Genomic DNA, 72,089 nt, shown 5'->3' on the forward strand with positions numbered 1-72,089 from the left:
CAGCCTGTTCCTACTAGACAAAACTTATTTCTTCCTACCTTGCCTCAATTTTATTTAATTGCTGTCCCTTCCCACCTACATTTGCAAGTTGCCTGACCTAAACCATCCATTCCCAAATTTCCGGTTTACCGTTATCAGGCCCTTCATCTTCACCATACATGTGCATTCATCTTGTATTTCCACCCTGCAACCTCTCCATCAAGATTGCCTGAGGGGTTCTGCTTCTTGCTCGAATGGAGTGTCCCAATCCACCACCATGTTCCTCCACCAGGTAGATCTCATCTTCACAGCAACTTCGCATTTAACTCCTCCGCTTTCTTCAGGTAAATGTTGTGGACGTGAACATCAGATATGCATTTAACTTTTGGGGTTACATGGAACACTTCTTAATTTAATCCTACTCAAGACACTCCCAACACCTCTTTCTGAGGAATATCAATGACATCATCAGTGCTGCATCGTTCCTTTGTACGGAATTTGGAACAAACAATCTACATTTAGTTCCAATTTCTACCCTTCGCTCACTTTCAAATGGTCCATCTCTGACTCCTTCCTTTCTGGACAACTTCATTTACATTTCTGGGGATAAGCTAGCCACTGCTATCTCTGTCGCATCTTTTCTGATGAAGCCATCTTCTAAAATGGGAAACTCAAAAATGTTCAGCGTTTTCTTCAACTGAAGATTTCAATCGCAATTGTGGAGATACCCCTCGAACATTGCTGAACCCAATTTCTGTGCAACCTTCCTTCCTTCCTCCAATATGGTGCAATAATGTGGTGGCACGGTGGCTCAGTGGTTAGCACTGCTGCCTCACAGCACCAGGGTCCCAGGTGCGATTCCAGTCTCAGTCAGCTGTCTGTATGGAGTTTGCACATTCTCCTATGTCTGCGTGGGTTTGCTTCGGTTACCTCCCACAGTCCAAAAATGTGCAGGCCAGGAAAATTGGCCGTGCTAAATTGCCCTTGGGGTTAGGTACATCAGTCAAAGGGAAATGGGTCTGGGTGGGTTACTCTTCGGATGGTTGTTGTGGACTTGTTGGGCCGAAAGGCCTGTTTCCACACTGGAGGGAATCTAATCTAATTGCGACGAAGATATGGCTCCCACGGTCTTCTCTTTCCAGCCACCGATATCAGTATCGAAAGGATCATGAGCTGCTATTGCCGCCACCTTCAGGAACATTTTACCATCAGACACATGTTCACCATACATCCCTTGATGTTCTTCGCAGGAGCTGCTCCCTCTGTGACACTTTTTGCTCTCCCAAATGATCTTGAACCTACACAACAATTTCCCATGCCGATGGTGCAAAACCTATCAGTTTCCATCCTCCCTCCCCATCCTCCAAGACCCGAAACACCTCTGCAGTTGAAGTCGAGAGTGCAGTGCTTGAAAAACACAGCAGATCAGGCAGCATCCAAGGAGCAGGATGCCAGTTGAAGCTAGCATTTACGTCCATCTCATTTGCTGCTCACAATATTGGAGTGAAGAGACTAAGACTGGTGAACATGTTGCACAATACACCTTTGCTCTGTCCAAAATAAAAATATTCTTGGCTTCCAGGTGCCAGTCAATTCAATCGACCACCGCGGTTCTGTATCAACATTTCTGTCTCAGCCCTGTTGAGCTTCTGCAACACTAAATGCAAGTTGAAAGAACAACACATACCTTTCACCTCGGTACCTTACAGACTTCAAGACTCAAAGTTCAGTGAACACATTTCAGAACGTGAACAATATTCCATGCTTGTTACCTGCTCCATACCACGAGGTCGTTTTTTTACGAGTTGTTCCCAGCAGTCAACATATTTTCAAATATTTGCACTTCTTGTATCCATCCAATCTACCAATAATCTCCATCTCGTCTAATCATCAGAAATCTCTTTGCTTGCCTATCTCTATTGCCCTGACCCTTTTTCTGTGCATGGTCTTCATGTGCTCTACTCACTTATCATATCTCCCTATCCCCAGTCGACCCATCATCAGTAAAAATACCTACCTTTCCAAGCTATTTTAATTTCCACCGAGGTCACTTGAAAAGAAAACTATGATCTTTTTTCTGCCTCTATACATGCTACCTAGTCTGCTGAGTTTTTTTCAGCATTTTTGACTTTTTTCTTTCTCCTATTTCCAGAACTTGCAATTCTTTCATTGTAAGTTCCACCAGAGTCTCAAAGCCCTCTGTACTGCTACATTTCTCATATCTTCCAAAGTGGATAAGTTGACATTTTCAAATATTATGCCATATCTGTGACTTTTTGCTCAATTTATTTGATTCTGGGTCTTTTGGAAGACTCCTCGACTTCAACTCACAACGAATGCTTCTTACCAATTTCTGCCTTTAATTTTATTATTGATAATGATAGTGTCCACTGTCCTTTAATTTCTAGCAGTTCTTGAAACACAAGCCTCCAGATCATTAACTTGGCGTGCAGGGCTACTTCAATATGATACCATCACGCATGCATTAAGTAACTAATGTATTAATACGCATAACATGACTGACAGTAGCACAATTTCTCTTAGCATTTGTTTCCACAAGTTCGTGAATTGTCTTCTAGATTATGCATTCCATTCCGTATTTTGTTGCTTTGACAATATACTTGAGAATGAACAAAAGAATTCTGAAACTGCGTGTCTAATTATCACAATTTATATAAGGAATCATCCGTTTACTTTTACAATTGTTTTTAACTTCAGTTCAATGGACTTTTAAAAAGATGCTGTTAGCTGTTAAATGACACACCAGTGAATATACAGGTATTTATAAGTAGACGTTATATTCTGATTAATATAATCACTTGGGTGAATCCATTGTTGAACGAATATGAAAGGCAATAGACAGGTTATAGCTAAGTCGTAAAGTGAACGTTATAACCCATAACGAGAATGCCAAGTTGCATCATTTTTACTACATTAGACTATATTTAATACACGAAGGAAAAAAAAAAAACAATTTATGTCTTATATTGAAACACGTGGCAAAATATGATTCAATTGAGCTTGGCAAATGCGACAGCGTGGAATAACGTAAGAGCAATTGCTGAACTGTGCACAAAAACGAATCCAAACACGGACACAAACACACAGCAACATCTTTCATTGGTCAATTCAATGTTATCAGTAGTCGGCTTGTATGTATGATTCTTTTCTCATGAGATAAAACACATTGATTACATGGATGCATCAAATTGGAAGTAAAGAGTCATAGAGTCATAGAGATGTACAGCATGGAAACAGACCCTTCAGTCCAATCCATCCATGCCGACCAGATATCCCAACCTAATCTAGTCCCACCTGCCAGCACCCGGCCCTCCAAACCCTTCCTATTGATATACCCATCCAAATACCTCTTAAATGTTGCAATTGTACCAGCCTCCACCAGTCCCTCTGGCAGATTATTCTATACACGTACCACCCTCTGCGTGAAAACGTTGCCCCTTCGGTCTCTTTTATATCTTTCTTCTCTCACCCTAAACCTATGCCCTTAGTTCTGGACTCCCCGAACCCAGGGAAAAGACTTTGCCTATTTAGCTTATCCATGCCGCTCGTAATTTTGTAAACCTCTATAAGGTCACGCATCAGTCTCCGACGCTCCAGGGAAAACACCCCCAGCCTGTTCAGCCTCTCCCTGTAGCTCAGATTCTCCAACCCTGGCAACATCCTTGTAAATCTTTTCTGAACCCTTTCAAGTTTCACAACATCTTTCCGATAGGAAGGAGACCAGAATTGAACGCAATATTCCAACAGTGGCCTAACCAATGTCCTGTACAGCCGCAACATGACATCCCAACTCCTGTACTTAATACTCCTACCAATAAAGGAAAGCATTCCAAACGCCTTCTTCAATATCCTATCTACCTGCAACTCCACTTTCAAGGAGCTATGAACCTGCACTCCAAGGTTTCTTTGTTCAACAACACTCCCTCGGACCTTACCATTAAGTGTATATGTCCTGTTAAGATTTGATTTCCCAAAATGCAGCACCTCGTATTTATCTGAATTAAACTCCTTCTGCCACTTCTCGGTTCATTGGCCCATCTGGTCCAGATCCTGTTGTAATCTGAGGTAACCGTCTTCGCTGTCCACTACACCTCCAATTTTGGTGTCATCTGCAAACTTACTAACTGTACCTCTTATGCTTGCATCCAAATCATTTATGCAAATGACAGAAAAGAATGCCCAGCACCGATCCTCGTGGCACTCCACTGGTCACAGGCCTCCAGTCTGAAAAACAACCGTCCACGACCACCACCCTCTGTCTTCTACCTTTGAGCCAGTTCTGTATCCAAATGGCTAGTTCTCCTTGTATTCCATGAGATCTACCCTTGCTGATCAGTCTCCCATGGGGATCCTTGTCGAACGCCTGACTGAAGTCCATATAGATCACATCTACTGCTCTGCCTTCATCAATCTTCTTTATTACTTCTTCAAAAAGCTCAATCAAGTTTGTGAGACATGCCTTCCCAGGCACAATGCCATGTTGACTATCCCTAATCAGTCCTTGCCTTTCCAAATACATGTATATCCTGTCCCTCAGGATTCCCTCCAATAACTTGCCCACCACTGATGTCAGGCTCACCGGTCTATAGTTCCCTGGCTTGTCTTTATCGCCCTTCTTAAACAGTGGCACCACGTTTGCGAACCTCCCCAGTCTTCCGGCACCTCACTTGTGACTATCGATGATACAAATATCTCAGCAAGAGGCCCAGCAATCACTTCTCTAGCTTCCAGCAGAGTTCTCGGGTACATCTGATCAGATTCTGTGGATTTATCCACTTTTACCCGTTTCAATACATCCAGCACTTCCTCCTCTGTAATCTGGACATTTTGCAAGATGTCACCATCTATTCCCCTACAGTCTATGTCTTCCATTTCTTTTCCACAGTAAATACTGATGCAAAATATTCAAATAGTATCTCCCCCATTTTCTCTGGCTCCACACAAAAGCCGCCTTGCTGATCTTTGAGGGGTCCTATTCGCTCCCTAGTTCCCTTTTGTCCTTACTATATTTGTAAAAACCCTTTGGATTGTCCTTAATTCTATTTGCCAAAGCTATCTCATGTCCCCGTTTTGCCCTCCTAATTTCACTCTTAAGTATACTCCTACTTACTTTGTACTCTTCTAAGGATTCACTTGATCTATCCTGTCTATACCTGACATATGGTTCCTTCTTTTTCTTAACCAAAGCCTCAATTTCTTTAGTCACCCAGTATTCCCTATACCTACCAGCTTTCCCTTTCACCCTAACAGGAATATACTTTCTCTGGATTCTTGCTATCTCATTTCTGAAAGTTTCCCATTTTCCAGCCGTCCCTTTACCTGCGAACATCTGCTTCCAATCAGCTTTAGAAAGTTCTTGCCTAATACTATCAAAATTGCCTTTCTCCAATTTAGAACTTCAACTTCAACATCCGGTCTATCCTTTTTCATCCCTATTTTAAAACGAATAGAATTATGGTCGCTGGCTCCAAAGTGCTCCTCCACTGACACCTCAGTCGCCTGCCCTGCCTTACTTCCCAAGAGTAGGTCAAGTTTTGCATCTTCTCTAGTAGGTACATTCACATACTGAATCTAAAAATTGTCTTGTACACACTTAAAAATTCCTCTCCATCTAAACCTTTAACACTATGGCAGTCCCAGTCGATTTTTGGAAAGTTAAAATTCTCTACCATGACTACCCTATTATTCTTACAGATAGCTGAGATCTCCTTACAAGTTTGTTTCCCTCTGACTATTGGGGGTAACAAGTATAAACTGAGGAATCACTAGCTTTTAACATGTACACACTCGGGAATACAGTGAATCAATTGATTTCCTTAAATACGGCTTGAATAATGGAATACTCTATTGGTTATTTTGTTCCTCTCTCCAGTTTTATCATAATTCAACCGGTCAGTAAATATAACATTCTAAACTGATGTAAAGTATGCATTTCTACCGTGTTTTGTTTTGTGAGTTAATAGTTACCTAGAGTAATTGTTTAAGTATGACCATTTTATACAGACGTAATCTACTGTCACAGTCAACCAACTTACTCTTTTTTGAACTGAGTCATGAATGACTGACCTTTTTGTTGCAGCTTAAATTGTTTACTGCAACGCTGTAAGCAAAATAAGTTTTTTCGCTTCCAACTGTACACTATCTATCAATTTGAAGTGATATATCTTTTATATCGGAATCGATGTTTGTCAACAGCAAGGAGCAAAGCACTTGTTGATGTTTAAGGCAGATTAGTATGTGTGCATCGAGGATTTCACAAAGCACCTTCCCAACAAGTTACCAAGATTTTACCTATCATCATTATCCTAATGCAGTACATAAATGAACAATTTTTCATAAGTTGAACTCAACCAACAACGCTCTAATTATTTGTTTTCTTTTCCAATGTTACGAGTGGAGAAATTTTGCCCAAGAAAACCAGAGAAATGCAACTGCAAATTTTGATAAAGTTAGCCTGGGTTATACTTGCAATGTCTTGAAGTAAGAGCGTTATTTATATCTCAGCTGAAAGACTACCTCGGAATATACAGCGTTTATCCAACACAGACTCTGCAACTGGCATTTACTTTGTACTTGAAGCTATGGAATGGCATATTGCAGCGTGTTTTTTAACCCCCCCCCAAAACAAGCCAAATTGAGCGACAGTTGACACGAGATTGCACGGGAACAGACACAAGAGGGAAGTGAAAAGCCAATCGACTGTTTATATATGTGTAATCCACAATGTCCAGAGAACTGGTTCAGGTCTGTATTTCTGTGCTGTTAGGATATTGAACCTTAACCCCTTCATATTCAGAAATGGATCAGACTTGCTTATAACTGGTAAGAGGAAAACAAACTGGCGGTTTTCACCACCAATAACCAGTAATGCTGAGCTATACTTTCATATTACCTCCTAATCTCATCAAGCCTTCCAACTAAATTCTTTCATCTCCACCGCTGGATGAAATGGCATCCATGGAAACTGTTCCATGATGTTTTTCGTGAGCAACGACTGGAATATATCTACCCGGGAAGCCGAGAATTGGACAGTTTCTGTGCAACATACTCCCATGGAGTTTCCAGTACCAGAAGTCACATCAGTGTCCAATCAGAGACTTGGAAACATTGTGCTGTCTGAACTGTTCAGTTCAAATCCAATCACCTCCAACGCTTAACAGTGAACGTCTCTCATGTCAGTGAGGGAAATATTAGTGATAACTGTTGATGATTTCGTTTATTGTGAAAACCGGACTTTATTGTGAACAATATAACCTTTCATCTTCAAAATTGCTCACTTCCTGATTGCCCAGTCATTTGTTTATTTCAGATAATTCAATCTTAGACTGTTTAGCTTTCTGAATTCTTATCTCAATCTGTTGGGACATGCCATTTCTAAATCAAACAGGGCATAATGACAATTTGTTGAATAAAATGGAAACTAATTATTTATTCCTAAATTGTTACATACCCTATTAATGCCTACGAATGTTCTTCTATTTTTCATAGCATCCACGTCCAAAGAAGACATACTTTAATCGTGATCAAAACAAGAAATAGTTAGAATTTGTGTTCCTGAATCTTTCAAGCATTCCTTCAAATATTTATCTTGAAGACTTTTTAAAAAATATTTGCACTTGTATTCACAAATCTTTCTCCCGTGCATATGTAAGGGATCTTTATGCTCTCCGTCCATATCAGTTTTCCTACCTCCGGCCGCCACCCCAATCCGCTTCATCATACCTCAGATTCGATTTCATTAGATATCTACTTGTATAACATGAACTGATGACAAAATAATTATCCTCAAATCCCTCCAGGATTTCGGAGTGGCGTAGTTATATTGACCTCTTCTAGATTTATACAGCCTCAGATTGGAAAGATGTTGTTTAATTCCTCTTTCAGAACACCAATTATTTTTATTGGTTCAATCGTCCTGTTCTGGTCATCATAGATATACTTTTCTTTTAGAATTTTATATTGTACAGGTATACCCAATTGTCACAAAAATAGCCTATCTACTCGTCGTGATCCAAGCTTTATTAAATTAATTTTCTACTCGTGTTAATCATAATTTCTTTGTTGTGCGATTCAGTGTTAGATAAAGTAAACGTTGATTCTTCCCTTTTGCCTGTTACAGCCTTATCAGTCTGAATGACTTTGGACGTTATTTCTTCCAGTTCAAGTAGCATCAAATCACCCCCTTATTCTACTTGTTTCGACAATGATTTTTCAAAATTGCATTTACCTCCTCTATCTGTTAATAATCTTTCAAACATTTGACCGGAAAGAGATGTTTAGGAATTACGTAGGTAAAAGTTGATATGTAAAGCTGAATAGGCTTTGGACAAGTATTCATAATCTAATTCATAAAGCTAGTGATGCAATATTATAAACTTGACAAGGGTTAACTCTGAACCTAAGTATAGATTAATTGAACCGGGGTTGATAATATTTAACACAATTTCTGTAAACAGCCACTTTACATAGTTAAATACTGAAAAGTTATGTAGTGTGTATGAAATCCCAGAAAATCGCGATCATGTATCTTCCAAGACATTTAACTGGACACAAATACGCGCATGTTGCAAGATATACGAAATTAACAGTGCAGATGAGAAGTTATGTGACAGGCATAAAGGTATTAAACGTTGAGATGTTTTTATTCTTGGACCCAGACTGAACTCTGGATTCGATTTGAATAGAAAAAGGTATGCAGAGGTTCAAATAATGAACTAGATTTGGATTAATGTATCAAAATTTGGCGAACACTATCACCTTATTCTGTCCCCAACAGAATGATATTTGCAAAGAATGCTCATCTATAAGGAGACCGTCTCGTTTCAGGTATCTCTCTCCCTCCTTTTAACTCTCCATGTTTAATTCTGTCTTTGAGCTAGTTTATCAGTCTCATGTGTAACTTTAAGTATTACATTATTTACTGCAAGATTGTTGTGGGTTGCACAATCGCCAGTTGATTTGAATTGACATTGATGTGTTTCTTGACCTGCATGTAATTATTGGATATTTAATTTGTTTACTTTGTTTACTTTTAATCCTACCTCTGTCTTTTTTGAATCACTACTTATCTCTTGCACTTAACTCAGCTACAGGAATACGTTTACAGTGATATCACTTGTCATGAAATTAGTTATCATATGCAGATGTATAAAGAGGAATTGCAGCTTAGGTAGGAAGTGTACATTGGTGCTATGGATTCATTGTTCTCTGCATCTGTGTCATTGTAATTTTTGATTCAATAGCTAATTAACTCAATGAGTCTTATATACATAGTTTAACAAAGCTCTTTTTTTTTCTTTTCGTCAGGCATTTGGAACACAGATAAGAAACCAATAGATTTTCAAACACGGGATTTAATTCAAGAGGTAAGTGGATGAAAATTGATTTTGGTTTTCTTTTGATATGTGTGTTCTCCTTGCACCAGTTTTATAAAGCGTTTAATAGAGATCCTTATAGAGACAGCAGTCGACTGAACATTTAATTGCTATCAATACGAAATGGTGCAGTTTTCCATTGCGCAAGTGAAAGCAATTAAAAACATAGATCTACCACTTTAAAAACAAAAAAAAATTATACATAACTACAAAACCAGTATTCCATTTAATGATGGCACCGCTGGGTTTTTTTCTGCTTTTTTGCGTTCTGCGAACAGACGATACAGATGCAAAGATATTTTTCCTGAGTATAAAGAAGCCAAGGGCATGAGTTTGTTAAAATGACTAGTTACTTGAAAACATATAAGTGGAAGAAAACTAAAAAGTATTTGCTGTGCTCTGTGCGTGTTCCAAAAGACAAAACCTTAAAATAAGCACATGCAACTGAGACTTGACAGATCGATGGGGATGGATATCTGGAAATCCTCGCCCACACTTTCTAATTTGTTGAGAACAATTGCAATTTATAATGCGTACATGGAAATGGCCATCTTCTTTCAGGAATGTTAAGGGGGCAACCACTTCAATGGATGTGTGTCCATAGGGCCCAAAGAATCAGCGGGAAACAAGAAGTGTGTAGGAGTAATAATCATATAATTAGACTACGTGATTTCGAAGTTCAGAACATAAATACATATAATCCTAGCATTATATGTTGGAACCTATAGACATTACACGCATTGCATCTGTGCAGGTTTCCAATTGAATGGCATTTGAAGAGAAAATTTGGAACTAACTGTTGTTTTACTTAATTCTGTATTAAAAATGCAGCTTAACCCAATGTGAATTTTAAATTTCTCTTTGCTTACAATGATTATCAAGTCCACTTCAAATATTCCCTGTAGATTTATACTAACGGACTGCCATTATCTCAGCTAATTCGGACAACAAAATGATTTTCTTAGTCATGGTATGAATGATTGATCAAGTATTAGTTACTTCCTAGTAAGGAATAATTACAGTGTGGTAGCATGTCATTTCGCCCATCGAGTACATGCTGCACCATTGAAGACAGAACTCCCTAACCTATCCAAATAACCCTGCATTATGACTAATCCGCCTAAGCATATCATGGAGATAGCCAGTACTCTAACGTTTGAAAAGTGTTTTTTAAAATGCACGTGTGAACCGTTGTTAAACATATGATTCAATTGGTTTATTACTAAACGAGTACACTTTATTCTTACGACACATTTATTTTAAAGCGAAATGAATATTTGTAACACTCGAAAATCCTGTCTGAACCTTGTCTCCTCAACCTAAAGTAAGCTTCGTTCTTAATCTTGACGAGATGTTCCACATTCCTTGTCAACCAAGGTTCTTTCGACCTATCACCCCTTCCTTGCCTCAGTGGGACAAACCTGTTCAGCATAATAAGCAACTGCTTCCGAAGTAATCAGAATGATCTGAAGTTCATCCATCTTCAGTTCCCTAATATGGTTTGTAAGGAGCTGGTCTTTGTGGCACTTCTCATGGGCGAAGTCAGCAGTGACACCAGTGGTGACCCTTACCTTCCACATTCTGTAAGAAGAATATGCAACTGTCCTAGCCTCCATCCCCTCTCTTCCAAACTGCCAACAAGATCTCCACACACAGTCATTTTTTAGTTCACGGAGGAGGAGGACCGGTGGGAGACAGTAGAGGTGTGGTGTTTTAGTTTAGCTACAGACTTAATATATCAGTTCATGTGACCAGCAATTCCCGTGTCCACGTCCTCTACTGTTGAACCTTCGCTCTGCCAATTCGCGAGGTAAGTATTTAACAGAAAGCTATACCTTCTTCACAGCCCCCGATCCATGGTCTCACCGCTCTCGCTGCAGCAAATAGAAGACGCCGATTCATGAGGTAAATTTGATCGAGGGAAATTTACCTCCCTCGCGGCTTTCTGATACGCATGATATATCATTATTCAGACCTTTCAGTTTCTCCAGTACATTCTCCTTAGTGATGGCCACAACACTAACCTCTTTTGCCGATTGTTCCGAAGACTCTGTGTGAAGAAATTATGCAAAACAGCAATTTACTATTTATACAATTTCTTATTTCCCATTACGGTTATACAGCCTCATTTTCAGAGGTCAAATGTCCATTCCTGCCTCTGTCTTACCTTTTTATTATCTTATTTTAAAAAAACTTGTAATCTTCCTTTATATTACTAGTTAATTTACTATTATAATTCACGTCATTCTGCCATTTTTATTTGTCGCCCTCTGTTGGATTTTAAATGCTTTCCAGTCGATTTGACCACATTTTGTCGGTTCGTCTGTTTTAATGCGAGCCCTGAATTCATTTGACTGCCTTGTCATTCCATAGTAATTTCCTTCTTCGTTAGGATGAATTGCATAGAACGATAGATTCCCTACAGAGTTATTCGGATAAGCAAGTCCTACAACGACACTTTAAAGAGCATAAAACTTAGACCTCGTGTTATGGACCAGGCTAGACACTCGCACAACATTCCCAGAAGATAGCTCAGACCCTATTTTTTCTAGGTATTTTAAGTAGATTTAAATTGGATTTTCCACTAGTAATGCAAGTGACCCAAACACTCAGTTTTAAATAAAGTAAAATGTCTTTACAGAATACTGAACAAAACACGAACAAGTGAGAACCTAATTTAGAATAACTTAACCTATCTGAAAATCCATTCGACTCTATCACAACTTGATGGTGCTGTTCCAAAGATCTTCCAAACACACCGTTGCCAAAAGAAAACTAAAACCAAACGCAGGTTCTTACAGGGGAAATGTCACTGGGAGAGCAAGTATCAGCATGGAGCTGTTTCATGGGTTCAGCAGCTTCTCTGGGTTTCTAGATAAAACCAAACCAGAGGAAACCCTGAACTGGGGGAACTGGCCACTGACCTTTCATTATACAAATGTTTTAAAACGACTTAAGAGCTTTCTCAAGAAGATATTCCCAGACATATCAAAACCTCTGTCTTTATGATCCCTCAAAGAAAAAAAAGGAAAGAATACTCATGTTAAAGGAGTAGCATCGCACTTTCTCCCCTTAAAAAAAGAACCATCATTATCTAAAGATGATTAAAGTTAAAACCTGTTAATCTTAATTTGTTAGTACATTGCAACACAGTTGTGCATTATATTGGCAATAAATATGCAAATATGCACGCTGCTTCAATCCTTTTACTCCTGACACTCAAAGCCTCCGTTTCTCATCGAGTCTCGTCCCGCCACATGCACAATTTTCAAACTGAATGCCTGTAACAACAGGTTCTACCGAAACAGTCTGGAATTTTGTCCTTAAATTTCTCCACAAACTTCACTGGCTCATGATCCTTTCCATGACGGCCTCAGGTGCATTACTGGTAGCAAATATATTGAAATGCTAAAACGCCAGCACTAAGCTCAAAGTCTACTTCTAAACTGTCAAGTATTTCTGCTGAATGATTGTTCAATGTCCTGGAGAAATAGCCGGATCGTCTTTCTATCTTCTCATTGTCTTCTTGTAAAAGCACAGCACCAACACCGCGTCACTTGCATTGACAGTCACCTTGGATGGTTTTGTGTAATTAGGTTTGACAAATACTGGGGCACTCGTTAACACAGCTTTCAGTCTATCGAATGCCTTCTGATAATCCGCTGCCCACTGAATCTTATTGCCTTTCTTTAGTAATTCAATGAGTGGATCAGTCACATTGCTAAACTTTGTAACAAATTTCTGATAGAAGCCACACAATCCCATCAATTGTAGTACTGCTCATGTTGTCGTTGGTACTGGAAACTCCTCAATTTCCTTTGTTTTTAAATTCCGTGGGGCCATCTGCCTATGTCCAATAACATGGCCTAGGAAAGTCCTTTGGGCTTTAAAAAAATGCACTTTGAGCCTTGTTTGACGTTCAGCCTGCCCCAGACGTCGATCAATCCTATCTGATAAATGTTACAAGTATTCATTGTGTATGAAACTAAAATCACCAGGTCATCAATATAAACTACACAATTGGTAATCCGGAAATGATCTTATTGGTTAATTTCTGAGTTGTAGCTGGCGCATCGCTCATATCAAATGCCATAACATTAAATTGATGATAAGACAAAATTGTGTTCCCTCTTTTGTGCAAAGGTTCTTGACAGTATCCTCAGAGCAAGTCCAAATTAGTAATGTATTTTGTACATCCCATCTTTTCAATACAATACGACAAAGGGTTGAATCAGATTTACATCAGCCTTTGGAACCACATTGAGGTTGCGATAGTCCACACATAACTGTTGAGTGCCATCTGGTTTTGGGTCCATTACTATGGGTGAGCTCCAGTCACTGGAACTCCCTTTGATTATGTCTTCTTGGAGCATGTGATCAATCTCCGTTTGAGCCAAATTTAGAGCGTTATGTTTAGAAGGATGTTGTTTAATCAGAACAGAATCTCCTATATCTACGTGATACACAAATTAGGCTATTTTCTCCTAACTGATTTCCAAGTAACTTCACAGGTGATAGTAATAATTCTTCGGTCATTCTTCTGTAATTAAACTCAATAATTAATTCCAGTTTTTGACAAATTCCCCATTGTTCAATTTAATTTAAGGAATGTGCAATTCAGGATCCTCTGAATTTGCTCTTCACACTGTGTTATAACTAATAACATCGTCTTATTTTACTTTCCTTCCCTGACAAAATATTGTTTCAGCATATTCGCATGACACAAGCTGTGATATCTCTTTCAGTCTGGAGTCCTTATCAAAATGTTCACCTCACTCAATCTCCTTTCGACTTCATAAGGTCCATTAAGCCTGGCGTTTAAAGTATCACCTATCACTGGCAGAAACATGAACAACTTATCTGCGAGCACAAAATTGCGAATTTTTGATTTCTTATCTGCTTCCTTCTTTCATTGTAAGCTGTGATAGTTTTAAATGCTGTCGTGACATCTCACCCGATCTAGTTAGTGGTTCTCGAAAATTTGAACATAGTCCAAATATGTAGTCTCTGAATTATGACTTACCTAGTTCTCCTTAATCAATTTTAGTGGTCCTGTCATTTCATGCTCAAAACGTAATTCAAATCAACTGAATTTGAACTGATTTCATTTGGTGTATCTCAGATCCCAAAAGTACACACACATTTCGTCTATTGCGATCATCTGGATAATCTTGAATATAAGCCCTCAACAAGGCCCTAAATGTATGTTACCACCTTTGTAGCGCTTCCTGTGATTCTGGATGGTGTACAGTAGCTGTGCGTGGTTTTATTCCAAAGTTGTTCATGATATCCTTGAATAGTTTTGATTAAAAATTTCATGCTTAATCATATTTTGTGAGTTGTCCGTGTCTGGTGAAAAGTTTGAGTAACTCCTCTACAACAGTTTTAGCTGTGACATTGCGTGATTGAGTCGGCTCTGGAAATCTAATGGACACATCCATTATTACTAACAAACATGAATTCCAACTATTTCTATGAGGCATAGGTCCTACGTAATCAGTTAAGGTTCTTGTAAAATATTCCTCAAATGCAAGTATTACAGTTGAGGGTTTTATTACTGCCTGTGGTTTTCCAATTACTTAAAACGTATGATATGTCTGACAAAATTCAACAACATCCTTGTGCAGTCCAGGTCAGTAAAAATGCTTTTGTAGTTTAGCTTGAAGTTTTCTTACAATGATGTCCTATTGGTTGCTCATGTGAACACTGCAACTGCTCCTTTCTATAACCCACTGGCAAAACGACTTAATGAACTTCTGGTCATTTCTCATCTGCTTGAATAGTTGATTATCTCAATTTTTTCATTAAAACATCATTTTTAATAAAGTAGCACACCTGGATACATCTGGATTCTTCTTCTGTGTATGTTTTTCGATATAATCGTTTTAATTTCTCACCTTTCTGCTGTAACTCAGTTAATTTCTGTGAACTGAAGATGTCTGCTTTGCCATCTATCTTCTCCTGAAATGTCTCAAACATTTGATCAGGGTGTCTGCTCATTCCACTACAATTTTCTTATCTATACTCTTTGATCTCCTCTGTTTCAACTGGTGACTTTGTAACCTCATTACTGCACAGTCAAGACAAATCCCAGAAAGTGCTTCCTGCAGTCGTCCAGTTGCTTGTGTTTCCACTGGCACTCCTACCTGTGAAACAGCTGTGTCTTTAGCAAGGGGAAATTGTATTCCTGGAACTGACAGCTTTCCCAGTACTCCTGCCACAACGTCTCTACTCTTCGCTGGACACATTAAACTCACTCTTCATAATTGAGTGCTTCCTGTTATTAGCACTTATTTCCTTCAATAATCCTTCAGAGGTACATATCTCCTCATATTTCAACATCAACGACTTAGAGGATCCTGCATCTCTTAATATTGTAACTACTTTGTCTGCTGCTCCGGCCTAAGCGAGTAAACTTTACCTTCGCAGGTTTAAGAAGATTTGGCACATGCTCCTTAAGGAACCCCCGAACAGCTTGTACACTATGCTGCAGGTTGTTAGCCTCCACTATGCTTTCCATTACCACTCCAACAAAATAAGATAGCTTATCCTGATTTCCTGCGCTTGCTATTCCAGTGTTTTTTTCTAATCAACCGATACTGTGATTTCATATCGCCTGCATTATTACAATGAAAACACCCAGGCTTTCTAACTTCCCTTTCCACTTCAAGGATTTCCTTTTTAACCTGTAGTAAGTTATCCTTATGACCTTCACCGAGATCTACTTTCCCCTTTCCACGTGAGGATTGTTCTTTTCCCCAATTTCTATCTCTCACGGATTGAAATTGATGTTGGAGGCCATACATTGATTTAAGCACCAAGTCATAATCGTTTGCCATTTTCGCTGCAATCTTGCGATTTTAACTCATTGCTCTTCTACCTGAGGTTCTTAGTACTTCAGGAAGTGTACTTTTGAACTCCCCAAAATAATAGTCTCTCTCAGAGCGTCATTGGTGCTCTAATTTAGTGCCCTTATCTACCTATCAAAAATTACTTTGATTGAGCTTTTCTACTTAAACCAACTGAAAATTCAGTCGACTCAATCTTAACTCATGATGCTGTTTGAAATACCCGCAACATTCCCATAAACACCGCCCTGGCAAAAGAAAAGGTAAAATCAATCTCGGGGCGATAGGTTGACTCAGTCGCTGGCACTACTGACTCACAACACCAGAGTTCCGGTTTTGATTCCAGCCTCGAGCCACTGTCTGTGTGGTGTTTGCATATTCACCCCGTGTCTGCGTGGGTTTTCTCTGGGTGATCCGATTTCCTCCCACATTTCACAAGATGTGTAGATCAGGTGAATTGTCCATACTGTTAAGTGCGTTAATCAGTGGTAAATGTAGGGAGTTGGGTCTGGGTGGGTTACTCTTCAAAGGGTCGGTCTGGACTTGTTGGGCCAAAGGGCCTGTTTCCACACTGTAGGAAATCTATTCAAGCAAAGTTTCTTGCAGGAGAGAATATCAGAGAGAAAGAGGATCAGGATGGGAGCTTCTTCTTTGGGTCCAGCAGTTTCTGTGGGTTCCAGCAGAAATCAAACCGGTAAAAACTCCTAAATTGGGAAAAGTGGTCACTCCCCTTTTCTTGTTGAAACGATTCTTTTTAAACATCAAATATTCATCAAGTAGATAATTACTGGCATATCAGAACCTCTGCCTTTACTACTCCTCTGAAAAAAAGTGAAGCAGAATAACCGTGCTGAGGAGCAGCATCGTCACACAATCCACCCATCTACATCCAGAACCCCACATTTGCCATCTCTAAGCCATCTGACCTGTACATCACTGTACAGTGGGAGGAACCTGGTGCACCCAGCAGAAACCTAAACTGGCACGTGAGACTGTGCAACTATCATACTCACTCAAGACCGCAATCGAAGATAGTTCCCTAGTGCTGTGAGAAAATCCCACCTGTGATATTCTGATGTGCCTAAAGTATTATCCCCAGGAACCCATGCTCTTACTGCTCCAGCATCTTCGCTGGTAGGTGTCCGAGCAAGTTTTGAGAAGATTTGTAGCTCAGGTTGCAGTTTGGATATATGTTTGTTCGCTGAGCTTGAAGGTTCATTTCCAGACGTTTTGTCACCCTACTAGGTACCATCTTCCGTGGGCCTCAGGCGAAGCACCTCTGAAAATTCCTGTTTTCTATTTATATGTTTGGGTTTCTTTGGGTTGGTGATGTCATTATTTGTGGTTATGTTTGTTTCTGTAGTGATGTCACTTCCTGGTCCTTTTTCTCAGGGGATGGTAGATATGGTCTAACTCGATATGTTTGTTGATAGAGTTCCAGTTGGAATGCCATGCTTCTAGGATTTCTCATGCGTGTCTTTGTTTGGTTTGTCCTAGGATGGATGTGCTGTCCAGTCGAAGTGGTGTCCTTCCTCTCCATATCTAAGGACACCAGTGAGAAAGGGTCATGTGACTTTGTGGCTAGTGGGTGTTCATGTATCCTGGTGGCTTGTTTTCTGCCTGTTTGTAGGTTTCCTTTCCAATCACCCCCGACCAGGTCCTCCTTTTTATCTTTTTAATTACATTTAGTTAACTATAATACTGTTACATCCGATTTAACCTTCTCCCGCTCAAACTGCAGGTTGCATTCTATGATCTTGTAGTCAGTGCCCCTAGCGATTCATTCATTTCAGCTATCTAATGCAATCTGCCTCGTTGCATATCACCAAATCCAAAATTGCCCGTTCCTAGTGGGCTCAAGTCATTTCAAAAACAGTCGTAGACATTCCACAAATGCACTTTCTTAACATCAATGATCAACCTGAGTTTTCCCATCCACTAGTAAATTGAAGTCTCCCTTGATTATTTTCCTAGTGCCTTTCTTGCAAGCCTTTCCTAAGTTCTGAATTATTTTCTTTCCCACACCATGACTGCTGCTAGGCGCCCTATACATAACTCCCTAAGCCCTATACGCCCTATACATAAAGGATCTTTCTCTCCTTTGCAGTGTTTCAAATATACCTACACAGATTCTACATCACCAACTATATAGCACGTCTTGCTTTTAATTTGTTTTTATCTCTTACTGAAAAGGCAATACTGCTGCCTCCACATATCTGCCTGCCTTTTTGATTAAACTTGTATCCTTGGATATTTAGTCCCCACCTCTGATTACCTTGGTGTAACAGCCACATCATTGTCCCTGCCAATTTCAAACTACACTACAGGATCATTTATCTTATTTGGTATACTGCGTGCATTTATGGACAAAACTCTAAGTCCTGCGTTAGCTGCTCCCTTCAAGAGAGGAAACAGGAGGGCTGCCAGACTTACCTCGGCCGTTGTTAAGAATTAAGAGTCCATTACCAAAGTTGAGCTTGCATAGTACATGGAAGTGCATTGCAAAACAGGGCTGACCCAGTATGTGTCAGGAGAGAGGTATTGACATAAATAAAGTTTTGGTTGACTGGCAGAAGGCAAAAAGGATGTGGGGCGTTAATACTATTTTTAAAAAGAAGAAATGCAGATACTGTAAAACAGAAACAAAAAAATCAAATTCGCTGGAAAACATCAGCAAGTCTAATAGCCTCTGTAAAGAGAAATCACAGTTAACCTTTGGGTCTGGTTACTCTTCCTCAGAACTGTTCTGAGGAATATTCATTTGGTTGGAAACATCAACTCTCATTTCCCTTTACAAAGGCTGACAGACCTGCTGCGTTTTTCCAGCAACTTAAGTTTTTGTTTCTGGTTACTAGCATTTTTCAGCAGCGGGATGCATGTTGCGACCACACTATTCACACGATACATTAACGATCTGAATTAATTGTGGGCATTTTTCCTACTTTTCCAGATGACTCAAAGATGATGGATATTGAACAATTGGAGAGAACTTGGACATACTAGACGAGTGGGCAAATATTTGTCAGATGGACTACAATGTGTCAACGTATGAGGTTCTGCATTTCAATAGAAAGAACAAAGGCATACACTACTTCCTAAACGAGAAAAGCCTTGGAAATCCGAACTGAAAGCGACTTGGGAGTCCGAAGTCAAGGTTCGCATGTGGCTGACATGCAGCTTCAGTTTGCAATTCGGATAGCATATGCACTTTGGACATTCATTGCAAGAGGGCTCGAATACAAGGTCAGAGATGTACGTATAAGGCTTTAGTCAGGCAGGATTTGGAGATGCTGAGTTGTTTTGGGCACTGCATCAAACAATAGTTTCTCGACCATTGGAAGGGGTCCAGAGGTAGTCCATGATAATGATCCTGGGGATGAAGGTCTTACCATATGATTAGCATTTCTAGTTTCGTACTCAACGGAAGTTAGAAGCATTAGTCTGGATCTGATTGAAACTCGCAGCATTGTGACAGGCCAGGATAGAGTGAATGTGGAGAAGATGACTCCACAAGCAGGAGAGACCAGAGTTCACAGCCTGAGGCATATGCTTTATAACTGAAAATTTCATCAGCCAGACAGACGTAAATCTGTCGAGCTCGTTGATTCAGATATTTTGGTAGTCCAAGTCATAGATTGCATTTAAGGCAGAGCGAGGTTGTTTTTTGATTAGTAAAAGTGTTCAAGACTTACGGAGAGAAAGCAGGAAATGATCATGGCATCGTAATCAACTAATGTTTATTTGTCAATGATATCAAACGCCGCTGTGTGTCATTTTAATAGAAATGTAAGCAGCTGAAATCCTTATTTGAATATATAGCGTCAGATATATATATAATGGCAGAATTAATTTCTATAGATTGACGAGAAATTTGGATTGTTTTCAGCCCAAAAACAGATTTTGCCGGTTAGAAAATGGTGAATAGAAGACAACAGCATGCTATAAATGAGATGATTAGTTTGTTCAAAATAAATTGTCAAGTGCAAAGAAAGGAGTGCTAACTCTGTAGTATCTACCAGGTGACAATTTTAACATGGGATCATGAAGTTTAGATATGTCACGCAGAGAGTATTAAAGATCTGAAAAATCTTTCATTTATTTTACTATGCTGAGGATAATGTTGAATTGGAAATGATTATGTGAATATACTGATAAAACTACTGTTTAACTTAAAAGTCTCCCGTGCCGTATTCTCATATTCACAGCTTATATTTCAATGATTACAAGGTATTCTGGTTTCTTCCATCACAATTTATGCTCATTTAAACTTTACTGCCGATGGGTCTATCATTCAAAAACAGAAAAGTGTGTCTCATGTTTGTACTCATTCCCATGCCACGAACGAACTTTTTTTCAGCAATAATTGAAGAAACATTTCATTGAGTTTTCCCTTTTTTTGTCCAGCCAGTGTGTGATGAGATTGATTGTCAGGGAAGTCGAAGTTCCATTCAGAACAGCAACATACATAATGGAAGCTGAAGAACAAGAACAAAGAGAGGGACAGCATAGGAACAGGCCAGCCGACCCTGCAAGACTGTGTTGATCATCGTGTCATAACTAAATCAAGAAACAAACCTTCTATCCTTATTCAGTTCAAATCCCCTTTATTTCGTGCCTATTCATGTAACTATCCAAACGGTTCTTCAATGTCACCAGTGTGCCTGCTTCCACCAACTCTTCTGGCAATGCTTTCCAAGCTGCTACCATTATCTGCATGAAAAAAATTCCCTTGCCCGTCTCCTTTAACCTCTCCCCCTTTCAGCTTGAACCAGTGCACCCTTGTAATTGAAATTTCAAACAAGGGATAAAGCCTCTGACTATCCAACCTATCTATGCCTTTGTCGATATGGGTCTCTATCGGGTCTCCATCTTTCCAGTTAAAACAATCCTAGTCTTTTTAACCTTTCCTCACACCCAATGTCCTCGAAACCAGGCAACATCTTAGTGAACATGCTCTGCACTACCTCCAAAGCTTCCATATCCTTCTGGTAGAGTGGCAAGCAAAATTACACCCAGTACTCCAAATGTGGCCGAACAAGGGGTTTGCATAGTTGCGTCATGGTTTACAAACTCTTGTAATCCATGCCCTGGCCGATGAGGGCAAACATGCTTCCTGTGTTACCACTTTTAGGGAACTGCGAACCTGCATGCCTAGGTTCGTCTCAATATTAATGTTCCTAAGGTTTCTGCCATTTACAGTAAAGTTCACGCTTACGTTTGATCCTCCAAAATGCATCACCTTGCATTTGTCTGGATTAACCTTCATGTGCCATTGTTGTGCCCTAGTTGCCAGTCTATCTATGGCCTGTTTCATCCTTTCACAATCATCGATACGATCAGCAACTCCACCAAACTTTGTTTTGTCTTCAGATTTAGCTGTCAGATCACCCATATTTTCCCGCAGATTATTTATACGTATGCTACAAACAACAGAAAATTAGGATCATCCCTGTGCACACCAGTAATCCCCAATGTCTATTCTGAAAAACAGCCTTCCACCACTACCCTCTGTCTTCTGTGACCAAGCCAGATTTGCACCAACCTAGCCAGCCCCAAACTGAATCCCATGTAATTTTAGTTTTTCTTTTATCAATCTGCCATGTGGGACTTCATCAAATACCTTATTAAAGTCCATATAAATTACTTCCACAGCCCTTCCCTCAACAATTAACTTTGCCACCTCTTCAAAAAGTTTATCAGATTGTTGAGACATGACCTTCCCTGTACAAATCCATACTGCATCAGACAAGCTAATCAATTTATTTTGTCCATAAGTATCATCAACAAGAGCTTCCCCAACAGAGTCGTCAGTCTCACAGGCCTGTAATTTTACAAATTAGCCTTGCTTCTTTTCGTAAAAAAAGGGAACAACATTGAGTATTCTGCAGTTCTCTGGAATCTTGCCTGTGATCAAAGAGGATGTGAAGATATCTGCTGATTTGCCCCGGCTACTTCTTCATCTGCCTCTCGTTGAATCCTGGGATAGATTGGCACTGGTCTTGGAGAATAGTCTACCTTATATGCAATTTAGGATACCAAAAACTTCCATTTTCATTAAATTGACAGTTTCTAGAGTACTCACATACTCTACCGTGATCTCAAAATCAGTAATGAAGTGAGAAACAGTTTCACCAGATGGCGAGTTTATTATCAGTGAACAACGTAATACCCACTGGTCAATAATGAATCATCTTTCCAAACAAAGTGTCAAATGGAAACGATTCGTCGCTGCTGATGATTGTTGCTGTGTCTTTCTATTTGTTATTTTATCAAGCATTTTGGCACCTCTAATAAATCCAACAATTGAATAGCTTAATGTAAAAGAAAGCATAATTATTGGAAATGTTTTTCAATTTTCTTTAATTCAATCTAACTTTGAAGATTCCCAATGTGTCTTTAAACTTTGCAATCAATAAGGTTTGCTGGCATCAGAACAGTCTAAAGTTATTCCCTAGCTGACTACAAATCAAATATTTTCGACCTTTGATAAAGGTGATTGAAAGCTAAAAGTGCCATAAAAATCGTCGTTTCAGATTAAAGAATTACGAGCTATGAAAGAATGTTAACTCAATTTCAAATAACATGGGTTGATGAGAAATATAAATTATATTTCTCCTAAGTGCTAGTTAGCTTCATCCTTCTAACGGGTAGCAATTGTACTGTTGGAAAATTCTGCTAAATGAGCTCAGCCGGTATTTCCAGTATATGCTATAGATACGATATAGCAACCACAATGGTAATTGTAACAGTGACCATTTAAAATATTAGACTCCATTTGCTTTGTTTTCGATAATAGGAAAGGTCAGCGAGTCTGGCAGCATCTGTAAAGAGAGCAATAGAGTTAATATTTCGAGTCCCATTTCACTCTTCGTCAGAAATGAAAGTGGTTCGAATTATTCTGCATTGATGCTGTGGACAGACAGGGAGGATGAGTGAATGAATTAAATCAGCAGTTTGCCTCTGGAAAAAGACAAAGTTTTTGACACCTGTGGTAAAGGATGAAATACATGCAAGATATATAGAAATGAGATAAAAATTGCAAATGTTTCATAGACTCATCAAGCATGGCAACAAACCTTTTGTCCCAACTCGTGCATGCCGACCAGGTTTCCCAATCTGAGCTTGTCCCATTTGACTGCATTTGGCCATTATCCCTCTCTGCCTCTCCCAGTCCACTAATTCTCGAAATATCTTTTAAATGTGACTTGTGGCTGTATCTGCATCTATCACATCCTTTGTCAGGTCATTATGAATTCAAACGTTGCCCTTCAGTTCTCTTCCAATATTTCAACTTTCACGTTAAAAATATATCCTTTAGTTTTGATCTCCCATACCCTAGTGGAAAAAAGAAGTTTTTCTTTATTCTTATCTGTGTTTCTCACTTTGGACATGGCTAGATTACATTTTCATTGATATGTTCATTCCTCAATTTTCCAGAAATGCAAATGTTACATGCAGTTAAAGAGATCATCCTGGTGAATGTTACCCAAGACCAACCATCTATGATAACAGGCAGTGTATCACGCTGAGTCATCCTGATTGATGCTGACTTCAATCGACATATCTATCTCTGTCTTTGCAATGGATGCGAGGTGAATGATGTAACAGATGAATGTGGTTGAGTTCATGACAGTATTCTATTCTGGTCCTGTACTGGCTTCACAATTTACATACTTGATTTTATCTATTACATGGCAGAGAGAGAAAATAACCTTCAACGATTGAAACGGTCAGCTTATGCAAATCTTCGCCTGTTCAACTGTTGGTCACTATTTTTGAGTTCTATCTCCACATGTCGTTTTCCCCTCACTTCCCCCACCTTTTCGTAGCTGCCATCACATCTGAAGAACACCTGTACCCGAAGAATTAATTCTATGTTAAGTCTACAGATGGTGCCAGACCTCAATGTTCTCTAGCAATTTCTGTTTTTGTTTCTATACTCCAGCATTCCCTGTTCTTTTGGTTTTGTATTTGAACTAATACATGGAATGTTAACGGGACTTTCTTTTAAAGAAACTTGTGGTAGAGCCCACTCGGAACATGCAATTCCGGATTTAATAACGTATGATGAAGCAAACGTGATTAGAGAACTTAATATAGTACCGTTTGTCCAGCCATTTGAGAGGGAGGAGCTTGACTCAGAGTTAATGACATTACAATTTAAGAAAGATACCTCCGAAAACATAATGGCAGGAGTTTATGGTGTTTCTTCGGAAGGCACATAGAAATTCATCTCAAGGGACATGAAATATACAAATGGGATTATGAGACAGCCATGGTTGGCAAGCGAATTCAGGGACAGCATAAATGCAAAAGAGAAAACGTACATTATGGTGAAAATTAAAAGAAAACCAAAATAATGTGAAAAACATTAAAAACAAGCAGAGGAAAACTAAAAAGAGTTTGGACTTGAGATTAGGATTTAATAGGTGGATTTGAGAGATTGAAGATCGGTGAGATGAAATATGAGCGTAAGCTAGCTAGCTATACCAAGTAAAGTTGCATGTTTCGTTCATACATCTAAAATCTAATCGAGAGGGAAGAGTTGTCATTGGAGCACTGGAAAATGAAACTGGAGAAAGGGTACTGGCAAAAAAAAAGAAACGACAGTAGAACTGAAGAGGTATTTTGATTAGTATTTCACAGTGGAAGATAGCATCAGAATACCAGAACATCAAGAGTGTCAGGGAGCAGAGGCAAATATAGTTGACACCACAAAACAAAAGGTGCAAGAGAAGCTGAAATGTCTGAAGTTGAAGAATCACCTGGACTGGATGAACTATAACTCAGGATTCCGAACAAAATAGCTGAGGAGATGGTGGAGACATGGGCTGTGATCTTTGAGCAACAACTGGAGTCAGGGACAATCCCAGAGGACTGGGAACTGGCTGATGTAAGACCCCATATCGGAATGGAGGGAGGCAAAAGACTGTAAACTAAAGGCTGGTTAGCCTGACCTCTGTGGTTGGTCAGATATCAGTCTTTATAATTAAGGGAGAGAGTTCAGAGTATTTGGAAGTGCCTTACAAACTAAGGCGGAAACATCACGACTTCGTCATGGGTGGTTATGCCTGATAAAATCAGTCAGAGGTTTTGAAAAGCAAACTATCGACACAAATAAAGAAGAGCCGGGAAACATGATGGATTTGGATTTCTAGAAGTCCTTTTTACCAAATGCGGGAGGCTTTAACATAACAGAGCCATCATGTTAGGGAAAGGTATGAGCATGGTAAAAAGATTGGTTGACTGGCAGAGAGTGGAGATAAATGTGTTTTTTTTTCAGAATTGCAACCAGTGATTAGTGAAGCCCTGCAGAGTCAGTCTTGTATCTAAACATATTCACATTAGACTTTAACGATCTGGACGAAAGAACGCAGTGTCCTGTTGTTACGTTTGCAGGCAAAACCAATATAGTAAGGGACATGCAGTGTTGAGGAACAGAGGAAGCTGCAGCCGGATTTGGGAAGGTTCTGGGAACGTCCAAAGAATTGGCATATGCATTACAATGTGTGAAATTGTTCTTCTATGCTCTTTGATAGTTCGTAAGAAGAGAAATGTGGACTATTTTCAAAATGGGGAGAAACTTGGGAAATCTTAAGAACAAACGGACGTGAGAATGCGAGTTCAGTATTATCTTAAGTTTAACATACAGGTCCATTTGACAGCCGAGGAGGCATATGTAATAGTAACAATTATTTCATGAAGGCTGGACTACAAGAGTAGGGATTTTCTGCTGAGGATATATAAGGAGCTGGTCAAAATACATTTTAGAATGTTGTGAACAGCTTTGTACAACATGTCGAAAGAAACATTTGCTGGTGTTCGAGGGAGTGCAGAAAATAATTACAAGAATGATCCTGGAGATGAAGTGCATATCATGCAATTGGGGTCTGAGGATTATCGTTCTGTCCTCAGTGTAATGTAGAAGAATGGTGGGGGAGATCTCATTTAACTTACAGAAACTACGAGGCCACTAGAAAATGAACGCGGAGAAGATCTTTCCCATCGTTGCAGAGAGGGGAACTGGAGGACACATCATTTATCGTGAAGGGACGACCATTTAGAGTAGAGATAATGAGATGTATCTTCAGCCAGAGGAAGTTCATCTGAGGAACTCATTTTCGGTAGAATGCCGTGGAGGTTAGGTTTTTGAGTGCATTGAAGACAGAGATAGATCGATTCTTGACTAGTAACAGGATCAAAGGTAATAGGGAAAAAGCAGGAACATTTTCTTGAGAAACATATCAACCATGATCGACAGGTGGAGCAAATTTGTTGGGCTGAATGGTTTAATTCTGCTCCTGCATCTTGTGATCCTGTGGTCATGTGAACAGATCTTTTGATAACAAAACTATAAATTCTGCAGCAATATTAAGACCTTCGGCGCAGTCATGTTCCCTGCCCATTATAGTTTATTTCCTTCAGTATAACGAGTGTTTTATGGTGTTTGAATTCCACCTTCAAGTGACTCCTGAAAATTCCAATCCTTTTACTTTGATTGCACTGATTCTAAGTTCTAGAATCTGATTTTGCGTTTTTATCTTGCGAACTAAGATAATTTTTAATGTCTTAATACCGGGCTATGGTCCAATACATGCCTTCCGTGTCCAAGTCAGAATCTCAGGGACCAGATCTGGTGCAAAAACGTCTGGTCTGATTGCCGTAAGAAAGATGTTGTTAAACCTGAAAGTGTGCAGAAAGGACTTACAAGGATGCTGCAAGATTTGCAGAGTTTGAGTTATAGGGCCAGACTGAAGAGGCTTGACTGCTACCCGTGGAGCGAAGGAGGTTGAGGGGTGACCTTATAGTAGCTTTTAAATTCATGAGGGGCATACATAGGTTAAGTACCAAGGTCTTGTTTCCAGGATTGGGGAGTCCAAAACCAGAGGAGAACGTTTTAAAGGGAAAAGGGAAAGACATACAGGGAACTCAGGAGGTACATTTCCTCACAGAGGATGGTGCACGTATGGAATAACTTGCTAGAGGAAGTGGTGGAAACTGGTACAATTGCAACGTTTAAATGTTACCTGGATGGTACATTAATAGGATGAGTTTGGAAGGATATGGGAGAAAGTCTGGCAAATCGGACAAGAATAATATGGGATATCTGTTCAGCTTGGACGGGTTGGATTGAAGGGTCTTTTTCCATGTTTACGTCTCTACAACCCTAAGACCCAAAAATTAGCAGAGGCTATTAATTATAGTGGAATGTGTAGATGGAGCACAGAGTGACAATGAAAGTTCGGGAATCAAACTTATGATTGGTAATAAATCCATGATGGAAAAAAACATGTTATTAGGGGCCACGTGCAAGTGAAATTAGATTAATTGTGCTGCAAGTGCCGGATGTCATCACAGAGTCTGTCCGGGAGACAAAGAAGCTGGAAGGAGATATGCTTTCTCCAGTTTTTGTATTTGGTCATCAGTCATTGAAATATGTCTCTGTAACACTTGAAAGCTGTTTTGTCTCAAACTAATCTCGCTAGTAATCTGCACATGCCGAGTCCGTAAATATCCAATGACCTCAAAAGCAAACGCAAATGTTAGTTTCCTCCCAGCAATTCGGCTGGCGTAAACTGTCCTGTGCATGTTTTGACATCCAGAATAACAAAACATTCTATTGATACGTTGTTAAATGCAAAAAAAAAAGACAACATAATGAATATCAAAGTATGGTGCAAAGAAAGGATAGGTACAAGGGTAGACGTATGGTATAATAGTTAGGAGGATTGTCAAAGATATCACAGGTGGGGTTGAATGCGTGCATACAGGGTATATCGTGCAGCGAATTTGTGGCAGGATATTAAGAAACTAATTTAGTTTTGCCTGTGAAAGTAGGACAGTTGACCTCACAACTGAATATCACGATCACTAACATGCAAATAATTGAGAACTTTGGTGAAAAATTGATCCCGCAGAGCTATTGAAATGAATGAAGAGAAGACATTTCCTTCCAACCGGATCTTAAACTTTATAAAGTAAAAAAATGCAACAAGCCCCATACAAGAGACAAAGATTAAATTGAATTAGATGAGAATTGGAGGGGTCGATGGAGAATCTCATGCAGCGAAGCCTGTTCTTAAGTAGATCAACATTGCTGTGCAAAAACGGTGACAAAATCTGGTAATACAATGAACAAGAAAGTATTGTGCATAGAATAAGTAAGGATTGGCATTCAAGTTCATTTTCTAACTGAGAGAGAGTATGGGTAGATTTATTCTTTAATGGACTGATTATGCACTGAAAGCACGAAAGACACATTTACAATTGAAATATAAGGAAGATTTTAATAGTGACTGAATGGATAGATAGATAGATAGATAGATAGATAGATAGATAGATAGATAGATAGATAGATAGATAGATAGATAGATAGATAGATAGATAGATAGATAGATAGATAGATAGATAGATAGATAGATAGATAGATAGATAGATAGATAGATAGATAGATAGATAGATAGATAGATAGATAGATAGATAGATAGATAGATAGATAGATAGATAGATAGATAGATAGATAGATAGATAGATAGATAGATAGATAGATAGATAGATAGATAGATAGATAGATAGATGCATGGCATTCCAATCAGAACTACATCAATACACATATCAGTTTAGATCATATCTACCGACCTTTGAAAAAGAGAACGGGAAATGACATCACCCATCTTACGGAAATAAGACTGATAAAGAGAGAGGTGGAATATGCCACCAGAACTTCACCGGAGACTCTAACTGATGCTGTTAGCTAGTATGTTGACAAAACATCTGAAAAAAATCTTTCAGCTCTGCGAGCTAACTTACATACTTATGATCAATAGGAGATGCAAATCTTCTCAAAAATCCCAAATAGATGGCTTAGTCGAAGTTCTATAAAATTCATACACTTGCTCCAGTTTCATCACTGTGACGAAAATAGGTTTAATACAATGCAAAGTCCAAAGGGCATGTTTTTTTCGGAAATTTGTTAAGTGTGTAGTTATATTAGATTATGTTGTTTTAATGGTTGAAACACTTCTGTTCCAAATAGTCAGTAGTTGTTTATCGTTGACATTAGAATCTTTAGCACGAATGTCTGTAAATAACGTGACTGTAGCTAACTGCTCGGTTAGCTTTAGAACCTTGCTGTGGCTGTGTGCAAAATAAGTTGCCTTGCAGACAGGCTAGTTTTATTTGGCTCATAGCTGGTTAGGAGCATGGAATGGCTAGATAGCATTTATTCGAAACTAAGGAACATTGTGAGTGAGACATGTGAGTTGACGGTTTAAGTTACAAACGACCGTATGATATCATTGCTATCAAGGATAAAGGTGTGAGGGTAGTGCAGGACTGGTTACTCAATATTCTGGGCACTGAGGTCTTTAGGTGAGATGGCTGTGGGAGATGAGGACGTGTGAAGAAGATAAGGTATTGTCATGCTCTTGATCAAGGAATCATTTCCTGAAGAATGGAAGTTTGTTATGTTACAAGGTTATTCAGATGCACTCACATGGACATAACTTAATAATACGAAAAGAAGAACAAACTTGGAGGCATAGATCGAATGTGAAACAATTATCTACAGGAATAACAGAGGATTACAAATTCCCCACTATTATGCAAATTCCATGGTCAACTTAGAGGAAGAATACGTTTTAAAATGGTCCTAGTATAAATATTTTTAAAGGCAGCACGGAGAAAGTCCTACAAGAGACAGAGTGGTGTTGGATGCATTTTAAGGGAAGGAAGCAGTGACAGCGACCACACCGCAATCAGACTTCAAATAGTCATAGATAAGGACATAAACCATCGGGAAAGTAAATGTTTATGCATTTAGGAACACGGGTTTTAATATGATATCGTGGGATCTTGTTAAGTAGATTAACCGTGAGAATCACGTGAAGTTGAACTTTTCGACCAATAAGTTAGAGTACCGTGCATGTGAAGGGATGTGCAGGATTCAATACGGGATAAAAAGCTTATTGTTAGTCCTGAAGGCTCAAAGTAACCAATAACCTAGAAGTAAATAGAACATAGAACGTATGACATAGAACAATACATCCAGAACAGGCCCTTCGGCCCTCGATGTTGCACTGACCAGTGAACTATTCTCAGCTCGTCTCCCTACACTATCCCAAATTCTAAGGATTGTTTAAATCTCCCTAATGTGGCTGAGTTGACTACATTAGCAGGTAGGGCATTCCACGCCCTTACCACTCTCTGACTAAAGAACCTGCCTCTAACATCTGTCTTAAAACTATCACCCCTCAATTTGTAGTTATGCCCCCTCGTACACGCTGACGTCACCATCCTAGGAAAAAGACTTTCACTGTCTAACCTATCTAATCCTCTGATCATCTTGTACGTCTCTATCCAATCCCCTCTTAGCCTTCTTCTTTCCAATGAGAGCAAGTTCAAGTCTCTCAGCCTTTCCTCATAAGACCTTCCTTCCAGACCATGCAACATCCTGGTAAATCTCCTCTGCACCTCTTCCAATGTTTCCACATTCTTTCCAAAGTATGGCGACCAGAACTGTTCACAATATTCCAAGTGTGGCCGCACCAGTGTATTGTATTGTTGTAGCAGGATATTGCAGCTCCGGAACTCAATCCCTCCACGAATGAAACGCACCATATGCCTTCTTAACAGAACTATCCACCTGGGTGGCAACTTTCAGGGATTTATGTACATGGACTCCAAGATCCCTCTGCACCTCCACATTACCAAGCATCTTTCCATTGAGCTAATACTCTGCATTCCTGTTATTCTTTCCAAAGTGCATCCTCTCACATTTAGCTACATTGAACTCCATTTGCCACCTCTCCACCCAGTTCTGCAGTTTATCCAAGTCCCCCTGCAACATGTAAAATTCTTCCACACTGTCCACCACTCCACTAACTTTAGTGTCTTCTGCAAATTTACTAATCTATCCACCCATGCCCGTGTCTAAGTCATTTATAAAAATGACAAATAGCAGTGGTCCCAAATAGCAGTGACACACCAGGATCTGTATAACGTGCAGCAATTTCCTGAGAAAAGTTCTTAGAAGAACAAAGATGTGGAATGAAAAAAATATAGAACATATAACATTACAGCACAGTGCAAGCCCTCCAGCCTTCGATGTTGCCCCGACCAGTGGAAGCAATCTGATGCCCTTCTATATAACACTATTCCATTTTTATTCATATGTTTATACAATGACATGAACATGCCCTTAAATTTGGCGAGTCTAAAATGTTGGAGGCAGGATTTTCCACGCCCCTACTACTCTCTGAGTAAAGAACCTAGTTCTGGCATTTTTCGTTGATCTATCACCCCTCCATTTAATGCTATGTCTCCTCGTGCTAGCCATCACCATCCAAGGAAAACGGTTCCCACTGTTCACTCTATTAAACCCTCTGTTTATCTTCTTTGTCTCAATTAAGTTACCCCTCAAACTTCTCCTCGCTAATGAAGACAACGTCAAGTCTGTCAGTCTTTACGCATAAGACATACTCTCCATACCAGGCAACATCTTAGTAAATATCCTCTGAACCCTTTTCCAAAACTTCCATATACCTCCTGTAATGCAGTGATCAGAAATATATACAATAATCCAAGTGCGGCCATACCAAGATTTGTACAGCTGCAACATATCCTCGTGACTCTGAAACTCACTGCCACTAAGATGCCATCTGTCTTCTTAACAACACTATCAACCGGGGTGGCAACTTTCAGGAATCCGAGATCTCCCTGCTCATCTGCACGACTAAGAATCTTACCATTAAGGCTGTACTCTTTGTCCCTCTTGTTCCTTCCTAAGTGAATCACCTCACATTGTTCCGGATTAAACTCCATTTGCCAATTCTCAGCCCAGTTGTGCAGCTTATCTATGCCCCTCTGTAACCTCAAACATCATTCAGTACGTTCCACAGCTCCACTGAACTGAGTGTCAACCGCAAATTTACTAACCCATCGCTCTACATCCTCATCCACACAATTTATAAAAATGACAAACACCAGTCACATTTTCAGCTCTGATCTCCAGCATGTGCAGTCCTCACTTTCTCCCTGATATTGGTAAATGTCCTACCGTGAAGGACATTTGCAAGCTGGGTGTTTCCTGACAACTGACAAATGGTTTCAGTGTCAAGATTTCAAATTCTGCCATCTACCATGACAGGATTTGAAAGATGGAAAATTATCTGAGTGTCTGATCTTATTGTTGAGCAATGATGCCAATGTGCCATCACCTCTTCCCAATTCCTCAGATTATCCTTATACATTGCACCTAAACATTAGCCCATCTGCACTTCACATACATTAACTCCTTCCAGCATCGCTCCAATATTTCACTTTTCATATCCTCACACTCACATTGTAAATGAGTTCATATGTACTCATATCAGTAAAGTTGGTTTTGTAAGATGAGGAATGAGGCTGAGATCCACATTCACATTTCGAACTAGAATGGGTGAAGCAGTTAAAAAAGAAAGCAATTGTGAAGAACCAATCGAAATTATGCAATCGATAAAGTTGGAAAGGCTGGTGCTGGTGCAGTTATTGTGAATAATGGGTAGGCGCTGATAAATGGAGTTTCAAAATCAGCCTCACCAATGGTTGAAGTGGTTTGGCGCTGAAAATGGTAAGGATTGAAAAAAATATCGAGTGAGGAATCATGTGTAGATAAATGGCAATGTTTCAAAGAAAGACGGGAGTGGCTGAAGATTACTGAGATGCGATTGGGAGAAATAAATTGGTAGATTACTTTTCAACGAATGCAACGGTTTGTGCAGTCTATACATTAATGACATGGTATGTAATTGTGAAGGGAAATGGTCATGCAGGTTTACATCGAATAGGGTATTGATGAAGATTTAAATTGTCAGTTGACTGAATTACAGTGCTTGATTCATGTGGAAGGATGGGGGGGAAGCACAAAAGGTAATTTTCAGACTCATGCTAAAACAATATGTGCACGGATGAATTAATTTTGACTATTGCCCATTTTTGATCACGACATAATATGTTATAATTTGTTTACTTTTTTAAAAGAATACCAAATTATTACACAGTTATTTATCTTGTTAACATTATCTTTCCCTATATGAAAGGTGGAAAATTTCAGATCACACCTACGTCATTCATGAAACATTAACTCCTTTTTGTTTAAATTTACTGGTGTAATCATCTTCATCCTGGTTTCGAAAACATAGTCCCAGCGTAACATTTTACGATAACTGAAAGGTCAAATACGCTTGACCCGGTTTACTGTCCCACTGAAATAATACTTTGATATGTGCTGCACCATGTCCACTGCAACCGTCTTTTACACTGTGTTCAAAATTCTGGAGGGACGCATTAAATTATGATATTTTACCTGCTAGGTTAATCTTCTATCTGATGAGCGACAGTTGACACCAGATTAGGGAAAAAAGATCCAAAATGGAAAGAGGCAGTCAGTGTTCTGAGTGAAGGATTATCGAAATACCGATGCTGCTTTGTGACAAAACGGTATCATTTTCTTTGCACATGCTCTCGTCTGTAAATGGCTATATTGTGGACCAATACAAATTGTTTAGTATCAGGCCACTTTTCTTTTGCCTATATCAAACTGCTATTTTTATTCTCAACCTATACCACAAACCACGTTTCTCACATATTAAGTAATCAACTGACCTTTGCAGAAACATTTGTATGTAGATGTTTATTGTGTAAACAGGAAACCCATAGTGATCCTTTGCATTGCTGTACTGTTTCCATTGAGCTATTTGCAAACGCAAGACACAGATTTGACGTTTCTACATTTCATGAAAGCTGAATATCAGGGGGAAAAATTCAGACAGTGTGAAGATCACAGCAAGAACGCCGTGTGAAAACAATGAATATCTTATGCATCGGTACACTTTTCTGTCTTGTGTCAGGTTAGACTTTCATACTTTTATTCCAGATAATTTTCATGGTAAAGGCAACAGGAAGTTCCATCTTGTTGAACGTAAAGCCACTTTGACTATAATATTAGTACCATGTGGAACCAGTATTATTGGCTATGTGTAAAATTAACCAAGGGTCAACATCTAATGTATATTATTGGGATTAAGAAAACAAATATACTGATGACTCTACGCAGTACTCTGGACTAATACACGTCTCTCTACCAAATGATGAATATAGATGATATGTTTATTAAGCAATTGTTTTTGCGAACAAAAAAAAGTCCATTGAGCAAATTTGGCTGCCAGTTTTCTTCGATTAAAATAATAAATGCATTTGAATAGTTATCTCTTCCTTCCTGCTTTCACTCCATTCAGATTTTCCTTGATTAGTTCCATTTTTGCTAAGCCTGCATTTCTTGTGAAATATTCTGTTTTAATAGTTACTGCTGCTGAGAAAATCCTCCATCAGACTCCTCCTTTACAAACAGCTGCCGTTGGAACCACTGTAATGCTGAATTGCCACGTTGATTGGTATGCGAGTGGAGGTGTTCACTGGTACAAACAACAGCAACGAGAATATCTACAATTCGTTTACATAGTACGTAAACACTTTGCTTCAAATGGAAGATTTTCTGGAAAAGTCAACGCTGACTCGAAAATATATACGCTTGTGATTCAGAATGTGCAAAGAAATGATTCAGGTCAATATTACTGTGCAGCTAGGGAATTTTATGGAGTCGCCGACAAAATGGGAAATGGATCGAAATTGCTTATAACAGGTAGGGTTAAAAATAGTTTACTCGTTTCACCATCAATAACGAGGAATGTTGGACTATAATTTTGCATTACCTCTAGCAGTCTCAAAATCACTCCAGTGCAGTGTGTAAGTGAATAAATAATTAGGATGATAAGACAGATGAATGCCAGTTGCACAGATAATGCAGGACTTCAGATTCCTGGAACACTGGGAATGAGTTATGGCTGATGGAAAATTTTACAGGTGATGGTTGTGTTTGAACAGAGCTGGGACGAAATTTCTTGTGGAATATTATGCTACTGTTACTGAGAGCAATTAACCCTAAATTGGAATTGGTGAGAGAAAGAGAAGCGAATAGTTGAAGACAATTCTTGGGTTCACATTCGCTTGAGATTATGGGTGGCTTTTGCATAGAGAGTTCCAAGTTAATGCGTGAAGACTGAAAACTGGAGAAATAAATGACGTCCAAAATAGAACTAACATGCTTGGCAAATAGCTAACAATATTTGGGAGCTACAGGCACGATTGCCATGTAGGAACATAATATTGTAACAATGACAGAGCTCTGGCTGAAGTAGGGAAAGACTTATTCTACAGATAGAAAATGAAAGACACGAGGAGGAATAGAACTATATGTTTAACTGGGTACTTAGGGTGGCACGGTGATTCAATGATTAGCACTACTGCCTCACAGCGCCAGGGACCTGTTTTTGATTCCCGCCATGGGCGACTGTCTGTGTGGAGTTTGGACATTCTCCATGTCTGCGTGGGTTTCCTCTTGGTGTTCCGGTTTTCTCCCACAATCCAAAAGATGTACAGTTAGGAGAATTGGCCACACTAAATTGCTCTGAGTGTTAGGTGAATTAGTCAGTGGTAAATGTAGGAGAATGGATCTGGGTGGGTTAGTCTTCGGAAGGTTGGTTAAGCCAAATGGCCTGTTTCCACACTGTATGGAATCTAATCTAATGTAGTTCAGTGCTGTTTCAGAGGGGTCAACAACCAATATCGAGTGAAGGAATGATAGTAGAACGAGTACACCAATTAGTGTAGCGAAATGTAAATCACCTCGTGAAGGAAATCTGCAGGAAATTTCCAGGACTTGTGAATGGTCGTAACTGAAGACATTAATTAGACAAATGGAATCTGGTCATTTATGGCACAATGAGGAGCAGGATTTTGTATACTGTATTCAGAACAGATTCCTAAAAAAGGAGCATGAAGCATTGTCAAAACTGATCCTTGGAAATGAGGTGGGCAAATTTGCCTTTGGGCAAATATTTTGTAGACAATGGCCTTTGTATTATACGTTTCAGTATGGTGATAGGAAACAAGTTGGTACAAGCCAAAGTGGGAACAAAATCAGTTAGGGGAGAAGTTAGCATCAATGGGGCAAAAGCAGAGTTGTGCACAATTGGCTGGAACAAATGATTGGTGAAAACAAAAAAAAATCAATAAGACTGTAAGATACAGGAGCAAAATCGCCCATCTTTCCTCAGACATAAGGCCTAATACTGCTCAGAGTATTCAAAATGCGGTCTACCAGAGCATTCTACAGCCTAAGCAGCATATGTTTGCTCTCGGTTTCTAGTCATCTTGGAATGAATGACAACTTCGCATTTGCCATCCTAACTGCCAACCCAACCTATAGGTTAATCTTGACAGAATTCTGAACGAGTACTCATAAGTCACTTTGAACGTCAGTTACTAAAGGCTTCCACACTTAGAAAATAAGTCTGTGTTCTTCCTACCATAGTAGATAACCTCACACTTTTCCACATTGCATTTAATCTGCCACTTATCTGCAAAAGTGCCTCACATGTTTAAATTCTTTTATTTGAAACTCCCTGCTTCCTGAACACCACCTATACTTCCACTTACCTTTGCTTCATTTGCGAATATAGCAACAACACATTCACTTCCAACGACCACATCGTTAATATTTAATGTGAACGGTTGTGGTCCCAACACTAACGCCTTTGGAACTCCACTAGTCACCGGCTGCCATCCTGAAAAAAAAAGATCACGTTATCCTTCCTCTCTGCCTTGTTCCAGCCAGCCAATCCTCTATCCATGCCAGTGCCTTTCTTCCTTCAAACTGGAGATGGATCAGGTATAATCAAATGATTTTTCTTAACGTGAAGATTGGTTTATCTTTCCACTCTGCCTTCTTCCAGTCAACCAATCTTCTATCCATGATAGTGCCTTGCCTCCTTCAAAACGGACATGGATCAGGTACAGTCAAGACATTTTTTAAACGAGATGATAGGACAAACAAGTTATGAGTTCCCTGGATAATAGTGGAGATAGAAACTAAAATTAAACAGAAAAAAAATCGTGCTTATGACAGGTATGAGGCAGAATTAACATTAAGATCCAACAGCAACAATGCAGGTTTAGAGGGGAATTGAAAAAGCAAATAAGACAAGAAAAAGTACTTCCAAGACCACAATAACAGGTAACAGAAGAGGGAATCGCAAATCATCGGATTGGTAGATGCAACTATGAGTGGGTAATGGAAGAGTAGGGTCGATTCGAGTCCACAAGGTGATTTATACATTGAAGCGGGATCATAGCTGAGATGTTAAATGAATACGCTATATATTTATGGAAGAAGTGGATGTTGTCCCTGGCTATGGTGATAGCAGAGGATTTATTTGTCACTGTAAGAAGTCAGACAGAATCGTAAGCTGTAAGGATGACAACAAAGGACATTGACAAGGTAGTGGATTGAATGGAAAGGCGATATATAAGGTTCAATGTGAGTTGAGTCACTTCGGTGGGAAGAATTTTGAAATACACAATAAAGTAGATGGTACAATGATAAAGGAGAGCAGGAACAGGGGGACCTTGGGATGGATGTGCTCACATCATTGAAGGTGACAGGTCCTGTGCAGAGAGAGCAGTCGATGAAGAATGCTGTGCCCTTGGCTTTATTAATTGGAGCAAAAGGTCGAAGAGCAAGGAGATGTTGAAGTTTCAAAAGATGTGCTAGATATCAGCTGGCATGTTTTGTAATATTGTGGGTGTTACAGTATCGCTGAGAATACAAAACACTGGCAATAGGGCTGAAAAGATTTACAAGAATGTATCCAGGAATGACAAGTTTCAAATATGTTGATAAAAATAAGGAAGTAGGGTTGTTCTCTTTGGCGAAAAGAAAGATGAGAGAAGACTTGATCGATATTTTCAAAATCATGAGCAGCTTCTAGAGTAGAGGAGGAGAATCTTTTCCTGCTGCTGAAAGGAACGTGGACGATCGGGAACAATTTCAATATAAACAACAGTGTTGTGGAAATTAAACTTTATTTCACCCAGCAAGTAGTTAGGCTATGGAATGCAGTGGCTTTAAATGTGGTGAGGGAATTTCAGTTGAGGCATTTGTAGAAACATTGGATTTTTTTTTAATGGAAGTAGTGTGCCGAAGACATACAGAAAGAAAATAAATCAAGAGCATTCGAATAAGAGTATGATGCTCGTTTACGGAGCCCATGCAGCCACAATAGGGAGAATGGTCCTGCTCAATGTTATAACAATTTTGTGATTCTGTGATGCTTCTCCAACTCAACAGGTTCCCCAACTGTCTTTCTCTTATCATCACCACTGGATGAAATGTTTCACATGGAATCTATCACATTGGTATGCTTAGTAAACAACGTGTTCTCTGATTCATTTCCCATCGGCTGGAATATTACCACAAGGGATAACAAGGCTTGGACGTATTCGGGGACAATTATCTCTGCTGGAGAATACGGTATCATAAGTCACTTCAGAGTCCCAGCAGAAACATGGAAACACGGAGCTTTAATCACTTGCTCAGTTCAAATCAACTCAGAAGAAATTCTTACCAGTGAAAATATCTCCTATAGAAGAGGTAAATGTTGATATAGATGATGTTTATTGATTTTGCATAATCTTCTCCCTTTTTATATCTGCCTCCGATCATTTGGACTTTTATTGATTGCATTATTCAATGCCACACTGTTTAGCTGTACGAATAATGCTCTGAATCTATTTGAGCAGGCCATTCGTGTATACTAAGGTAAAGTAAATAACTCCTTGCTTTCACAGATTAAAATTGGAAAAATGAAGCTGTATTTACAAACTACAGCTGAATTTCAAAACAAATTCCATTCTGGAAACAGATGATTTGACACGTCAGAAAAACGCCATTATTCCTGTTCTACACAAATATCGCCCTGGCAAAGTTTTGGTAGTGCCATCACCACAAACCCAAGTCCAGATATTTTATATTCCAAAATGCACTTAAAATACCTGATGCCTAAAACTCTGTACACATTTCGAAATGCGGAGCGCTGTCTGAGGACAGAAATTGTCACCTCAAATCCGGATTCGGACACTGGAGTGACACCATGATATTAGAACATGAAACAGAACAGTACAACACAGGAATAAGCCAATCACCACATGTCTGTGTTGACCATGATTCTATTTTAAACTAATCTCGCATTACTGTTTACTTAGATTAGACTAGTTACAGTGTGGAAACAGGCCCTTCGGGCCAATATGTCCATATCGACCCGCCGAAGCACAACCCAGACCCAATCCCCTGCATTTACCCCTTCACCTAACACTACGGACAATTTAGCCTGGCCAATTCACCTAACCTGCATATTTCTGGTTTGTGGGAGGAAACCGGAGCACCTGGAGAAACCCACGCGGACACGGGGAGAATGTGCAAACTCCACACAGAGAGTCACCTGAGGCGAGAATTGAACCTGGGTCTCTGGCGCTCTGAGGCAGTGGTGCTAACCAATTTGCCACCGTGCCACCCGTGGTTCGTTTCCAGCCTGAGGTGATTATCTGTTTGGAGTTCATGCATTCTCCCCACGCTTGCATTGTTTTCCACCAGGTGCTCCAGTTTCCTCTAACAATCCAAAGATGTGCAGGTTTGGCAGATTTAACCTAATTTGGCCTGAGTGTCCAGGCTGTGCAGGTTCGGTGAATTAGCCATGGTAAATGTGGGGTTATTCAGATACATGTGGACTTGGTCTAATTGTTCTTCATAATGTCGGTTTAGATTCGATGGGGCAAATTACCTCTTTCTGCAGTGTAGGGATTCTACGATCCTACGATTTTACCAAATGTCTGCTTAGTTTCCACGTGTCTTTATTATTTGCCTGTTCATGCATCCATATAAATGTCTCTTAAACTTTGCTAACGCGTCCTGTGGCAATGCATTTCAGGCACGTATCACATTTAGCAAAACACTTTCCTCACGCATGCCATTTAACTTTCTGTCATTTTATTAAGACTATGCCCCCGAGAATTTGACACTTCCAGGAAAGAGACTCAAACTATCCAACCTATTTATGTCTCTTATAATGTTGCATAATTCTATCAGGTTACTCGTCAACCTACGTTGCTCCTGCAAAACAAAGCAAAAAGTTAAATTTTGGCCAACATTCCTTTGGAGCTAAGGAATACCTTGGAAAATTTCTCCTGCATCCTCTCCAAAGCCTATCATAATTGCGTATAGTACTTCCAATGTGGCCTCACTAATGATTTAAACAGTTGCAACATGACGTGCCAATTGTTTTCTACTCAACACCCTGACTAACGAAGGCAAGATTCTGTATTTCTTCCTTACTACGTTTTCCACTCCTATTACCGCAATGAGGGAACTGTAGGCACAATCTCTTCTAGGTTCGGTTTTCCTCAATAGTAGAAACATCTTCCAAATTCATTTTATTTAACAACCACGATTAGAGGTAACAACTCTCTATCAGAACACCACTTTTTTCCCCCCTTTGCTCGAGGGGACAAAAAGAAAAGAAAGATTTTTCATTCGTTTAGATTGGCTAAACCATTATAATCTGGGCTCATAGAAGGATTTTTTTCACTATCCTGCAGAGCGTAAATAAGCTCTTGAAAATCAAAACCAGTCCTGCTCGTCATTTCATGAGTTTGATCAAATGAACGTTCTCTTGGCTAACTCCATGAATCGATTACTTTGTATTAATGTGAGTTCGAAGGTGGATTTTAATTCATTTCCTTTCGATATAGTTGTTAAACTGCGTGAACTTCTTTTTTTTTTTAACTGTTTCTTCTACTCGTGGTGAAAAATCACTATTCTTCTGCCCTGAAAGTTAATCATTTTACAAATTCAATGTAACTTCCTAAGTCTCTTCGACCAAATGACACTTTTGAAATATTTTGATCAACATGGAAGAACAAAAACAGCATTTCCATAATTATAGATGTGTTATATTGTAATGAGGTTTGAATAAGAGTCATTTTTTCACAACGATATGCAAGTGACAATTAGTTATAAACTAGATTTAATTCAAACGATTATTATCGATTTATGAAAGTAGCATGGAAAATATTTAACAGAGCACTTATTGAGAGTAATGGCTGCATGGTTCGTTATATGATTGAAGAAGATCTAACTTGTATAAAATTGCTGAAATGAACAGTACAGTGTCTTCGAACATATTGACATAGAAACAATTTATTGACTGCTACAAGCTAAATCTGAGAACACAGAACAGAAGTTGGAAGACAGGGAAGAAGCATTAAGCTTTTGGAAATGGGTAAATATTAACTTGCATCGTTGGTGGAATGGTTGAGAAATTTCCTTCAAGGGGACGGATGAAATTGTACATTGGATACTGATATGTAGAAACATATGCAGAGATGTTAGTGTAATTGTTTTGATTTTGCTTTTATGTGGAAAGAAATTTGAAGGAGTTCATAGCTTCAATCAGCATCTGACACTTCAATGATTCCAAAGTAACATTATTCCATACTGTTTCTTTTCACATTTATCTCACTCTCCTTTCCACTCTTCTCGATTCATTCTGCCTTTCCATTATTTTACATTTAATCTGGGTGGTTAATATTTAATTTAGTTTCTGGGCTTTTGGAGATTCTGACAAGGGTAATTTAGTTTCCCTATTCTCTCTTACTTTGAATTGGAATGGTGAGTCTTTAAGTAACTGATAATTCAATTCTGAACTTTTAACGGGTTTCTCTGTCTTCTCCAGAGTCCCAACATGTCAATTGCCATTTAATGTATTACTGGAATTCATTGATGATAATGCTCCCTCTCCTGATGTTAGCTGCCACAAGTTGGATTTACAAGAAATGTTATTCAGGTAGGATGTGTCCATTGGTGCTGTTACTACATCATCTCACATACCTCAGATACAGTTTCATTGTTTGATTTGATGTTTAAGTTAATTAGCCGAAACAAGCCTGCCCTGTGGTGGTGCAGTGTTACTGTCCTCAACTAAGGCCTGGAAGACCCGGGAGCAAGGCGGGCCGACCTCAAAAGTATAAAGAACAATACAGCACAGAAAGAAGCCATTCGGCCCTCCAAGCCTGCCCCGTTTTTCCATTCCATGCTAAAAATGTCTTCACTTAAAAGAGCTATAACTTGCTATTCCGTTCCTACTCATATATTCTTCCAGGTGCTTCTTGATTGTTGCCATTGTGTCTGATTCCACCACCTCCTCTGGGAACGTGTTCCTAGCATTCACTACCTTTTCAGTGAAACCGTTGCCTCACACGTCTGTTTTAAACTTCCCCCGCATCTCACATCTTGCGCCTGCATCCTCTAGTAAGTGACCTCTCTACCATGAGAAAGATCTTTATACTTTCCACTCTATCTATGCAATTCAGAATCGTTTAAACTTCTACTCTGCCATCCCTCAAACTCGTACCTTCCAGTGAAAACAAACCAGTCGTGCCAACATCTCATCATTAGCTAAAATCCCCGATACCAGGCAGCATTCTAGTCAACCTTTTCTCTACCGTCTCCAAAGCATCCGCATCATTCTGGTCGTGTGGTGAAAAGACCTGTACAAATATTCCAAGTGTGGCCTAACTATTGTTCTAAAAAGCTGTAGCATAACTTGTCCATCTTCATACTCAAAGCCTTTCCAATGAAGGCAAGCATCCCATACGCCTTTTTTAAACTACCTTATCTGCCTACGATGTCAACTTCAGTGATCTGTTCACCTGCACGTAGAGATCCCTCCGTATATCAATACTCCTAAAAGTTCTGCCAATCACTCTATAGTTTCCACCTGTATTTGACCTTCCAAAATTCATCACCTCACATTTGTCCAGATTGAACTCCTTCCACCATTTTTCTGGTGATGCCTCCAAGTGATCTATATCTTGCTATATCCTCTGACAATTCTCCTCACTCTACACAACCTCAACAATCTTTTTGTCGACCACAAGCTTACTAATTTGACCGTTTGCATTTTTCTCCAAAACTTTTATGTCGATCACGAACAGTAGAGGTGCCCACACTGACCCCTGTGGCCCACCGTTAGTCACAGCCCTCCATTCAGAAAACCATCACGCCACTTCTACCTCTGTTTCCTATGTCTACGCCAGTTCGGTATCAATCTTGCCAGCTCACCCTGATATCATGTGACCTCACCTTTTGTACCAGCCTGCCATGAGGTACCTTGTCAAAAGCTTTAATGAAGTCTATGTTGGCAACATGAACTGCTCATCCCTCATCAATCATCTTTGTCATGCCTTCAAAAAAAGCGATTAAATTAGTGTTGCATGACCTCCCCCAGTCAAAACCGTGCTGTTTATCACTAATAGGTCCTTCTCCCTCATAATATTTACGAATAACTTACTGATTACCGACATGAGACTCATAGGACTGGAATTACTAGAAATATCCTGGCTACCGTCCCGAATCAAAGGGACAATGTTGTCTACTCTCCAGTCCTTTGGGACCTCACCTGTGTTCAAAGACGATACAAAGATGTATGTTAATGCCCCAGCAATTTCATCTCTTGCCTCCATTAATATTCTTGGATGGATTGCATCATGGACTTATCTACCTTAATACGTTTTAAGACGCACAACACCTCTTCCTTTTTAATAGCAACTTCACTTGAACACTCGGCACTCCCCTCACTGAGATCATGCTCCACCAATTCATTCTCATTGGTGAATACAAACACCATCTCTTCTGGCTCCACACATAGCTTTACTCCTTTGCCCTTCAGTGGGCCAACCCTTTCCCTGGATGCCCTCGTGCTTTTTATGTATGTGTAAAAGGCCTTCAGACTCTCCTCAATCGTGTTTGCCAACAATGTTTCATCACCCCTTTTCACCCATCAAATTCCGTGTTTAAGTTCTTTCCTTATACATTTCAAGGGTTTCGGCAGTTCCCATCCTCCTAGAATTTATGTATGTTACCTTTTACTTTCTGACCAATGTCTGGTAGTCTGCTCCTGAAGTCTTATCAACTACTATCTGAAATACCCCAACGTGAACAATTTGGATTTACCCTCGAACAGCCACCTCCAATCAAAATTCTCCAGTACCTGCCTAAAACCGTTGTAGTACAATGTCCCCAAATTTAACACCATCATCCGGGGCCTGCTGTTATTCCCATCCATGGGTTTCTTAAAACACACGGTATTATGGCTATTGATTCTGAAATGCTCTGGTAGTGAAACTTCACTCAAGTAGCCGTCTTTATTTCCCTAAACCAGGTCCAGTACGGCCCTTTCCTGCTTGGGCATTTTACATGTTGCATCAAGAATACTTCCTGAATGGCCCTTACAAGTGTTGCCTCATCCAAGCCCCAAGCATATCATGAGTCTCAGTCAATATAGGAGAAGTTAAAATCACTCACTCCAACAGCCCTGCCTTTTTCAAATTAGTCAGAAATCGTGTGTATGAGCAGATTGATTACTGTTATGGACCAGACCAAAGCCCTTCAAAATATAAGAAGGTACCTTAGACTCTAACTTGCTGTTCGTTAAAAGTCAAGTGTAAGATGCTGCATTCCAGGAGCAATTCGTTTGTTCAAACTACTCCACGTTGAGCAAAACGGACTTTATTCGTACATGATAGGTAAAATACAACCAAATGAAAGAAAGAATACATAAGAAAAGATTGTCTTAGCAGAAAAAAGTTGCATTTGTGTCAATGCAAGTCCAGCTTATGAAAACACCAAAGGAAAACTCTCACACAGTATAGCAGTGTCACATGTACTGCAGCTTTCAACCCTGCTGAGATCCCAGCAACAAATGCTGAAATCTGAAACTAAAACTCCTGGCGCTGTTGGATTTTGATCACATCCAGTCAATCTGGGTCTACTGTTCAAATCTGAAAAAAAAAATTTAAAAGCTGTTGAGGAGTTTTCAATGGACCGCTGAAACCTCCGCTTCAAACCCACTCTTAAAAAATACATCGCTTTTAGCCATAGAATCGTCAAAATGATAAAGAAACAGTCAGGTTTATATCATTTTAAATGCTAATTTTCTTTCTTTGCTTCAGGTAACTGCGGGAAAGAATCATCCACAGATGCTAGACCACGTAATCCAGAGCAGCAGGTAAATGCATGAGCTTTTTTTTCTCTCTACAAGTGTACTTGAATTACTTTGGCTTGAAAAATAATGTTTAAGACAGATGATGAAGATGAATGAATAATTCTAAAGATTTCAGTGTGAACAATACAAAAGATTACTGTTTAACATTTTGGTCGAAATTAAATCTGCAGAAGGTATACACGTGGATACTTAAAGTAAAAGGTTATATGTAAATACAAAAGGAATACTGCATTCAACGATGACAGGTTGAAAGCAGTTATAGACCGGTGAGCTTTACTTCAGTTGAGAGTAAAAGTTTGGAAAAGGATATCAGACATAGGATTTATAATCATCACGAGAGGACTATGTTGATTCGGGATAGTCAACACTGTTTTGTGAAGGGTAAGTAGTTCCCCACATACCTTATTGTGTTCTTTGAGAAGGTGACCAAACAGGTGGCTGAGGGTCAACTATTTGATGTGGTGTACATGGATTTCAGTAAGGCGTTTGCCAATGTTCCCAACAATAGCCTATTGCACAAAATATGGAGGCATGGGATTGAGGGTGATTTAGCGGTTTGGATAAGAAATTGGCTAGCTGGAAAATAATATGGTGTTAGTTGATGGGAAATGTTCATTGCGGAGTTCAATTACTGGCGGTGTAAAGCAAAGGATCTGTTTTGGGTCACTGCTGTTTGTAAGTTCCTGAATGGCCTCGACGAGGGCTTGGAAGAACATGTTAGTAAATTTACGGAAGACACTAAAGTTGGTGGAGTTGTGGATAGTCCTGAAGGAATTTGTGGGTTACAGAGGGGCATAGGTAAACTGCAGAACTGTACTGTGAGGTGACAAATGTAATTTGAAATGGTAAAGTGTGAGGCGATTCAGTTCGTAAGGCGTAACAGGAATAAAGTTTACTGGGGTATTGGTAAGATTCTTAGTAGTGTAGAAGAGCAGAGAGATCTCGGTGCACATGTACATATATCCCTGAAAGTTACCACCCAAGTTAATAGGGGTGTTAAGAATGTGTATGGTGTGTTCGCTTTTACTTGTAGAGAGATTGAGCGTCTGAGCCACGAGATCATGCTGCAGCTGTACAAAACTCTAGTGCGGCCGCAATTGGAGTATTGTTTACAGTTCTGGTCGTTGATAGATAAAGAACTGATATCAGGCGTAGTTTGCTTACTCAGAGAGTAGTGGGAACGTGGAACACATTGCCTGAAAGAGCAATTTTAGGGTTTTTGAATGGTCATTGGGTAAACATATGGACGAAAATGGAGTAGTGCAGGATAGATAGGCTTCAGATTCGTTCCAAAAGTCGGTGCAATATCGAAGACCAAAGGGCCTGTTCTGTGCTATCATGTTCTTATGTCCTACGTTCTATATTCTAAGAGCAGATGATAATGCTTTGAATATTATTGTTGGGAATAAATATGATCAACGTGTGAACTCGTCAGAAATTAGGGAAGGGTTAAAAAATAGGTTGATGGTTGCTTCAAATATCAACCAATATTGAGCAAGATGTTCATATTTATTCTGAGATAAACGCAGGTACGTCAGAAGGACAGCTGGATAGCAGCCTTCTCTGTTCCAAGAGATATAAATCCAACCTTTCTTCGTAACTATAATTTCCAAGCTATGGCAAAATTCCAGTAAATCTTCTCTGCCCTCTCTGCAAAGTAATTATGTTCTTCCGGTCGTGTGGTGACGACGATCTTACGCATTCTCATCATTATATTCAAACGTTTATATTCTATGCCTCTGCTAATGAAGAAGACAATTGCATATTTTATTTTCTTAAATTCACTCATGGGAAGTGAACATCGCTGTCAAGGCCAGCATTAATTGTGGAGTCATTTTCCAGAGGACAGTTAAGAGACAATTAAGTTAGACAAGGTAAGGGTAACAGGTTTCCTTCCCCGATGGACATTCATGAACCAGATGATTTTTCTTTCTGAAAATCGGCAATAGTGTCCTAATCATCATTAAACTCAGAATTCCAGATTTTATGTTGAACTTAAAGTCCACCATCCGTCAAGATGCAATTCGAATGCATGTCCCCAGAACATTTTCTATGTCTCCAAGTTAATAGTCTATCGATAATACCACGAAGGCCATTTGTGCCCCAACATGCCTTTGTTGAAAACTCATCTGCTTGCACTGCTACCTGTCGGGATCTGTGCACATGCACGTCAGGTTTTCTCACTTCAAAAACATCTTTTAACATGTTCCCATTTATAGTGCATTCTCTTTTACTGCTTGACGTCCCTAATTACGTTACTTCACTCTTATCAGATTTGGCCTCAATTCATTCATGGCCTCCAACTGTCACTTCCCTTCGTACTGAAACCAACCAATCGCATAATAACCTAAAACAAAAGCTGTCGTCCCATCACTGAGCCCTGGTGAACAGTACTTCAAACAGGTTTCCATTCACAAGGGCTACATTTAACCATTATTCTTTATTCCCAGTTAGTAAGTCAACAGTGGATCTAATTCACCACATTACCCTGTATCCCTTTGGCTTTTGCTTACTTGACCATTCTGCCAAATGAAACCATGTCAACTGCCTTACTGAAATCCATATGCACAACGAACACTGCACTATCCTCATCGATCTCCTTGTCACTTCCACAAAGAATTCAATTAAATTTGTAAGGTGTGACCTTCCGTTGCATAAACCCATACTGATTATCCCTGACTAGTTCATGGTATTCTAAGTGATAGTTCATCTAATCTCCCAGGATTGTAAGAAAACTGCCTGCCACCAAAGTAAGACAAATTGGCCTACAATAAGTTGACATCACATTTGGACAGGTTTTCGACTGCAGACTCATATTTGCATTCACTCTGTCCTCTGACACGTCACGTGTATCTAGTGAGGATTGGAAAATAATGCTCATAGCATCTGGTTTTCCTCCCTTGCCTTCAATATGCTTCAGATTAGATTAGATTACTTACAGTGTGGAAACATGCCCTTTGGCCCAACAAGTCCACACCGACCCACCGAAGCACAAACCACCCATTCCCCTACATTTACCCCTTTACCTAACACTACGGGCAATTTAGCATGGCCAATCCACCTGACCTGCACATCTTTGGACTGTGGGAGGAAACCGGAGCACCCGGAGGAAACCCACGCAGACACGGGGACAATGTGCAAACTCCACACAGTCAGTCGCCTGAGTCATGAATTGAACCCGGGTCTCTGGCGCTGTGAGGCAGCAGAGCTAACCACTGTGCCACCGTGTCGCCCACCAGTGCAATTCATCCAGCTCTGGCGACTGATCCATTTCCAAGAATTCAGATTCCTCTAACCTTGTGATTATTTGTCTAATATCCACACTGTTTCTTTTGGAATGCGACATTTACATCATCCCTTTGCTTTGTAAGGCAAAAAAACATTTAATTTTTGTCTGCGTATCCTCTGCATCTGCGCATAAATTCCCTTCTTTAACTCAGGTAGGAACCACTTTTTCTTTAACTATCATTTTGCTCCTTAAATACGAGTGAGATATCTTTCAGTTTTCCGTGATCTTGCTTGCTAATAGTTTTCTTGTGCTCTCTTTGATATAGAGTCATAGAACCAGAGTCATACACCATTGGTAAATAGACCATTTCCTGCATTTCGATCATACCAAGCAGTTATCCTATAAAAATGTAATCCCATTTGCCAGCATTTAGCCATTATCCTTCTGAACCATTCCTATTCATACACATATCCAGATTATTTCTGAATGTTGTAATCATACCAGCCTCCACCACTTCCTCTGGCACTTCATTGCATACATGCAATAACCTGTACGTGAAAAAGTTGCCCCCCTTTGGACCCATTCATATCTTGCCCTCTCATCTTGAACCAATGTCCTCTAGTTTGGCACTTCCCCAACTCGAGGATTTTTTTTTTATAGTATCCATCCATGCCACTCATGACTTTATAAACCTCTCCACGTCACCCCTCAGCCTCCGATGCTCCAATGAAAATTGCCCCAGCCTATTCAGCCTCTCACTATAGCTAAAATCATACATATCTGACAACACTGTTATGAATCTTTTCTGAACTATTTCTAGTCTCACTATATTCTTTCTATGGGTGTAGTGTGTGTGTGGTGGGGGGGGGGGGGGGGGCGGAAGAGACCAGGATAGCGTGTAATACTCTAAAACCGGCTTAACCAATGTCCTGTACGGCTGTAACATGACCTCTCAACTCCTATACTCAATTCCCTGATTAATGAAGGCAGGTATACTAGTGCCTTCTTCACTATCTTATCTGTCTGCGACTCCACTTTCGACAAACTATGCACCTGCACTCCGAGGTCTCTTTGTTCAGAAATATTCACCAGGACCTTACCATCATATCTATAAGTCCTCCCCTGATTTGCCTTTCCAAAATGTAGCACCTAACATTTATCTAAATTAGAGACATCTGTCACTACTCCACCAATTGACTCATGAGATCCTTTTCACTGCCAATTGCAGTGTCATCTGCAAACTTCATAACCCTACCTCTTATGTTAACATTCAAATCAGTTATTTAAATGAAAATAACAGTGGACACGACATTGATCTTTGTTGCACATTACTGGTCACTCGCCTTCAGATAAAAAACAATCCTTCACCTTACCCTCTGTTTTCTCCCTTTGGACCAATTCTGCATCCGAATAGCTGGTTCTCCCTTGAATCTAATGATCTAAACTTGCAAACTAAGCGACATGCAGAACCTTGAAATAGAGCGAACTGAAGTTGATATAGATCACATCCACCTCTCTGCCCTCAGCAATCCTATAAGACCATAAGACATAGGAGCGGAAGTAAGGCCATTCGGCCCATCGAGTTCACTCCGCCATTCAATTATGGTGATGGCATTTCAACTCCACTTACCCGCATTCTCCCCGTAGCCCTTAATTCCTTGTGACATCAAGAATTTATCAATTTCTGCCTTGAAGACATTTAGCGTCCCAGCCTCCACTGCACTCTGTGGCAATGAATTCCACAGGCCCACCACTCTCTGGCTGAAGAAATGTCTCCGCATTTCTGTTCTGAACTTACCCCCTCTAATTCTAAGGCTGTGTCCACGGGTCCTAGTCTCCTCGCCTAACGGAAACAATTTCCTAACGTCCACCCTGTTGTTACTTCTTCAAAAAATAGAATTCAGTTAGTGAGACACGATTTCCCACTATCAAAGCAACGTTGTCCATCTTTACTCAGTCCTTGCTTTTTGAAATACATGCATATCTTGTACCTCAGGATTGCCTGCAACAACTTTTCCACCAAAGATATCAGGCTGACCAGTTAATAATTCACTAACTGTTCCTTAACACTTTTCTAAAATAGTTGCACAACATTAGCCAACGCCCAGTTTTCCAGCACCTCACCTGTGGTTATTGATGATAAAAGAATCTCCGCAAATGGGCCCTGTTATCCATTCCCTCGTTTCGCTCAGAGTCTAATGGTACACCTGATTAGGTCCCGTGGATATATCCATCTTTTTGGGTTTTAAGACGTCCAGCACCTGCTCCTTTGCAATTTTTTCCAAGATGTTGGTATTAACTTCCCCAAGTTCTGTATCTCCCATATCTTTCTCCACAGTAAACGCTGATGCAAAATATTGATTTAGGATCTTACCTGTCTCCTGCAGTTCCACAATTATGCGACATTTTTGAACTTAGAGGGATCCTATCTTCTGCCTAGTTACCCCGTTATCATTAATGTATTTGCAGAATGCCTTTGGATTCTTCTTAACTCTATTTACCAACGCTTTTTCATGTCCCTTTTATGCCCTCCTGATTTTCCTCTTAGGTATACTCCGACTGTCTTTGTACTTTTCCCGGGATTTTCCTGCTATGTACACATGACATATGCTTCTTTTTTACTCCTGACCAAAACCTCAAATTCTCTCGGAATCCAGGATTCACTACTCCTACCAGTCTTGCCCTTTACCTTAACAGGAACATACTATCTCTGGACTCCCATTGTTTCAATGTTAAATGATTCTAATTTTCCATTTGATCCTTTATCTGGGAACATCTACAAAAACTACTTTTGAAAGTTCCAGCGTAATGTCGTCAAAATTGGCCTTCCTCCAACTTAAAGCATTAATTTTAAAATTCAAATCTATTTTAAAACTAATAAAATTATGGTGTCCGGCCACAAAGCTCTGCACTACTGACACCTTAGTCATCTGCATTGCCTTACTCACCAAGAATAGGACGTATTTTGCAACTTTTGGAGTAGGTGCATCCACATAATAAATTACTTGTGCACACAAACAATTTTTTCTCTCTCTCTAAGTTCTTAGCATTGCGGCAGAGCTGGTCTATGCTTCAAATATTAATATCCCCTACCATCCCATCCTCCTCTTCTCAACGATTACTGAGACATCCTTACAAATGTGTTTTTTTTTCCCACTGACTATTGGGAGGTCTGTTACACAATCCCAATAAGCTGATCATCTTTTTCTTATTGTTCAGTTCCACACAAATAACATTACTGTACGTATTCCCAGGAATATCCTCGCTCAGTAGTGTCATAGTGTTATCCTTTATCAAAAGCTCCCTCCGCTCCTGCTCCATTTGCTATCCTTCCCCTTGTATCAACATTCTGGAACATAAAGCTGCCAGTTCTGTCCATCCCTGAACCATATCTCGAAAATTACTATGATGGCCCAGTCCCATGTTCTCAACCATACACTCAGTTCATCTGCCGTGCCTGTTCAACCTTTCTGAAATAAATACAGATTAATTTATCAGTCCTACCACGTTCTCTGCTTTTTTCCTGCCTGCTCTGACTGTTTGACTTACTCAACAGAGTTTTTTCCCAACTGCATCAATCTCAGACTGATCCCTTTCCTCACTATCTCCCTGATCCCACCCCGTCCTGTTTTAAATCCTCCCGAGCAGCTCTATGCAATTCACCCCACCAGCATATTAGTCCCCTTCCAACTCAGTTGCAATGTATCTTTCTTATACAAGTCACTCCTATCTCAGAAGAGATCTAAATGATCCAAAAATGTGCATGCTTCGTTCCTGGACCAGCTTCTCAGCGACGCATTCATCTGCTCTATCGTCCCATTCCTAACCCAACTAGCTTTTGGCACTGGGAGAATCCAGATGTTACCGTCTTCGAGGACCTCCTTTTAATATTCCTGCCTCACTCCCTTGACTCTCCTCAGAATCCTGTCCTTCGCTCTTCTAATGTCATTGGTTCCGATATGTGCAGCAACCTCCTGCTAGTTTCTCTCGCAGTTGAGAATATTCTGCACCCTCTCCGAGTTATCCTTGATCCTGGTACCAGGTAGCCAAACCACCATTCTGATGTGTCACTGCCGGTTGGAGACACGTCTGCCTATACATCTGACTAGAGAGTCCACTGTCACAGCCGACGGTTTAAAACTCATTACATTGCAGCCAGTCTCGGTATCTCGCTATCAGTGTTATATTCCCATGATTTCATCACCCCCTACGGTTTCCAAAGCATAGTGGTTTGCGATGTGGATAGCCACAGCAGAATCTTACACGACTTGCCTCACTTTCCTATCTTTCCTGGAGGTGACCCATCTATCTGAACTGATCTTCAGTTTATCTTCCTTCCTGCAACTGCCATTCATCACATGTACAACTCTGTAAATTCCTGATTGCCGCTAACTGCTGATCCAACCGATGCATGGAAACTGATTGGATTGTCAACACATACACTTTCTGGATATATAATTACCAGTATCATGGAAACGCGCCCTAATCTCTCACATCCAACAGAAGTGCACATCACTTTACTAAAGGTCATCTTTGCATCTTGGCAATCTACAGATCCAGAAAAAAAAGTGCAGTTTTACTCCTGTAAAAACACTGCTCCAGGCTAAATTACCAGCTATGTTTTGAGTTTTTGACATTTGAACAAGAGACCGATGTCAATAGAATCACAAAGAAACTACTCTACTCGATATTGTAGATTTACAAAAAAAAACTCGCCATTTAGTTGAGCCTAAGCTGTGATCTCCACACAGATTTCTCCAAGGATAGCTGTTAATTTCCCTGTTCGTTTATTTTTCTTAGATGAACTCCAATGTGTAGAGGACCTTGAAATCAAACAGCAAAGGCAGCAGCTGTGAAGGTTTACCGCTAGGTCAGACAACAATGTAGATTTCCTTCTCTGTTGATTCACTTCCCACTACGGTGTCACTTCTTTGTTTCCCTTCCTCCTCTTTTAAAGTGACGTAGGTTTGATCTTGTTTTCCTCAAAGTTGCAAAACAATGGAAGGCTTATAAAACAGTAATTTTTTGCTCCTAGAATTCGAGCAAATCTGTTCCAACACTGTACATACCTCAACAAGGAGTATCTGTTACTGCACAGTTTTTTCTGTTCTCCATCTTGTCATTTTTTTAAACTCATACCCGGTAAGTTCGATGTTACTGTAGGTTTTCTGCAGCATCGAGTTTTTGTTTTGTGACTATCATAAGTTTATTTTTCTGCTTATTCTTTCTCTGTACTTTTTAAAATCAAGATTCTGGTCCAGATTTGGCAGTACTATTCTTATTTTTTGAAGGACTATGTCTGCATCGTGCCCAATAGATCTCACTAAATACTGCTTCCAACGGGTTCATCACTGATTTATCCATTAGCAGTCCTGCTCAGTGCAAATCAGCCAAATCACTTCTCGGTTTTGCTACGTTTTCCTTCATGCAGTTTTAATCTTTGATTCCTGGTTTAACTCGGTCCTTTAACAGTAAAATGTAACTGAATTGTGATCACTATTTCCAGCAGTTGACCACTGTCAGATGCTCGCTCACTTGCCTATCTTCATCTCCCGGGGCTAAAACTTGCGAAGTCTCTCATTTCGAGTGATGGCATTGACGCATGTTGCCTTTCTTTTAAAAAAAAGTTTTATTTAGAAGCAGTTCATGATTTTTTCAATCTCAATGCTGCGTATATTATCTGAACTCTTGTTGGAATTGGGGTAGTTAAATTGTCTTCTACTATTGTTGAAATGTTATACCGAAGGGCAAACGTTGTCTAAATATATATTCATCTCTCTTCCTCTCACTATTTCGGGTCTGTTGTACACTCCAGTTGTGTGACTGCCCCTTTTTTTTAATTCCAAAAGTTAATCCATAATGCCTTGTTTCTTAAGCCGTTTCGTTTATCATACGTTGATTTTTTAAACAGTAATGATGTATCCCCTGTCCTTTTGATCATCCACATTATTCTACTTTAACAATGTATGACCAGGCATAGTAAGTGGTCACTTTTGCCGTTCATTTAGCCAATTTTCGATTATAGCAAAGGCACCATGCTTCCATATGCTCTCCTATGCCATTAGTGCATCTGCCTTAGTTGCAATACTCATTGTATTGTACTATAAACAACTGAATTCCTTTGCTCGTCATTTTAAAATTCTCGTTTCTTTGTTTCTCTGAGCCGCTGTCTCCATCACAAACCAACATTCTAACTCGCGTTTTATGATCTGAATCTGACACATCTAATCCTATGCTTTGATTCCCACACTCACATCATATTGAGTTTAAACTCTCACTAAGGGAACTAAAGAAAGCCCCTGCAAGGGTACTTTCGCAACTCTGACCAGGTGCAGCCCATCAGGTTTTACAGGTCCCACCTTCCTCAGAAACAGTGCCAATACCTAAGAACCGAAACTCCTGCCTGACGCATCATTTCTCTAGTCAGGCACTCATGAGGTAGCAGCTGCTGTTTTCTCCTGAGTGGCCTTCACCCAACGGTATCCAAGATGGCATTTACGTTTGACGGTGCAATGGTCACAGTGGACTACTACACTTCCTCCACTATTCTCCTACTATGTTTAAGGGTCACTCATTACGTTTTCTCCCTGTGTAATCTTCACTTGACATAATCTATGGATGTGATGGCACTGCAGGGGTGAAGTGGAGATTCACCAGGATGTTACAGAGATGCAGTAGTATCGCTATAAAGAGAGACTGAATAGTCTCTCATTTCTTTTAGAGTGGACAAGGCTGAAGGGAATCTTTATTAAGGTGCATAAGATAATGAGCAGCATGATTATGGTGGAAAGGCAGTTTCCCCCTTAATTGAAGAATCAATAACAATGGGCCTAATTTTAAGGCGAAAGATTCAAGTTGTCGAGAGGATTTGCAGACAAAAAAAAACTGAAATGCACTTCTTGGAAGGGTAGTAGAGGCAGGTAATTTGTAATCAGTGGTTAGCAAGAAGCCATTTTCAATTCTGCGCTGGTGGATATCAATGGGATAAACGGTTATGAACTTTAAAACTAACACATCTGAGGGAGTGGAGATTTGCAACCCGCTCGCCGATTTTATGAAAAAAAAACTTGAACTAGTCGTTGAATTGGAAATCATTACGGGTATGTGAATGTAAAATCTAACTGAATGGTGCTATATGACAGAAGTGACAAATCAACGCTTATGGCAGCTCGATGTATATATGATTAATGATATCTGATTTCTTCCATAGACTGTCTATGCTCATTTAGCATTCACTGTAGACTCAACGGTCTGATGGGACACACATTCTTGAATTGAAGAACACATCCAATGGCTTTTGTTTTCTCCCGTTATGAAGGCATAAAGAGACTTTACTCAGTAATAATCAAATTAATATTTCCTCCACTCTGTGTTATGAATCCCAAAGGCATAAAGTGGAGGACGTATTCAGAAGAAGAAGTGACAAAATGAAGCCTGAAGTTCCACTTGATGAGGATAGGTCATCGCTGCCCTATGTTTTATATATATATATATATATATATATATATATATATATATATATATACACATATGTCATTACAAATGATCATTCCAAAATAGAAGTAATGCAGCCACTACTGACGACTGTTTTGTTTCATATTATTAATATTCATCCAGGTATGTTGGTATTGCTTGTTCGCTCAGTAGTCTAGATAAATGTATCATTTACATTGAAGAACTGACTTAAATATCTTTAAGAGGTAACCATCATAAGTGAGTTTATTTTAGCATATCAGTTCTTGTGCTGAAAATAAAGAACAAGTGTCGTTAAAGGGCAGTGCCAAAATGTTGAGATCATTGCAATGGAAGAATGACTTTTACACATATTTCTACTTTAACATGAAAGTAATTTTATTGGGACCATATAGTTACTAACAGTCCCCCTTCCATCCAACCCCCACACCCTACCCCACCAACAGTGCCGTTTAGCTTCATCCAACAAAGGAGAGCAAAGTTTTGGAAAAATTCTGCCAAACAGTCTTAGCAAGATTTTGCTTCATTTGCTATTAATACGCTGCTGCCTTTGCCTTGACGATTGATGGGGACATCATTTAAAATATTAGATACCACATCTTTCAAATACTCTTCTTCATTTTTAACGGTGTAGAAACATCACACGTCTTACAGCATTTGTGGTGAGAGAAACAGAACTAACATTTCGAGTTCGATACTGTTATCCTTCAGTAACGAAAGAGATTGGTTATTTATTTTTGTGCTGACGACAGAGGGAGAGGACAAGTGAGTTGGGTAGATTTTGAAGGTGGCCAGACCAAAAGACAAAACATTGGTAAAACTTCGAAGTTAACATTATGTGTGCGTATGAGTTATGAAATGAATTAAATGTTCAAGTCTGAAAAGGCAAAGTAAAAAAGAAAATGAATAACGCGGAGCGATTACGAGGGGATGTTGTCATTTAAGAAAAAAGGAGCACAAGTGTCATGCTGTAAGCTTGTTGAACGCAATATGTAATAATAGACGCAACAAAGTTCCAAACATTTATCCGAGGAATTTCTGGAAATCTAGGGACGGGATAGCAGAGCCATTGGTTTTGATATTTGGGTCGTCATTGTCTACAGGTTTAGTACCAGAGGTCTGGAGGATTGCAAATGTTGTACCCTTGTTCAAGAAGCGCAGCAGAGATGACCCAGGCAATTATGGACCAGTGAGCTTTACTTCTATTGTAGGAAAGGTTTTGGAAAAGATTATAAGCGATAAGATTTATAATCGTCTAGCAAACAACAATTTGATTTCAGATAGTCAACCTGGTTGAGGCAAGGGCAGGTCGTGTCTCACAAACCTCATTGAGTTTTTTGAGAAGGTGACCAAGCATGTAGATGAGGGTAGGGCAGTTGATGTGGTGTATATGGACTTCAGTAAAGCCTTTGGTAAAGTTCCACAAGGTAGGCTGTTGGAGAAAATGCTGAGGCACGGGATTGAGGGTGATTTAGTAGTTTGGATTAGAAACTGGCTTTCTGAAAGAAGGCAGCGAGTAGTGATTGATTGTAAGTATTCAGCCTGGATTCTGGTTACGATTGGTGTGACAAAAGGATCTGTTTTGCGACATCTGAATGATGTCACTGGACTAAAGGTTTAAATGAGTTTGATGGTGAATCAGCTGGGTATGATGCAAATGGTGGAAAATGATCATTTGACTCAAAGGGACGTGGTGTGGAAATTGAAGACAGGACAAAGTTAGTACTTTGGGAGGGACAGTAGGGGTGAGACCAGAATTGCTGGATCTGTGGAAAGCGCGATTCTGTCCTTATTAAAAATGGCAGCATGTGAGCACTATGTGTTGAGAGATAAAAAAATCGACAGTTCATTGGAAAGAGGTGTCATCAGAAAATAAGCAGCACAAATGAAAGACTCTAGAAAATAGCAAAGAAAAACTTTTTCAGGAAGCAACATGTGGCGAAGTATAGCACAGTTAACTGTGGGTGTCGTGAGGTTTGTCTTGGATCTCCATCCGAAGTCATGGAATCCGCGAAGTCAAGGAAGATGATTGAAAGATGCGATTGTCCACGTGTAGGAGAACGATGAATATTCGATTCAAAACTGAAGATTTTGTTCCATTGCGCTTGAGAGCTGAAAGCAGCACTACTGACATCATTGATGTAATGAAGAAAGAGTTTTGGTGGTGTTCAAGCGACACTGTAGCTATAAAATTTGCGCATGGTTGTAGTAATTCAGCAAATACTTTATAGTAACGTGAGAGATCGCAAAGAAGGGATCGAGTCAGAGGGAAAGTGTGGAAGAATCCAAAGTGGCATCGATGCATGTGACAATTTGAAAATTGCATACCAAGACATAGAACATACAACGTTGCACCAAAGTAGAAAACCTTAGGCCCTCGGTATTGTGCCAACTTTTGAAAATGATCTGATGCCATTCTAGCCAATACCATTCCATTATGCTCCATTCGTGTGTCCAATGGCCATTTAAATACCCTTAACATTGGCGAGTCTACTATTGTTGCAGACAGACCGCTCCACGGCCCTACCACAGTCTGAGTGAAGAACCTACCCCTAATATCTGCCCTAAATTTATCACCCCTCAATATTAAGCTATGTCCCCTCGTATTAGCCATCTGAACGAAAGGAAGACAGGGAAAAATATTCTCGTTAACATGCTGAAAGAGGAACACAATGAAATTAAATATGGGACCCGGACACCTTTGACTGAATGTGGCGTGTGAAAGTGTTAGGACGTAAAAGTCAAAAGCAAATCGATAACATTGTTATATAACATTCCAAATACCCTCCAAATATTATAAGAAGATAGCATAAACCTAACATTTTCTTACTTTAATGCTAAAGAAAATACTATGATCACGTACTTATGTATGGATGCATATTTGAGTGTCAACGATTTTAACGACAACTTATGAACTGTTCCACGGTAGTAGCATCCCATAAACACACTGTTGGCAAAGACAAATCCAGGAAAATCGATAGTCTCACACGTAGCAAGAAGGAGATCTCAGCTTTTAGCGGTCACAGAGAGTAACAAGATCTTCCACATTCAGCTTGAGTATCACAGAAACTGCAGAAAGCAGGATAACAAAGGTGTGGTTCTGAACAATTCAAGCTGCTTCCAATGTTCCACCTTTGAAACAAATACAAGGTCTTACTCCTGTTTACTTTATTGGCACTCAGCAGGCTGTTCGGCACCCCTGTGTCAACATTTCTTCACAAGAAAACGAAAAAAACATGCCACGTCAAGCCAAAATAGAGCCACTCATCCGCTATTTAAAAAAAAACAAACTAAAAAGCAAAAAAAGTGATGGTTATGTAAATCAGAAACAAAAAGGAATTTCTGAATAAGTTCAAGAGGTCTGACAGCATCTGTGGGGAGAAATCTGAGTTAAAGTTTCGGATTCGGATCCGCTGAGCCTCTCTGACCAATAGGTGAACAAGGCAACAAGGGGCGAGGTGATACTGGATTTTTTTACTGGTTAATGAACCTGGCTAGGGGTTATATTTCGAGGTAAGTTAGCAAATTGGTCAAAGTGACCATAACTCGGTTATGCTAACTTTTGCAATGGATAGAGACAGGCTGTGCAAAAGGTATTGCTGGTGGAAAGGCAATTATGATGCGATTAGGCACTATTTAGGATGCATCGGATGGGGAAGGAAACAATAGAGGATGGACAAAAGTGAAACTTGGAGTTTTTTTAAGAAGCAGCTCCTGCATATCCTCAAAATCTATGTAAATGTCAGGCAACGTGGAAATGGCCGTGTGAGTGAGCCGTGGTTTACTAAAGAAGATGAATCTCTTGTCAAGCGGGAGAAGAAGGCTTTATGTTAGGATGAAAAGTGAAGGTTCAGTTAGGGCGCTTGAGAGTTACACGTTATCAAGGAAATACTTAAAAAGAGAGTTAAGAAGAGTCAGGAAATGATATGAGAAGTCGTTGGCAAATGGGATCACGAACAAACGCTTTCTACAGGTAAAGCTAAAATAAAAGAACGACTAGAGAAAGATTAGGGCCAATCAAGTATCGTAGAAAGTTGCGGATGGAATCCGAGTAGATAGGTGAAGCGTTAAATGAAAGATTTTTAGCAGTATTCACACGGGAAAAAGACAATGCTGTTGAGAAAAATACTGAGACACAGACTACTAGAATCGACAGGATTGAGACTCACAAGGTGGATATGTTAACAATCCTGGAAAGTGTGAAAAGAGAGAAATCTCCTTGGCTGAAGGGGATTTATTGTCGTTTCTCTCAGAAGCCAGAGAGGAAATTTCGGAGTCTTTGGCTTTGATCTTTATGTTGCCATTGTCTACAGGAATAGAGCACGAAAACTGGAGGATAACTAATGTTGTCCCCTTGTTCAAGGAGGGGAGCAGAGACAATCCTGGTAATTATAGACAAGTGAGCCTTACTTCGGTTGTGGGTAAAGTGTTGGAAAAGGGTATAAGAGATAGGATTTATAATCAACTAGAGAGGAATGAGTTGATGAGAGATAGTCAGCACGGTTTTGTGAAGGGTAGGTCGTGCCTCACATGCCTCGCTGAGTTATTTGAAAGGTAACACGTGGATGAGGGTAACGCAGTTGACGTGGTGCATATAGATTTCAGTAATGTGTTTGATAAGGTTCCCCATGGTAGGCGCTTCCACAAAATACGGAGGTTTGGGTTTGAGGCTGATTTCACGGTTTGGATCTGCAATTGGCTAACTGAAAGATGCAGGTGGTTGCTGGGAAATGTTCATCCTGGAGTTCAGTTACTGGTGGTCTACCGCAAGGATCTGTTTTGAGGCCACTGCTGTTTGTGATTTTATAAATGACCTAAATGAGGGCGTAGAAGGATGGGTTAGTAAGTTTGCGAATAAAACTAAGGTCAGAGGAGTTGTAGACAGAGTTGAAGGATGTTGCAGGGACATAGATTTCCTGCAGAGCTGGGCTGAGAGGTAACAAATGGAGTGTAATGCGTAAAAGTGTGAGGTGATTCACTTGGAAGGAGTAACAGGAATGCAGTTTAATGGGTTAATGGTAAGATTCTTGGTCGTGCAGAAGAGCAGAGAGATCTCAGTGTTAATGTAAATAGATCCCTGAGGTTGATAGGATCAGGCATAACGTGTATTAAATTTATTAGTAGAAGGATTCAGTTTTGGAGTCACGAGGGCATGCTGCAGATATACAAAACTCTGGTGCGGCCGCATTTGGAGTATTGCATACATTTCTAGTGACCGCACTAGAGGAAGAATGTGGAATCTTTGGAAAGTGGAGATTTATGAGGATGTTGCCTATTATGGAGAGAAGGCCTTATGAGAAAAGGCTGAGAGATTTAACGCTGTTTTCGTTAGAGAGAAGGTTGAGAGGAAATTTAATTGAGACATATAAGATAATCGAAGGGTGATATACGGCGGACAATGAGAGCCTTTTCCCTCGGATGGTGATGGCTAGCAGGAGAGGCGTAGCATAAAATTGAGGGGAGTTAGATATAGGTCAGATTCAGAGGTCGTCGAATGCACTGCCTGCAACAGTACTGGACTCGTCAACTTTAAAGGCATCAAATTGGTCATTAGGTAAACTTATGGAATATGATAATGTAAATGTAAATAGAAAAAGGTGGATAGGCTTCCGATTGGCTCCACAGGTCGTCACAACATCGTGTGCCGAAGGTGCTGTACTGTAATTTTCTATGTTCTATGCTCCATGTAATATACAAATACAGTTTCATTTTTTTAAAAAAAAGTAGTCTCACGTCCTTAGCGAATTTTAATATGCATACATTGACTGTGAACATGCAAACATTTGATACTTCAGTCCATTACAGTTCGTTTTTTTCCCGCACCAGCAAACGCCTCTGTCTTCTTTAATCAAAGTCATGGCAATGAATCAAAAATTATCTTCCCTCGTTCTGCCATGTGTGCAGCTTTCAAATTGAATGACGGCGAAAATAGGTTTCATGCAAATAGTATGGAAATTAAACCCTTTTTCTTCCCAAAAGCACTCAAGTGGTTATGTCTAGTGTATATAATTGTCTCAGACACACTACGAGCATTATAAATGTTGACAAATTACAATGACATTACCAAGCACAAAGATTTCTTCCCAATCATGGAATGTCGATGATGATTAAATTTTCTGTGCAAATTACCCAGTAGGTCTTCCAATATTCTCATTGTCATCTTGCAAGAGTAGAACACCGAAAGCATCATGACTCACAATGACTGACACTTTGAATGGCTTTACCTAATTAAGTACAGCTTACATTGGCACAGCGTTCAGACTGTCAAATGCATGCTGATATTTCTCTTTCCACTAAAACTTTCTGTCCTTGTTGAAATAGTCAGGCAGTAAAGCAAACCACAATGCTATAATTCAGTACAAAGCTCTACTTTAAAAAAAAAACTCAATCCCAGCTATTTTTGGCACTTCCCATGGTACAGTAAACTTTGAAATAACTTTCCTTTCACAACCTGAGGAGACATTTGTCCGCGTTTTTATGGAGCAGAGCAAACTCCTCGAACTATTTTCATAACGTAGCCTAGACCCTTTCATTTCCTTATTTCATAGATAAATGTGAAATGCATATGATAAGATTGGTCTAACTATTCGACGTTAAGCAGAACTTAATTCATTCAAATGTTGTAATTTAACTACAATCAAAAGTAAGAAGAATTTAGAATATATCAACTACTGCAAAAGTTAACCGAAGAATATATACAGCAATTCTAACTAATTGATTGTTCCAATTCAGTAACATCCCGTAAACACAGCACTTGGCAAAGTGGTAAATTCAGACACCGATTCTTGCATGCAGTTCTCCAATCCAGGCGAAACCAGCATCAACAGGGGTTTCAAAGAAAGTAGCAGTTCAGAATCCTGGGTCCCCAAAGAGCTTCTGACGATGACAGCAAATGAAACTAGAAAGCCTGGTTTATGAGAATTGTCCTTACCCCATTGGACAAAAGTCCTTCATCAGGAATGAGGCCACATTCGTGATGAAGGGCTTTTGACTGAAACGTTGATTTGCCTGATCCTTGGATGCTGCCTGACCTGCTTTGCTTTTCCAGCACCACTCTAATTTTGACACTAATTTCCAGCATCTGCAGTGTCCACCTCCACCTCTGCCTTTACAACTTCTCTTCTAAAAGTCCCAGGAGAAAATAAACTTTTAAATGTTATTTAAATAACCTTTTAAATAACCACCGATACTCCTGCCGACTTCGTCTGCAGGAAATGCAGTCAGATCCTGATCCTCACCGAACGACTTAGGGAACTGGAACTGGAGTTGGATGAACTGAGGATTATTCGAGAGGCTGAGAGGGTGATTGATAGAAGCTACAGGGACATAGTTACGCCGGAGAACAGAGGTAGCTGGGTAACAGTTAGAGGTGGGAAAGGGAAGAAGCAGGCAGTGCAGGGTTCCCCTGTGGTCGTTCCCCTAAAAAATAAGTATACAGCTTTGGAAACTGTTGGGGGGGACAGCGTTGCAGGTATAAGCTGCAGTGAAGGGGTCTGTGGCTCTGAGACTCAGAAGGGAAAGGGGGAGAGGAGGAGAGCGCTAGTTATAGGGGACTCTCTGGTTAGAGGGACGGACCGGCAGTTCTGTGGACATGGGCGAGACTCACGGATGGTTTGTTGCCTCCCGGGTGCTAGGGTCCGAGACGTCTCAGACCGTGTCTTCAGAATCCTTAAGGGGGAGGGTGTGCAGCCAGAAGTCGTGGTGCACATTGGCACCAACGATATAGGTAGGAAGAGGGGTGGGGAGGTCATTCAAGAGCTCAAGGAGTTAGGCTGGAAGCTAAAAGCTAGGACAGACAGAGTCGTCATCTCTGGGTTGTTGCCGGTGCCACGTGACAGTGAGGCAAAGAATAGGGAGAGAGTGCAGTTGAACACGTGGCTGCAAGGCTGGTGTAGGAGGGAGGGCTTCAGATATTTGGACAATTGGACTGCATTCTGGGGAAGGTGGGACCTGTACAAGCAGGACGGGTTGCACCTGAACCAGAAGGGCACCAATAACCTGGGGGTTAGGTTTGCTAGCACTCTTCGGGGGGGTTTAAACTAATTTGGCAGGGGGATGGGATCCGGACTTGTAGTCCAGCAAGTAAGCTAGCTGTGTGTCAGGATGCCCAAACTGTAGGGAGGCTGTGGAGAAGGTAGCACTGACAGGGACTACTTCGGACACAGAGATGGGCTCAAGTGCGTATACTTCAACGCAAGGAGTATCAGAAATAAGGTAGGTGAACTTAAGGCGTGGATTGGTACCTGGGACTACGATGTTGTGGCCATCACGGAAACGTGGATAGATGTGGGACAGGAATGGCTGTTGGAGGTTCCTGGTTACAGGTGTTTCAGTAAGATTAGGGAGGGTGGGAAAAAAAAGGAGGGGGGGTGGCATTGCTAATTAGAAATGGTATAACGGCTGCAGAAAGGAAGTTTGAGTGGGATCTGCCTCTGGAGGTAGTATGGGCTGAAGTCAGAAATAGGAAAGGTGCAGTCACCTTGTTGGGTGTTTACTATAGGCCCCCCAATAGCAGCAGAGATGTGGAGAAACAGATTGGGAAACAGATTTTGGAAAGGTGCAGAAGCCACAGGGTCGTAGTCATGGGCGACTTCAACTTCCCAAATGTTGATTGGAAGCTCTTTAGATCTAGTAGATTGGATGGGGCGGTGTTTGTGCAGTGTGTCCAGGAAGCTTTTCTAACGCAGTATGTAGATTGTCCAACCAGAGGGGAGGCCATATTGGATTTGGTACTCGGTAATGAATCGGGACAAGTGATGGGCTTGTTAGTGGGTGAACATTTTGGTGATGGTGACCACAATTCTGTGACTTTCACCTTGGTTATGGAGAGAGATAGGTGCGCACAACAAGGTAGATTTTATAATTGGGGGAAGGGAAATTACGATGCTGTAAGGTAGGATTTGAGGAGCATACGTTGGGAGCATAGGCTGTCAGGGAAGGATGTGGTGGAAATGTGGAACTTTTTCAAAGAGCAGATACAACGTGTCCATGATATGTATGTACCTATCAGGCAGGAAAGAAATGGTCGTGTGAGGGAGCCTTGGTTGACGAGAGAGGTTGAATGTCTGGTAAAGAGGAAGAAGGAGGCTTACATAAGGTTGAGGAAACAGGATTCAGACAGAGCAGTGGAGGGATACAGGATAGCCAGAAGGGACCTGAAGAAAGGGATTAGGAGAGCTAAGAGAGGGCATGAAAAATCGTTGGCGGATAGGATCAAGGATAACCCCAAGGCATTTTATGCGTATGTGAGTAACCTGAGAATGACGAGAACGAGGGTAGGTCCGATCAAGGACAGTAGTGGGAGACTGTGTATTGAGTCGGAAGAGATAGGAGAGGTCTTGAACAAGTACTTCTCTTCAGTATTTACGAACGAGAGGGACCGTATTGTAGAAGAGGAGAGTGTGAAATGGACTGGTAAGCTAGAAGAGATACCTGTTAGGAAGGAAGATGTGTTGGACATTTTGAACAACTTGAGGATAGACAAGTCCCCCGGGCCTGACGGGATATATCCTAGGATTATGTGGGAAGCAAGAGAGGAAATTGCAGTACCGTTGGCAATAATCTTCTCGTCTTCACTGGCAACGGGGGTGGTACCAGGGGACTGGAGAGTAGCGAATGTTGTGCCCCTGTTCAAAAAAGGGAATAGGGATAACCCCGGGAATTACAGGCCTGTTAGTCTTACTTCTGTGGTAGGCAAAGTAATGGAAAGGGTACTGAGGGATAGGTTTTATGAGTATCTGGAAAGACACTGCTTGATTAGGGACAGCCAGCACGGATTTGTGAAGGGTAGGTCTTGCCTTACAAGTCTTATTGAATTCTTCGAGGAGGTGACCAAGCATGTGGATGAGGGTAGAGCAGTGGATGTAGTGTACATGGATTTTTGTAAGGCATTTGATAAGGTTCCCCATGGTAGGCTTATGCGGAAAGTCAGGAGGCATGGGATAGAGGGAAATTTGGCCAATTGGATAGAAAACTGGCTAACCGGTCGAAGGCAGAGAGTGGTGGTAGATGGTAAATATTCAGCCTGGAGCCCAGTTACAAGTGGAGTTCCGCAGGGATCAGTTCTGGGTCCTCTGCTGTTCGTAATTTTTATTAATGACTTGGATGAGGGAGTCGAAGGGTGGGTCAGTAAATTTGCAGATGATACGAAGATAGGTGGAGTTGTGGACAGTGAGGAGGGCTGTTGTCGGCTGCAGAGGGACTTAGATATGATGCAGAGCTGGGCTGAGGAGTGGCAGATGGAGTTCAACTCTGCCAAGTGTGAGGTTGTCCATTTTGGAAGAACAAATAAGAATGCGGAATACAGGGTAAATGGTAGGGTTCTTAGTCAGGTGGAGGAACAGAGGGATCTTGGGGTCTATGTACATAGATCTTTGAAGGTTGCCACTCAGGTGGATAGAGTTTGTAAGAAGGCCTATGGAGTATTATCGTTCATTAGCAGAGGGATTGAATTCAAGAGTCGTGAAGTGATGTTGCAGCTGTACAGGACTTTGGTTAGGCCACAGTTGGAGTACTGTGTGCAGTTCTGGTCGCCTCACTTTAGGAAAGATGCGGAAGCTTTGGAGAGGGTGCAGAGAAGATTTACAAGGATGTTGCCTGGAATGGAGAGGAAGTCGTACGAGGATAGGTTGAGAGTTCTCGGCCTTTTCTCGTTGGAACGGCGAAGGATGAGGGGTGACTTGATAGAGGTTTATAAGATGATCAGAGGAATAGATAGAGTAGACAGTCAGAAACTTTTTCCCCGGGTACAACAGAGTGTTACAAGGGACTTAGATATGATGCAGAGCTGGGCTGAGGAGTGGCAGATGGAGTTCAACTCTGCCAAGTGTGAGGTTGTCCATTTTGGAAGAACAAATAAGAATGCGGAATACAGGGTAAATGGTAGGGTTCTTAGTCAGGTGGAGGAACAGAGGGATCTTGGGGTCTATGTACATAGATCTTTGAAGGTTGCCACTCAGGTGGATAGAGTTTGTAAGAAGGCCTATGGAGTATTATCGTTCATTAGCAGAGGGATTGAATTCAAGAGTCGTGAAGTGATGTTGCAGGTGAAGGGTGGAAGGTATAGGGGAGATGTCAGGGGTGAAGGGTGGAAGGTATAGGGGAGATGTCAGGGGTGGGTTCTTTACCCAGAGAGTGGTGGGGGCATGGAATGCGCTGCCCGTGGGAGTGGTAGAGTCGGAATCATTGGCGACCTTTAAGCGGCATTTAGATAGGTACATGGATGGGTACTTAATCTAGGTTAGAAGTTCGGCACAACATCGTGGGCCGAAGGGCCTGTTCTGTGCTGTATTGTTCTATGTTCTATGTTCTATGTTCTATGTGACAGCTTCGTCACAATGTACGATGACATGGCCCAGGAAGTTGACTTGGGCTTCTGCAAAATCACCGGTTGAATTGAATAATTCTGATAGAAGCTTCAAATCTTCCTTCAATGTGCTGGTAAGTATCACCAAATCGTCAATATGCATCATCTGGTAATGTTGAAATGAATTTATTGGTTAGTCTTGAAATTGGGTTGTCGCTTTTTTTAACCATTAATGCCATGACTGTAAAATGGCGAGTACATTCAGTGTTATGAAAACCGAAATTTCCTTCACTGTTTCCAAGTAGGTCAAAATTTGAAACATACATTGCTCGTTCCATCCTGTCACTACAATCTTCCAAACTTGCCCATTGTCCTCTTTAATTTGATATTTGTCCAAATCACAATCACCTGACCTTAGAGTCATAGTCATAGACCCTTCGGTCCAACCGTCCATGCCGACCAGATATCCCAACCCAATCTAGTGCCACCTGCCAGCACCCGATCCATATAACCAAGAACACATTCACCTTTTGCTCTCCTTTCCTGTCAACACACATTTTGAGCACTTAGACCTGACACACAGCTTTCCATCTTACATTCTTATCAAATAGTTTACCTGAGTCAATTTCATTTGAATTTCATAAGGCCGACTAAACCTTTACTTTAAAGTTTCACCTTTAAAGTTTCACCTACATGAATAGTAACACTTGTACCAGTAAAACTGCCAATGTTTGATTTCTAGTCTCCTTCCTGTTTCGTCACACACTGTGCTACTTACAAAAGTTAACTTGCCAACTCATCCGCTCTATTTAATCTTTCTGTAAAACTTGATACAAAATCCAAATGTGTGGTTTATGAACTCTGACTCACCAATCACTCCTTAATTAATTTCAGTAGTCCTCTCACCTCGTGCCCAGAAACTAGTTGATTCATTAGATCAACCTCTAAATACAAAATGAAAAAAAATGAATTCTTTTATCCCAATCCCTTCGATAATCATGACTTCGAACCCTCAACATGGAATTGAAAGTTGGATGCCACCGTTTGAATGCTCCCCGTGATTCTGGGTGGAGCGCCATGAACTTGACTTGTTTTATTCCTACGCTTTCAGTTACTTTTTGGAATAACTTTGATTCAGAATTTGACCCCTGATCTGTGGGTAGTCCGCATTTAGGACAAGAAATCGAGTAACTTTTCTCCAATTCTTTTAGCTATGATGCAGAGTCATGAAATCACCTGGAGAAATCAAGTACACATCCATTATGGTCAGCAAATACTGGTGCCCACTCATTTTTTTAATGTAGACATCCTACACTATTAATAAGACCATTTCTTACAGTTTTCTTAAATGCACAGATGGTTTTTCAGCGTGCTGATTTTCTCACTGTGCAATGGCATCTACTCACCTGACAAGTATGAGACGTCTGGCACAATTCAACCACAATTCATGTAATTAAAAATGATTTTATATTTTGCATGAGTTTTCCTTACTTCCAAATGACCTCCTGTTGGTAATTAATGTGCCACTGGCAACACCTCTGATCGGAAACCAACAGTAATACAACTTGATGAAATTCTGCCTGTTTCTCAATCAACCTAAATATGCGATTGTTTCCATTTCCTCATCAAAATGTAATTTTTAGCATAGAAAGATTCTGTATTACTCTCCAGTTCTTCTTCTGCGGACAATTTATGACACAACCGCTATACTTCTTAATCTTTTAACTGTGATTCAGCTAACTTCTCTCAATTAAAGTTATCCACTTCATCCTCCGACTTTTCTTACTGCTTTTATCAATCATTTGATCAAACAAAGTCACTGATAAATGAACTCCAATTTCATTATCTTTATTTTTTTTTCTCCCACTTCAAACTTTGGCTTTGTGGACTTGTTGCCATATAGTCAGGAAAGATACCGGAAATGCTTCCTGAAATACATTAGTTGCCTGATTTTTCACTAACTTCTCAACCACAGAAGACACCACATACACCTGTGATCCAGCTATATTATTACTCAGGAAAACCTGCATTCCTCGAACCAAGAATTTTTCCATTTTTTCTCCGACCTAGTCTCCACTTTTTACTGTAATCCCCAATCTTGCATTACATAATGGAATATTGCTCTTCTCACGATGAATTACACATATTACCACTTTTACTCGCAATGCCCATGCTGAATCATGTATCGCTTCATCTCTCACCTTCCAAGACTAAGAAATTGTCACATCGGTAAAGATTTTTAATTTCTTTACCGAATTCTCTTGGCATTTGCGGCAAAAACATACCCTCGCAATTAAATTATTTAACGAGATCTGCTACATTCTTCTCAAACAACGCCCGATCAAGTTTAACATTCTTTACCAGCTTTTACATATCTACTGTGCATTACTTTACCACTTCAACAAAATTCAATGACCTATCCTGTTTTCTCACGTTCGTCTTCCCACTGCCTTTGCAAAACCACGAACACTGTGACTGCATATGGCCTACTTTATTGCCATGAATAAAAACTAAACATATTTAATTCTCTGTTCCATTCATGGATTTACCTTTTACCGTTTGGTAAACTTTTTTTCTTGTTTCCAATGAGATCCCCTTTTCCTTTCCAACTGAAAACATTTATTTCCCCGGTTTCTATCCCCACAGGTTGAAATTGATGTCACAAGCAAAACTATGATTTTTGAACCAAATCATAGTTATTTGCCATTTTCGGTGCTAATGTTTCAGTATTAAATCTCTACTCTTCCACACGAATTCTCACAACTTCAGGAAATGTTTTTGTCAACTGCTCCAAAACAACTGTACAGTACTTTGTTTAGGCCACGTTTGAAGTACTGTGTGCAGTTCTGGTCGCCTCACTTTAGGAAAGATGTGGAAGCTTTGGAGAGGGTGCAGAGAAGATTTACCAGGATGTTGCCTGGAATGGAGAATAGGTCGTACGAGGATAGGTTGAGAGTTCTAGGCCTTTTCTCGTTGGAACGGCGAAGGATGAGGGGTGACTTGATAGAGGTTTATAAGATGATCAGAGGAATAGATAGAGTAGACAGTCAGAAACCTTTTCCCCGTGTACAACAGAGTGTTACAAGGGGATATAAATTTAAGGTGAAGGGTGGAAGGTATAGGGGAGATGTCAGGAGTGGGTTCTTTACCCAGAGAGTGGCGGGGGCATGGAATGCGCTGCCTGTGGGAGTGGTAGAGTCAGAATCTTTGGTGACCTTTAAGTGGCAATTGGATAGGTACATGGATGGGCGCTTAAGCTAGGACAAATATTCGGCATAACATCATGGGCCGAAGGGCCTGTTCTGTGCTGTATTGTTCTATGTTCTATGTTCTATGTTCTAATCCAATCTCTAGGAGCATCACATGTTTGTTTTTTTCAGCAATGCCTTACACTTCGAACATATAACATTGCAGCTCAGCACAAGGCCTTCGGCCCTCGATGTCACATCATTTTGCTGCCTCCTACTTCAGCCTCTATGTTCTATCTGCAGGATGACGTGGTCAGGCAGCAACTCCAACGGTAGTGTGGCTATAATACCCCGTGGTCCACAAGTAAGACTAATTACATATCCCCCGTGGCTGCTGTCAGGATACGGGAAGGGTTGAGTTTTGAAAGCTTTAAGTGAAATTGATCCACACCAGTAGGCTATTTTAAGGGTATTTGCGGGAATACTATTGAACTAGAGGTGGTCACCACATTTGGGCTGTTTTAAATTCTCAATGCATCCCACTGGCAAATACTTGGTGGCTGCGTGGTAAGAAAGTAGGGTTGCGGCCAATGCTGCTCACTGACTGGAGTGGCAGCTGTGCCCGTGTAATGCTCCTATACGAGGTAGTTATATTGCCACATGCGCAGCTTGATGCTATGTCACTAAGCGATGGTATGTCTCTGATCCGACAATTCGGATTCATAGCATAGGACAGCCAAGAGGTATATCTAATGAGATTAAGGCCCGCAAAGAGATTGCCGTAGGCTGGGAAGCTCTAATCCAAGTGATAGGGGTTAGCAAGAATACTGAATGGATTAATTATGTTTATAAAATCTAGCAGAGACTTATCAATTATACTGACGATGCCCTTGTGGCCTTGGGAGAACAATTGGATGCTACTGCCAAAATGGCATAGCAAAACAGACAGTCCGTAGATTGGATACTGGCAGAAAAAGGCGGGGCTTGTGTAATGTTGGGGAGCATGGTTTGTCAAGATTGGTCTTATTTTAGGTGCGGTTTTACTTGTCGTCGCCTTGTCTTTTGTTGTGCTTTACCTTTTATTAAATCCTTTTTAGTTTGTGTCACTACATGGCAACTTGTGGTCATTTTAACTACCCCAGGAAGTGTTTACTCCTCTAACGGAGCCCCACACCTCTACTATTATGATCTAACAATCGCTAGGGTACAATGAATATGTCCACATGGGGACATCGATGATTCTTCTGAAGAACACGCGGGTCCTAGATTGTGGGGGATCTTGGGTCTTTTTTCCTGTTCTGGTTATTGGAGGACAGGTTTTTGTCACAAGAGACCCCAGGAATGGAGGAAGAACCATTTAAGTCTGAGGTTTCGAAAATTATTTAGTCTGTGTTGGGACCTACATTATTTGTCTTGTTTCTCTAGGTGAGATCAGTAGGTCTCAAAGAGGGAACATGGAAATAAAGAACATGAAAGCATGGGAAGGGTTAAACTATGAAGACCACTGGCAGTTTGTTGTAAGGGGTCTGTGGAATGCAGGATGGGAAAAGAATAGTGGAATGCTCTTACACCAATTAGCATTGTAAAGTTGAGGCTGAAAGGTCACTATGGTGAGATGCGATAACACAAGGAATAAAGCAAGTTTCTCCGTTATGTGTTATTATGACAGGATTGGGAC

At 40.3% G+C, this 72,089-nt stretch overlaps 1 protein-coding gene across 2 annotated transcripts; it reads left to right on the plus strand.

Moving 5' to 3' along the window:
• The first annotated feature begins 33,971 nt into the window (after positions 1-33,971).
• On the plus strand, positions 33,972-56,630 carry LOC122552427 (immunoglobulin kappa light chain-like). 2 transcript variants are annotated; one of them, XM_043695157.2, is made up of 6 exons: positions 33,972-34,110; positions 34,563-34,901; positions 38,448-38,750; positions 41,887-41,997; positions 45,164-45,219; positions 55,656-56,630. In XM_043695157.2, exons 1-6 carry the CDS (start codon positions 34,068-34,070, stop codon positions 55,698-55,700), a joined length of 897 nt encoding a protein of 298 aa, XP_043551092.2. In that variant the 5' UTR covers positions 33,972-34,067; the 3' UTR covers positions 55,701-56,630. The 2 variants fall into 2 exon arrangements, with proteins under 2 accessions (XP_043551092.2, XP_087841317.1); XM_087985191.1 differs by lacking the exon at positions 41,887-41,997.
• The last annotated feature ends 15,459 nt before the right edge of the window (positions 56,631-72,089 follow it).

Source organism: Chiloscyllium plagiosum, unplaced genomic scaffold (genome assembly GCF_037043375.1).
Source record: "Chiloscyllium plagiosum isolate Xiang-an unplaced genomic scaffold, Cpla_swu_hap1 HiC_scaffold_50, whole genome shotgun sequence".
NCBI lineage: Eukaryota > Metazoa > Chordata > Chondrichthyes > Orectolobiformes > Hemiscylliidae > Chiloscyllium > Chiloscyllium plagiosum.

What these genes read in the sequence shown, in the direction of transcription:
- LOC122552427 (XM_043695157.2), top strand. Translation starts at nt 34,068, where the DNA reads ATGAATATCTTATGCATCGGTACACTTTTCTGTCTTGTGTCAG. An exon ending in ACTTTTCTGTCTTGTGTCAG is followed by an intron (nt 34,111 to 34,562) that starts GTTAGACTTTCA and finishes CTGTTTTAATAG; the next exon opens with TTACTGCTGCTGAGAAAATC. An exon ending in CACGTAATCCAGAGCAGCAG is followed by an intron (nt 45,220 to 55,655) that starts GTAAATGCATGA and finishes TTTCTTCCATAG; the next exon opens with ACTGTCTATGCTCATTTAGC.